The sequence below is a fragment of the Oncorhynchus clarkii genome, chromosome 25 (genome assembly GCF_045791955.1).
Source record: "Oncorhynchus clarkii lewisi isolate Uvic-CL-2024 chromosome 25, UVic_Ocla_1.0, whole genome shotgun sequence".
NCBI classification, from domain to species: Eukaryota; Metazoa; Chordata; class Actinopteri; order Salmoniformes; family Salmonidae; genus Oncorhynchus; species Oncorhynchus clarkii.
In genome coordinates this window covers 43,943,951-44,016,039 of record NC_092171.1, presented here as the reverse complement: position 1 = coordinate 44,016,039, position 72,089 = coordinate 43,943,951, and the positions used below count along the sequence as shown (strand labels likewise).

Here is a 72,089-nt window from a genome sequence, read left to right as displayed (position 1 = left end):
ATTGGCTAATAGCAGTAAGGACTATCTGTTATTCAATGTGTTTCTATTGGCTTATTTTATCCGTTATTTTACCAGGTAAGTTGACTGAGAACACATTCTCATTTGCAGCAACGACCTGGGGAATAGTTACAGAGGAGAGGAGGGGGATGAATGAGCCAATTGTAAACTGGGGATGATTAGGTGACCGTGATGGTTTGAGGGCCAGATTGGGAATTTAGCCAGGACACCGGGGTTAACACCCCTACTCTTACGATAAGTAATGACCTCAGAGAGTCAGGACACCCGTTTAACGTCCCATCCGAAAGACGGCACACCACACAGGGCAATGTCCCCAATCACTGCCCTGGGGTATTGGGATATTCTTTTAGACCAGTGCCTCCTACTGGCCCCCCAACACCACTTCCAGCAGCATCTGGTCTCCCATCCAGGGACTGACCAGGAACAACCCTGCTTAGCTTCAGAAGCAAGCCAGCAGCGCTATCCAGGGTGGTATGCTGCTGACAAATAGCAGTTTATAAAACAATGTGATACTTCAAGGGGTTCTTAAAATTAAACATCAAATAGCTAAATTATCCTTGGTACGACCTTCTTAGTTTGTGTTTAAATCCACCGCGGTCTGTAGTTTCAGTGTTTAAATCCACCGCGGTCTGTAGTTTCAGTGTTTAAATCCACCGCGGTCTGTAGTCTCAGTGTTTAAATCCACCGCGGTCTGTAGTTTCAGTGTTTAAATCCACCGCGGTCTGTAGTTTCAGTGTTTAAATCCACCGCGGTCTGTAGTTTCAGTGTTTAAATCCACCGCGGTCTGTAGTCTCAGTGTTTAAATCCACCGCGGTCTGTAGTTTCAGTGTTTAAATCCACCGCGGTCTGTAGTTTCAGTGTTTAAATCCACCGCGGTCTGTAGTTTCAGTGTTTAAATCCACCGCGGTCTGTAGTTTCAGTGTTTAAATCCACCGCGGTCTGTAGTCTCAGTGTTTAAATCCACCGCGGTCTGTAGTCTCAGTGTTTAAATCCACCGCGGTCTGTAGTCTCAGTGTTTAAATCCACCGCGGTCTGTAGTTTCAGTGTTTAAATCCACCGCGGTCTGTAGTTTCAGTGTTTAAATCCACCGCGGTCTGTAGTCTCAGTGTTTAAATCCACCGCGGTCTGTAGTTTCAGTGTTTAAATCCACCGCGGTCTGTAGTTTCAGTGTTTAAATCCACCGCGGTCTGTAGTCTCAGTGTTTAAATCCACCGCGGTCTGTAGTCTCAGTGTTTAAATCCACCGCGGTCTGTAGTCTCAGTGTTTAAATCCACCGCGGTCTGTAGTTTCAGTGTTTAAATCCACCGCGGTCTGTAGTTTCAGTGTTTAAATCCACCGCGGTCTGTAGTTTCAGTGTTTAAATCCACCGCGGTCTGTAGTCTCAGTGTTTAAATCCACCGCGGTCTGTAGTTTCAGTGTTTAAATCCACCGCGGTCTGTAGTCTCAGTGTTTAAATCCACCGCGGTCTGTAGTCTCAGTGTTTAAATCCACCGCGGTCTGTAGTTTCAGTATTTAAATCCACCGCGGTCTGTAGTCTCAGTGTTTAAATCCACCGCGGTCTGTAGTTTCAGTGTTTAAATCCACCGCGGTCTGTAGTCTCAGTGTTTAAATCCACCGCGGTCTGTAGTTTCAGTGTTTAAATCCACCGCGGTCTGTAGTTTCAGTGTTTAAATCCACCGCGGTCTGTAGTCTCAGTGTTTAAATCCACCGCGGTCTGTAGTTTCAGTGTTTAAATCCACCGCGGTCTGTAGTTTCAGTGTTTAAATCCACCGCGGTCTGTAGTCTCAGTGTTTAAATCCACCGCGGTCTGTAGTCTCAGTGTTTAAATCCACCGCGGTCTGTAGTTTCAGTGTTTAAATCCACCGCGGTCTGTAGTTTCAGTGTTTAAATCCACCGCGGTCTGTAGTCTCAGTGTTTAAATCCACCGCGGTCTGTAGTCTCAGTGTTTAAATCCACCGCGGTCTGTAGTCTCAGTGTTTAAATCCACCGCGGTCTGTAGTTTCAGTGTTTAAATCCACCGCGGTCTGTAGTTTCAGTGTTTAAATCCACCGCGGTCTGTAGTTTCAGTGTTTAAATCCACCGCGGTCTGTAGTCTCAGTGTTTAAATCCACCGCGGTCTGTAGTTTCAGTGTTTAAATCCACCGCGGTCTGTAGTCTCAGTGTTTAAATCCACCGCGGTCTGTAGTCTCAGTGTTTAAATCCACCGCGGTCTGTAGTTTCAGTATTTAAATCCACCGCGGTCTGTAGTCTCAGTGTTTAAATCCACCGCGGTCTGTAGTTTCAGTGTTTAAATCCACCGCGGTCTGTAGTCTCAGTGTTTAAATCCACCGCGGTCTGTAGTCTCAGTGTTTAAATCCACCGCGGTCTGTAGTCTCAGTGTTTAAATCCACCGCGGTCTGTAGTCTCAGTGTTTAAATCCACCGCGGTCTGTAGTTTCAGTGTTTAAATCCACCGCGGTCTGTAGTCTCAGTGTTTAAATCCACCGCGGTCTGTAGTCTCAGTGTTTAAATCCACCGCGGTCTGTAGTCTCAGTGTTTAAATCCACCGCGGTCTGTAGTTTCAGTGTTTAAATCCACCGCGGTCTGTAGTTTCAGTGTTTAAATCCACCGCGGTCTGTGGTTTCAGTGTTTAAATCCACCGCGGTCTGTAGTCTCAGTGTTTAAATCCACCGCGGTCTGTAGTTTCAGTGTTTAAATCCACCGCGGTCTGTAGTCTCAGTGTTTAAATCCACCGCGGTCTGTAGTTTCAGTGTTTAAATCCACCGCGGTCTGTAGTTTCAGTGTTTAAATCCACCGCGGTCTGTAGTTTCAGTGTTTAAATCCACCGCGGTCTGTAGTTTCAGTGTTTAAATCCACCGCGGTCTGTAGTTTCAGTGTTTAAATCCACCGCGGTCTGTAGTTTCAGTGTTTAAATCCACCGCGGTCTGTAGTTTCAGTGTTCAGGGATTAGAGCCTTTCCCCAGGACGTATTACTCTCGCTCTCTCTCTCTCTCTGTCACACACACACACACACACACACACACACACACACACACGAGACAGACCAGCCTGCATGCACACACACACACTGATTCACACACACATATTGAACGGCTCACACTGACACACACACACATACAGACAAGCTCGCACTCGCATATAGACCAACACACACACACACACACACACACAGACCAGCCTGCATGCACACACACACACACACACACACACACACACACACACACACACAAGCTCAGCGTAACCATAGCGAAGACACCGTCAGAGAGAGTGGTAAATAATATAACCTATGTATGAGCTGATGCCTGGATTCCATCATTCATTCTCTCTGTCTGCATCCCACATCACACCCTATTCTCTAAATAGTGCACTACTTTTGACCAGGGCCCACAGGGGGCACTATATAAGGGATAGGCTGCCATTTGGGATACAAGCCTATGTGATTGCATGAGTCATTTCTGTGGTTCATGTTGAAGTCAACTAGGTTCTACTGAAGAGGGTCTAGGCCGAGCAGAAATGCAGTTACAATGAGCTGAGAGGACTGTTGGTCCAAAACTATGAGCTGAGAGGACTGTTGGTCCGAAACTATGAGCTGAGAGGACTGTCGGTCCGAAACTATGAGCTGAGAGGACTGTTGGTCCAAAACTATGAGCTGAGAGGACTGTTGGTCCGAAACTATGAGCTGAGAGGACTGTTGGACCAAAACTATGAGCTGAGAGGACTGTTGGACCAAAACTATGAGCTGAGAGGACTGTTGGACCAAAACTATGAGCTGAGAGGACTGTTGGACCAAAACTATGAGCTGAGAGGACTGTCGGTCCGAAACTATGAGCTGAGAGGACTGTCGGTCCAAAACTATGAGCTGAGAGGACTGTCGGTCCAAAACTATGAGCTGAGAGGACTGTTGGACCAAAAGTATGAGCTGAGAGGACTGTCGGTCCGAAACTATGAGCTGAGAGGACTGTCGGTCTAAGGCGGAGGTGATAAGATCCTTGACTAGTCTCAAAGCACTTCATGATGGCAGAAGTGAGTGCTACGGGCGGTAGTCATTTAGTTAAAACCTCTTACTTTTACCCCCTCCTTTTTCGAACATTCTGTTAAAAATCGCGCAACTTTTCAGCGTCCTGCTACTCATGCCAGGAATATAGTATATGCATATGATTAGTATGTGTGGATAGAAAACACTCTGAAGTTTCTAAAACTGGTTAAATCACGGCTGTGACTATAACAGATCGTGTGTTTCATTGAAAAACGCAAGAAAAACTGCTCTCTGAAAGCTAAAAATAATTTCCATAAGTCACTTTCATGGGTTGTTAAAAGGGCACAAAATTTAATATCGACCTGCATGCAATTCATACAGATTCCACACGATGTCGCCATTGTCGTCATTTTCAATTGAGTTTTTTGTTGGAAAATCCAACTAACTGGATTCCGTTTCTTCCGGTCTCCACCAGGATGTTTTCAATGTGCACATTGGCAGCCATTGATTTGCAGACGAGGAGCTATTGAATATACATCGCCCTGTAATCATTTTGATAGATTATAAACGTTTACTAATACCTAAAGTTGGATTACAAAAGGATTTCGAAGTGTTTTGTGAAAGTTTATCGTCGACTTTTTTAATTTTAAAAAATGACACAGCGTTTAAAAACGATGTTTTTTTCTGAATGACACTGCTTCCATAGAAAGCTATTTTGGGTATATATGGACCGATTTAAACGAAAAAAAGACCCAATAGTGATGTTTATGGGGCATATAGGAGTGCCAAGAAAGAAGCTCGTCAAAGGTAATGAATGTTTTATATTTTATTTCTGCGTTTTGTGTAGCGCCGGCTAAGCTATATCTTTGTTTACATCGCATTCAGGCATTTTGGGGTGTTGCATGCTATCAGATAATAGCTTCTCATGCTTTCGCCGAAAAGCATTTTAAAAATCTGACTTGTTGGCTAGGTTCACAACGAGTGTAGCTTTAATTCAATACTCTGCTTGTGAATTTTGATGCACGTTTGAGTTTTAACGAGTACATTTAGCATTTAGCGTAGCGCATTTGCATTTCCAGGTGTCTACTTGAGACGCAGATGAAAGAAAGAAAGAAAAAGAAAGAAAGAAGTTAAGTTATTTTAGGAACAATGGTGGGCGTCTTGAAGCATGTGGGGACAGCAGACTGTGACAGGGTCCGTAAACACACCAGCCAGCTGGTCTGCGCATGCTCTGAGGACACAGCTAGGGATGCTGTCTGGGTCAGCAACCTTCCGAGGGTTAACACGTTTAAATGTCTTACTTACGTCGGCCACCGAGAAGGAGAGTCCCGCTTGAATTCACGCTCTTGGACACAGCTATTAGCATCCGTAGCATTCTTCAACTTCGTGTTGCGTTTTGGGGTTGCGACGAATCCTCGACCTCGGCTGCAGCACGCGGTCATCTCGTCTGATATGTAAATTCTTAACTCGCATGTTTTATTTATACCCCAGGGTTGGGTGTTTCCGGCAAGTTCTCTGGGCATATGTAGTTACGAGGCAAAGTCTAGATTTGACTCAGATCCAATTTAGACAACCAACTAAACTGAACCGATTCCGACAACATATCCAGAGAGAGCCATGTTTCCGTGAAACAGAGAATGTTACAATCTCTGATGTCTCTCTGGAAGGCAACCCTTGGCTCTAATTTCGTCTACCTTGTTGTCAAGAGACTGGGCGAGTAATATACTCGGAAGGGGTGGGTGGTGTGCACGCCTTCGAAGTCTGACCAAGGAGGCCGCTCCGTCTACTACTTCTGCGGCGACGTTGTTTTGGGCCGGCCTCTGGAATTAGATCCAATGTCCTGGGTTGTGGTGCGAACAAAGAATCTGCTTCAGGAAAGTCATATTCCTGGTCGTAATGTTGGTAAGTTGACGTCATTCTTACATCCAATTGTTATTCCCAGCTGTATGTAATAACACTTAAGATTTACTGGGGTAACAATGTAAGAAATAATACATAAATAATATATTTAAAAAATACCCCATAGTTTCCTAAGGACTCGAAGCGAGGACGCCCATCTCTGTCGGCGTCATCTTGTCACTCTAGAGAAGCTTAATACCAATTACCATCTGGATCTAAATGTTATTAGTTTTAGGGCTGTTTCTCTTCGGGGTCAATGCCTGGTTGCTGTGAAAGGCACTTTATGTGTGTTTAAACGGGAGAGCTATATCAATCTAATTTAAACCAGAATGTAATTTGAGTGACTTGGTTTAAATTGAGTTGTGTGGAACCAGATGTGTGTTTTAAATGCTACGTTACGGTATGACCATACCCTATATGGCACCCTATCCCCTATATAGAACACTACTGTTGACCAGGACCCTATTCCCTATATAGTGCACTACTGTTGACCAGGACCCTATTCCCTATATAGTGCACTACTGTTGACCAGGACCCTATTCCCTATATAGTCCACTACTGTTGACCAGGTGCCATTTGGAACGGGGTTTACAGAGACTAGGTTGTATCCCCGGGCCCCTCGAAAACCTCCAGATTATGTTACTGGATATTTATGTTTCATTTAGGAATCTTGGCATAGTTTGTCCTGGTGTGGTGGTCTATCCCAGTGGAGCAGCTGTGGAGAATTACACACAGACTCTATACTGTCGTTGTTAGGTGGAGTGCAAAATGACATCATCCACTTCTCTCCTTGATATCCCGCGTTCCAAATGGCACACTCTTCTCTTTTTGGTGTACTGCTTTAGACCAGGGGCCCAACAGGGCGTGCACTGCTTTAGACCAGGGCCCCAACAGGGCGTGCACTGCTTTAGACCAGGGGCCCAACAGGGAGTGCACTACTTTAGACCAGGGCCCCAACAGGGCGTGCACTGCTTTAGACCAGGGCCCCAACAGGGAGTGCACTACTTTAGACCAGGGCCCCGACAGGGCGTGCACTACTTTAGACCAGGGCCCCAACAGGGCGTGCACTACTTAGGGTCAGACTGTTATATATGGAGTATTTCTCCTGTCTTATTCGGTGTCCTGTGTGAATTTAAGTGTGCTCTCTCTAAATCTCTCTTTCTCTCTTTCTTTCACTCTCTTGGAGGACCTGAGCCCTAGGACCATGCCTCAGGACTACCTGGCATGATAACTCCTTGCTGTCCCCAGTCCACCTGGCCGTGCTGCTGCTCCAGTTTCAACTGTTCTGCCTGCGGCTATGGAACCCTGACCTGTTCACCGGACGTGCTACCTGTCCCAGACCTGCTGTTTTCAACTCTCTAGAGACAGCAGGAGGGGTAGAGATACTCTTAATGACATTTACTCCTGTGGTGCTGACCTGTTGCACCCTCGACAACCACTGTGATTATTATTATTGGACCATGCTGGTCATTTATGAACATTTGAACATCTTGGCCATGTTCTGTTATAATCTCCACCCGGCACAGCCAGAAGAGGACTGGCCACCCCACATAGCCTGGTTCCTCTCTAGGTTTCGGCCTTTCTAGGGAGTTTTTCCTAGCCACCGTGCTTCTACACCTGTATTGCTTGCTGTTGGGGGCTTTAGGCTGGGTTTCTGTACAGCACTTTGAGATATCAGCTGATGTACGAAGGGCTATATAAATACATTTGATTGATTGATTTAGACCAGGGCCCAACAGAGAGTGCACTACTTTAGACCAGGGCCCAACAGAGAGTGTATTCCTTTAGACCAGGGCCCAACAGAGAGTGTATTCCTTTAGACCAGGGCCCAACAGAGAGTGCATTCCTTTAGACCAGGGCCCAACAGAGAGTGTATTCCTTTAGACCAGGGCCCAACAGAGAGTGCATTCCTTTAGACCAGGGCCCAACAGGGAGTGTATTCCTTTAGACCAGGGCCCAACAGAGAGTGTATTCCTTTAGACCAGGGCCCAACAGAGAGTGTATTCCTTTAGACCAGGGCCCAACAGAGAGTGTATTCCTTTAGACCAGGGCCCAACAGAGAGTGCACTACTTTAGACCAGGGCCCAACAGAGACTGCATTCCTTTAGACCAGGGCCCAACAGAGAGTGTATTCCTTTAGACCAGGGCCCAACAGGGAGTGCATTCCTTTAGACCAGGGCCCAACAGAGAGTGTATTCCTTTAGACCAGGGCCCAACAGAGAGTGCACTACTTTAGACCAGGGCCCAACAGAGAGTGTATTCCTTTAGACCAGGGCCCAACAGGGAGTGTATTCCTTTAGACCAGGGCCCAACAGGGAGTGTATTCCTTTAGACCAGGGCCCAACAGGGAGTGTATTCCTTTAGACCAGGGCCCAACAGGGAGTGTATTCCTTTAGACCAGGGCCCAACAGAGAGTGCACTACTTTAGACCAGGGCCCAACAGAGAGTGCACTACTTTAGACCAGGGCCCAACAGGGAGTGTATTCCTTTAGACCAGGGCCCCAACAGGGAGTGCACTACTTTAGACCAGGGCCCAACAGAGAGTGTATTCCTTTAGACCAGGGCCCAACAGAGTGTGTATTCCTTTAGACCAGGGCCCAACAGAGTGTATTCCTTTAGACCAGGGCCCAACAGAGAGTGCATTCCTTTAGACCAGGGCCCAACAGAGAGTGTATTCCTTTAGACCAGGGCCCAACAGAGAGTGTATTCCTTTAGACCAGGGCCCAACAGGGAGTGCGCTACTTTAGACCAGGGCCCAACAGGGAGTGCACTACTTTAGACCAGGGCCCAACAGAGAGTGTATTCCTTTAGACCAGGGCCCAACAGGGAGTGTATTCCTTTAGACCAGGGCCCAACAGGGAGTATATTCCTTTAGACCAGGGCCCAACAGGGAGTGTATTCCTTTAGACCAGGGCCCAACAGGGAGTGTATTCCTTTAGACCAGGGGCCCAACAGAGAGTGTATTCCTTTAGACCAAGGGCCCAACAGAGAGTGTATTCCTTTAGACCAGGGCCCAACAGAGAGTGTATTCCTTTAGACCAGGGCCCAACAGGGAGTGTATTCCTTTAGACCAGGGCCCAACAGAGAGTGTATTCCTTTAGACCAGGGCCCAACAGAGAGTGTATTCCTTTAGACCAGGGCCCAACAGAGAGTGTATTCCTTTAGACCTGGGCCCAACAGGGAGTGCACTACTTTAGACCAGGGCCCCAAAAAGGAGTGCACTACTTTAGACCAGGGCCCCAAAAGGGAGTGCACTACTTTAGACCAGGGCCCAACAGAGAGTGTATTCCTTTAGACCAGGGCCCAACAGAGAGTGTATTCCTTTAGACCAGGGCCCAACAGAGAGTGTATTCCTTTAGACCTGGGCCCAACAGGGAGTGCACTACTTTAGACCAGGGCCCCAAAAAGGGAGTGCACTACTTTAGACCAGGGCCCCAAAAAGGGAGTGCACTACTTTAGACCAGGGGCCCAACAGAGAGTGTATTACTTTAGACCAGGGCCCAACAGAGAGTGTATTCCTTTAGACCAGGGCCCAACAGAGAGTGTATTCCTTTAGACCTGGGCCCAACAGAGAGTGTATTCCTTTAGACCAGGGCCCAACAGAGAGTGCATTCCTTTAGACCAGGGCCCAACAGAGAGTGTATTCCTTTAGACCAGGGCCCAACAGAGAGTGTATTCCTTTAGACCTGGGCCCAACAGGGAGTGCACTACTTTAGACCAGGGCCCCAAAAAGGGAGTGCACTACTTTAGACCAGGGCCCCAAAAGGGAGTGCACTACTTTAGACCAGGGCCCAACAGGGAGTGCACTACTTTAGACCAGGGCCCAACAGGGAGTGCACTACTTTAGACCAGGGCCCCAACAGGGCGTGCACTGCTTTAGACCAGGGCCCCAACAGGGAGTGCACTACTTTAGACCAGGGCCCAAAAGGGAGTGCACTACTTTAGACCAGGGCCCAACAGGGAGTGCACTACTTTAGACCAGGGCCCAACAGGGAGTGCACTACTTTAGACCAGGGCCCCAACAGGGAGTGCACTGCTTTAGACCAGGGCCCCAACAGGGAGTGCACTGCTTTAGACCAGGGCCCCAACAGGGAGTGCACTGCTTTAGACCAGGGCCCCAACAGGGAGTGCACTGCTTTAGACCAGGGCCCCAACAGGGAGTGCACTACTTTAGACCAGGGCCCCAACAGGGAGTGCACTACTTTAGACCAGGGCCCCAACAGGGAGTGTATTCCTTTAGACCAGGGCCCCAACAGGGAGTGCACTGCTTTAGACCAGGGCCCCAACAGGGAGTGCACTGCTTTAGACCAGGGCCCCACTTTAGACCAGGGCCCCAACAGGGAGTGCACTACTCTAGACCAGGGCCCCAACAGGGAGTGCACTACTCTAGACCAGGGCCCCAACAGGGAGTGCACTACTCTAGACCAGGGCCCCAACAGGAAGTGTATTCCTTTAGACCAGGGCCCCAACAGGAAGTGTATTCCTTTAGACCAGGGCCCAACAGGGAGTGTATTCCTTTAGACCAGGGCCCGACAGGGAGTGTATTCCTTTAGACCAGGGCCCAACAGGGAGTGTATTCCTTTAGACCAGGGCCCAACAGGGAGTGTATTCCTTTAGACCAGGGCCCGACAGGGAGTGTATTCCTTTAGACCAGGGCCCGACAGGGAGTGTATTCCTTTAGACCAGGGCCCAACAGGGAGTGTATTCCTTTAGACCAGGGCCCAACAGGGAGTGTATTCCTTTAGACCAGGGCCCCAACAGGGAGTGCACTACTTTAGACCAGGGCCCCAACAGGGAGTGCACTGCTTTAGACCAGGGCCCCAACAGGGAGTGTATTCCTTTAGACCAGGGCCCAACAGGGAGTGTATTCCTTTAGACCAGGGCCCCAACAGGGAGTGTATTCCTTTAGACCAGGGCCCCAACAGGGAGTGTATTCCTTTAGACCAGGGCCCCAACAGGGAGTGTATTCCTTTAGACCAGGGCCCAACAGGGAGTGTATTCCTTTAGACCAGGGCCCCAACAGGGAGTGTATTCCTTTAGACCAGGGCCCAACAGGGAGTGCACTACTTTAGACCAGGGCCCAACAGGGAGTGCACTACTTTAGACCAGGGCCCAACAGGGAGTGTATTCCTTTAGACCAGGGCCCAACAGGGAGTGCACTGCTTTAGACCAGGGCCCAACAGGGAGTGCACTGCTTTAGACCAGGGCCCAACAGGGAGTGTATTCCTTTAGACCAGGGCCCCAACAGGGCGTGTATTCCTTTAGACCAGGGCCCCAACAGGGAGTGCACTGCTTTAGACCAGGGCCCAACAGGGAGTGTATTCCTTTAGACCAGGGCCCCAACAGGGAGTGTATTCCTTTAGACCAGGGCCCCAACAGGGAGTGCACTGCTTTAGACCAGGGCCCAACAGGGAGTGTATTCCTTTAGACCAGGGCCCCAACAGGGAGTGTATTCCTTTAGACCAGGGCCCCAACAGGGAGTGCACTGCTTTAGACCAGGCCCCAACAGGGAGTGCACTACTTTAGACCAGGGCCCCAACAGGGAGTGCACTGCTTTAGACCAGGGCCCCAACAGGGAGTGCACTGCTTTAGACCAGGGCCCCAACAGGGAGTGCACTACTTTAGACCAGGGCCCAACAGGGAGTGTATTCCTTTAGACCAGGGCCCCAACAGGGAGTGTATTCCTTTAGACCAGGGCCCCAACAGGGAGTGCACTCCTTAAGACCAGGGCCCAACAGGGAGTGTATTCCTTTAGACCAGGGCCCCAACAGGGAGTGTATTCCTTTAGACCAGGGCCCCAACAGGGAGTGCACTGCTTTAGACCAGGGCCCAACAGGGAGTGTATTCCTTTAGACCAGGGCCCCAACAGGGAGTGTATTCCTTTAGACCAGGGCCCCAACAGGGAGTGCACTGCTTTAGACCAGGCCCCAACAGGGAGTGCACTACTTTAGACCAGGGCCCCAACAGGGAGTGCACTGCTTTAGACCAGGGCCCCAACAGGGAGTGCACTGCTTTAGACCAGGGCCCCAACAGGGAGTGCACTACTTTAGACCAGGGCCCCAACAGAGAGTGCACTACTTTAGACCAGGGCCCCAACAGGGAGTGCACTACTTTAGACCAGGGCCCAACAGGGAGTGCACTACTTTAGACCAGGGCCCAACAGGAAGTGCACTCGGCTAACATTTCAGATGCAGGTTTTGTTTTTTCTATGGAGAAATACATTGTAAATTCCCAGAAGTAAGTGGGCTGGGCTGGGCAGGGCTGGGCAGGGCAGGGCAGGGCTGGGCAGGGCAGGGCAGGGCTGGGCAGGGCAGGGCTGGGCAGGGCTGGGCAGGGCAGGGCTGGGCAGGGCAGGGCAGGGCAGGGCTGGGCAGGGCAGGGCTGGGCAGGGCTGGGCAGGGCAGGGCAGGGCTGGGCAGGGCAGGGCTGGGCAGGGCTGGGCAGGGCAGGGCTGGGCAGGGCTGGGCAGGGCAGGGCTGGGCATGGCTGCTCCACAGTGCCTCAGGAATGTCTGTTCCATGAGGCTTGCCCAGTTCAGGGTGGTCAGTGTGACCGTCTCTGTCTGTCTGAATCTGTGGGTGAGTAATTCACTGAAGGACACAGATTACAATAAGATCCGTCTGTAGATAATGCTTTATATCCAACCTTACAAATATATATTTTTTTCCAAAGGAACAGAGAGTATCTTTCTAGAAGGAAGAAGATATCTTTGATAATTCCCAAAGAACATTAATTCAGTTTTGCCTGCCTCCTAATTTTAGTTGGCTTGAGTTGAATGGTGGAGACTCTCAAATAGGCTGTTAAAATATATTAGACAATGAATCTAGTCATTTGTTTTGTTTGTTGTTACTTACAACCTCATGCTAATCACATTAGCCTACGTTAGCTCAACCGTCCCGCGGGGAGGGGAGGGGGGGGGGGACGACACCGATCCCGTAGAGGCTCTAGCTAACGTTGCCCATTAGTGGAAGATAGGCTAGCGAGCAAGCATTTTAGCCAGGTAGCCGAGGACAACGACAACAAAGATACTGTATGACATAGTTTCATCAACATGAAAGACAGGAAGATGGCATTTCTCTACAAGTAGGGTGAGTCAACATGTGTTTTCTACTTTCTCACTCACACACACACACGCACACACACACACACACACACACACACACACACACACACATACACAGAAATGAGTAACATGGACAGCCACATCATATTTAGCTTATGTTGATTGGACTAAATAGTTTTTCTGGTATCTTTTAGTTGTCACTGTATTAGACTAATCAGAGGTGATTAGATTATGTTGAAATGGTGCTGGAATAGCGGAGGCAGCTCCTGTTTTATTTGTGACTTCCTGTAACTCTCCATGGTTCTAAATCAATAGTTGTTTAGTGGTTCATGCTGTAGATCATGTAACGAACTGTCTGTTACTGCACATGCAATATAATATGCTTTGTGGACTTCACTGGACAGAGGATGCTATCTGGTATTGTGATAAAACAAAGGTGTGGATGAATCTATTCTGCCACTGTGTCTCGGGCCTTAGGCCCTATATATCACTGTGTCTTCTTACTGTCTCGGGCCTTAGGCCCTATATACCACTGTGTCTTCTTACTGTCTCGGGCCTTAGGCCCTATATATCACTGTGTCTTCTTACTGTCTCGGGCCTTAGGCCCTATATATCACTGTGTCTTCTTACTGTCTCGGGCCTTAGGCCCTATATACCACTGTGTCTTCTTACTGTCTCGGGCCTTAGGCCCTATATACCACTGTGTCTTCTTACTGTCTCGGGCCTTAGGCCCTATATATCACTGTGTCTTCTTACTGTCTCGGGCCTTAGGCCCTATATATCACTGTGTCTTCTTACTGTCTCGGGCCTTAGGCCCTATATATCACTGTGTCTTCTTACTGTCTCGGGCCTTAGGCCCTATATATCACTGTGTCTTCTTACTGTCTCGGGCCTTAGGCCCTATATATCACTGTGTCTTCTTACTGTCTCGGGCCTTAGGCCCTATATACCACTGTGTCTTCTTACTGTCTCGGGCCTTAGGCCCTATATACCACTGTGTCTTCTTACTGTCTCGGGCCTTAGGCCCTATATATCACTGTGTCTTCTTACTGTCTCGGGCCTTAGGCCCTATATATCACTGTGTCTTCTTACTGTCTCGGGCCTTAGGCCCTATATATCACTGTGTCTTCTTACTGTCTCGGGCCTTAGGCCCTATATATCACTGTGTCTTCTTACTGTCTCGGGCCTTAGGCCCTATATATCACTGTGTCTTCTTACTGTCTCGGGCCTTAGGCCCTATATACCACTGTGTCTTCTTACTGTCTCGGGCCTTAGGCCCTATATATCACTGTGTCTTCTTACTGTCTCGGGCCTTAGGCCCTATATATCACTGTGTCTTCTTACTGTCTCGGGCCTTAGGCCCTATATACCACTGTGTCTTCTTACTGTCTCGGGCCTTAGGCCCTATATATCACTGTGTCTTCTTACTGTCTCGGGCCTTAGGCCCTATATATCACTGTGTCTTCTTACTGTCTCGGGCCTTAGGCCCTATATATCACTGTGTCTTCTTACTGTCTCGGGCCTTAGGCCCTATATAACCACTGTGTCTTCTTACTGTCTCGGGCCTTAGGCCCTATATACCACTGTGTCTTCTTACTGTCTCGGGCCTTAGGCCCTATATATCACTGTGTCTTCTTACTGTCTCGGGCCTTAGGCCCTATATATCACTGTGTCTTCTTACTGTCTCGGGCCTTAGGCCCTATATATCACTGTGTCTTCTTACTGTCTCGGGCCTTAGGCCCTATATATCACTGTGTCTTCTTACTGTCTCGGGCCTTAGGCCCTATATATCACTGTGTCTTCTTACTGTCTCGGGCCTTAGGCCCTATATATCACTGTGTCTTCTTACTGTCTCGGGCCTTAGGCCCTATATATCACTGTGTCTTCTTACTGTCTCGGGCCTTAGGCCCTATATATCACTGTGTCTTCTTACTGTCTCGGGCCTTAGGCCCTATATATCACTGTGTCTTCTTACTGTCTCGGGCCTTAGGCCCTATATACCACTGTGTCTTCTTACTGTCTCGGGCCTTAGGCCCTATATATCACTGTGTCTTCTTACTGTCTCGGGCCTTAGGCCCTATATATCACTGTGTCTTCTTACTGTCTCGGGCCTTAGGCCCTATATATCACTGTGTCTTCTTACTGTCTCGGGCCTTAGGCCCTATATATCACTGTGTCTTCTTACTGTCTCGGGCCTTAGGCCCTATATATCACTGTGTCTTCTTACTGTCTCGGGCCTTAGGCCCTATATATCACTGTGTCTTCTTACTGTCTCGGGCCTTAGGCCCTATATATCACTGTGTCTTCTTACTGTCTCGGGCCTTAGGCCCTATATACCACTGTGTCTTCTTACTGTCTCGGGCCTTAGGCCCTATATATCACTGTGTCTTCTTACTGTCTCGGGCCTTAGGCCCTATATATCACTGTGTCTTCTTACTGTCTCGGGCCTTAGGCCCTATATACCACTGTGTCTTCTTACTGTCTCGGGCCTTAGGCCCTATATACCACTGTGTCTTCTTACTGTCTCGGGCCTTAGGCCCTATATACCACTGTGTCTTCTTACTGTCTCGGGCCTTAGGCCCTATATATCACTGTGTCTTCTTACTGTCTCGGGCCTTAGGCCCTATATATCACTGTGTCTTCTTACTGTCTCGGGCCTTAGGCCCTATATATCACTGTCTTCTTACTGTCTCGGGCCTTAGGCCCTATATATCACTGTGTCTTCTTACTGTCTCGGGCCTTAGGCCCTATATACCACTGTGTCTTCTTACTGTCTCGGGCCTTAGGCCCTATATATCACTGTGTCTTCTTACTGTCTCGGGCCTTAGGCCCTATATATCACTGTGTCTTCTTACTGTCTCGGGCCTTAGGCCCTATATATCACTGTGTCTTCTTACTGTCTCGGGCCTTAGGCCCTATATATCAAGGTATCAAGGCATATGAACTAACAGGTTATAGAGCAAACAAGCAATTATCACAACACAAAGGTTGTAATATGGCTTGTGGGGCCCAGTGATTTTACCCATGCACCGCTATTGGTCTATCCATTATATTTACATAATCAGTAGAGTGTTCTATTCTAACAGAAACTACACTGAGAACGCAATCCAGCCAAAGACAGTGAGAAGATCTGCTGTGTGCATCAGCCAGAAATGATTCCTCGGAAGGAATTTCAGGGCGCTAGGACCGCGCACGGCTCTGTTTGAATGCGCAAATCCCAGTCAAGCAGAGAGACTGTTCGCTCTCTCTATCCGAATAGCTCTTTACCGGTGAGGCTGTTTGCTGCGCACCGCGAGCCATAACCGGAGAAGCACTTTTTGCGCACCTCTCCTCCAGCTCCGTCTCCGGTTCCAAAAGAACCACCAAGCGAACCTGAACCGGAGATTAACCATCTGGGGGTTTCAGGACAGAGTTCTCCTTATGGGCTCACGATGCGCAGGATACGGGCCAACGCCATCGCTATCTTGACCGTAGCGTGGATCCTGGGAACATTTTATTACCTGTGGCAGGACAATAAACCGCACTCATCATCATCCCCAGCCTCGCAGCCCCGCGTCGCGGACATCAGGAGACATGCCGACGGCGGGAGGCTGGAGATCCACCGAGACGACAGGACCATTCCGTTGATTGTGAGTGACAGATTGAGAGGAGAGGAGAGCAGAGCAGCGTGATGGGAGAGACGGAGAACCGAGAGAGCGATAGAAGGGGTAGGGAAGCGGCTAGCTGTGGCTGTGCTGCTGCAGGGGAGTGTGTGTTGCATGTTGATGCACAGTGGGTTATCTCTGTTGCTGCTCACCCACCACCTCACGGAGTTGTTGCATGTTGATGCACAGTGGGTTATCTCTGTTGCTGCTCACCCACCACCTCACGGAGTCTAATATTTGTGTTGAGCGCAGAGAACCTGTGCGTCGACGCTGTGGTCCATTTCCTATAATGAATCTGAACTCCTAAATATGATATTTCTGCTACCGCATTATTTTTGCGTTATTTTCAGTGGTGGAACAAGTGCCCTGTCGTCATACTTGAGTAAAAGTCAAGATACCTTAATAGAAAATGACTCAAGTGAAAGTTGAATGTAAAATACTACTTGAGTTTAAGTCTAAAAGTATTTGATTTTAAATATACTTAAATATCAAATGTAAATGTCATTTAAAAAATATACTTAAGTATAAATAATTAAAAAAAAATCCTCATATTAAGAGAACCAGACAACACCCTTTTATATATATATTTATTTACAGATAGCCAGGGATACACTCCAACACAGACATCATTTACAAATAAAGCATTTGTGTTTAATGAGTCCTTCAGATCAGAGGCAGTAGAGAGGATCAACGATGTTCTCTTGATAAATGTGTGAATTGGACCATTTTCCTGTCCTGCTAAGCATTCCAAATGTAACAAGTACTTTTGGGTGTCAGGGGGAAATGTAAGGAGTAAAAAGTACATTATTTTCTTCAAGAATGTAGTGAAGTAAAAGTTGTCAAAAATATGATTAGTAAAGTACAGATACCCCCCCAAAAGTACTTAAGTAGTACTTTAAAGTATTTTGACTTAAGTACTTTACACCAGTGATTATTTTCATCTGTTACCTTGTGCCGGATGTCATGCATTTCAATGAGGGGACATCCACAATGCAATGCCCCCTTGCAGTTGAAGGCTCGGTTGCGAGACTGCCACCAGATACTAATAAGAACGAATCTAACTCTGCGTCGTCCAGCCAGAGTCCATTGAAGAACAGGAAGTTACCAAACCACAAGAAGATGAAAATATGTGGGGAGTTTTTCAGCTGAGAAAATATATTTATCCTGTCTCGATCTTCCAAAATAAATGTGATTTCTGACGAGAGACACTCTCCTCCATCCTGTGTTACAAACACTACATTTTGTCCTGGCGGGGCAAGACTCTGAAGATGACGTCCTGCGTAATACATCACAATGTAAACGGGGCCTTAGAGCGTATATAACTCATCTGATCTGTGTTAGAGCGTATATAACTGATCTGATCTGTGTTGGAGCGTATATAACTGATCTGATCTGTGTTAGAGCGTATATAACTGATCTGATCTGTGTTAGAGCGTATATAACTGATCTGATCTGTGTTGGAGCGTATATAACTGATCTGATCTGTGTTGGAGCGTATATAACTGATCTGATCTGTGTTGGAGCGTATATAACTGATCTGATCTGTGTTGGAGCGTATATAACTGATCTGTGTTGGAGCGTATATAACTGATATGATCTGTGTTGGAGCGTATATAACTGATCTGATCTGTGTTGGAGCGTATATAACTGATCTGTGTTGGAGCGTATATAACTGATCTGATCTGTGTTGGAGCGTATATAACTGATCTGATCTGTGTTGGAGCGTATATAACTGATCTGATCTGTGTTGGAGCGTATATAACTGATCTGTGTTGGAGCGTATATAACTGATCTGATCTGTGTTGGAGCGTATATAACTGATCTGATCTGTGTTGGAGCGTATATAACTGATCTGATCTGTGTTGGAGCGTATATAACTGATCTGATCTGTGTTGGAGCGTATATACACTACCATTCAAAGTTTGTGGTCACTTAGAAATGTCCTTGTTTTTGAAAGAAAAGCACATTTGTGGTCCATTGAAATAACAGAAATTGATCAGAAACACAAGTGTCGACATTGTTAATGTTGTAAATGACTGTTGTAGCTTGAAACGGATGAGTTTTTATGGAATATCTACATAGGCGCTCGGAGGCCCATTATCAGCAGCCGTCACTCCTGTGTTCCAATGGCACGTTGTGTTAGCTAATCCAAGTTTATCATTTCAAAAGGATAATTGAGCATTAGAAAACCCTTTCGCAATTATGTTAGCACAGCTGAAAACTGTTGTTCTGATTAAAGAAGCAATGAAACTGTCCTTTAGACTAGTTGAGTATCTGGAGCATCAGCATTTGTGGGTTCGATTACAGGCTCAAAATGGCCAAAAACAAAGGACTTTCTTCTGAAACTCGTCAGTCTATTCTTGTTCTGAGAAATGAAGGCTATTCCATGTGAGACATTGCCAAGAATCTGAAGATCTTGAACAACGCTGTGTATTACTCTCTTCACAGAACACTTCAAACTGTCTCTAACCAGAATAGAAAGAGGAGTGGGAGGCCCCGGTGCACAACTGAGCAAGAGGACAAGTACATTAGAGTGTCTAGTTTGAGAAACAGACGCCTCACAAGTCCTTAACTGGCAGCTTCATTAAATAGTACCCGCAAAACACCAGTCTCCATGTCAACAGTGAAGAGACGACTCCGGGATGCTGGCCTTCTAGGCAGAGTTCCTCTGTCCAGTGTCTGTGTTCTTTTGCCAATCTTTATTTATTTTTCCAATTTTTATTGGCCAGTCTGAGAGATGGCCTTTTCTTTGCAACTCTGCCAAGAAGGTCAGCATCCCGGAGTCACCTCTTCACTGTTGACGTTGAGCCTGGTGTTTTGCGGGTACTATTTAATGAAGCTGCCAGTTGAGGACTTGTGAGGCGTCTGTTTCTCAAACTAGACAGTAATGTACTGCGCTCTAATCCCGTAATCCAAACAATACATTTATAAATTTTACATTTGTTCACAAACTGTATTTAACACCAAGGAAACGTTTTACGATGGGATTGGCCCCAACTCCCAACTGGTCAATATGTCCCCGAAATCAGTAGGTACATTACGTCATATTTTTTTATTTCACCTATTTAACCAGGTAGGCCAGATCACCTTTATTTAACCAGGTAGGCCAGATCACCTTTATTTAACCAGGTAGGCCAGAACACCTTTATTTAACCAGGTAGACCAGATCACCTTTATTTAACCAGGTAGACCAGATCACCTTTATTTAACCAGGTAGGCCAGAACACCTTTATTTAACCAGGTAGGCCAGATCACCTTTATTTAACCAGGTAGGCCAGAACACCTTTATTTAACCAGGTAGGCCAGAACACCTTTATTTAACCAGGTAGGCCAGAACACCTTTATTTAACCAGGTAGGCCAGAACACCTTTATTTAACCAGGTAGGCCAGATCACCTTTATTTAACCAGGTAGGCCAGATCACCTTTATTTAACCAGGTAGGCCAGATCACCTTTATTTAACCAGGTAGGCCAGATCACCTTTATTTAACCAGGTAGGCCAGATCACCTTTATTTAACCAGGTAGGCCAGATCACCTTTATTTAACCAGGTAGGCCAGATCACCTTTATTTAACCAGGTAGGCCAGATCACCTTTATTTAACCAGGTAGGCCAGATCACCTTTATTTAACCAGGTAGGCCAGATCACCTTTATTTAACCAGGTAGACCAGATCACCTTTATTTAACCAGGTAGACCAGATCACCTTTATTTAACCAGGTAGACCAGATCACCTTTATTTAACCAGGTAGGCCAGATCACCTTTATTTAACCAGGTAGACCAGATCACCTTTATTTAACCAGGTAGACCAGATCACCTTTATTTAACCAGGTAGACCAGATCACCTTTATTTAACCAGGTAGACCAGATCACCTTTATTTAACCAGGTAGGCCAGATCACCTTTATTTAACCAGGTAGACCAGATCACCTTTATTTAACCAGGTAGGCCAGACCAGATCACCTTTATTTAACCAGGTAGGCCAGATCACCTTTATTTAACCAGGTAGGCCAGATCACCTTTATTTAACCAGGTAGGCCAGATCACCTTTATTTAACCAGGTAGGCCAGATCACCTTTATTTAACCAGGTAGGCCAGATCACCTTTATTTAACCAGGTAGACCAGATCACCTTTATTTAACCAGGTAGGCCAGATCACCTTTATTTAACCAGGTAGACCAGATCACCTTTATTTAACCAGGTAGACCAGATCACCTTTATTTAACCAGGTAGGCCAGATCACCTTTATTTAACCAGGTAGGCCAGATCACCTTTATTTAACCAGGTAGGCCAGTTGAGAACAAATTCTAATTTACAACTGCGACCTGGCCAAGATCAAGCAAAGCAGTGCGACAAAAACAACACAGAGTTACACATGGGAGAAACAAATGTACAGTCAATAACACAATAGAAAAATATATATACAGTGTGTGCAAATGGAGTAAGGAGGTAAGGCAATAAATAGTAGCAAAGTAAATACAATTTGGCAATTTACACTGGAGGGGTATTTGTGCAGATGAGGATGTGCAAGTAGAAATACTGGTGTGTAAAATAGCAGAAAAACAAAAATTATTTTAGCTTTATTTAACCAGGCAAGTCAGTTAAGAACAAATTCTTATTTTCAATGACGGCCTAGGAACAGTGGGTTAACTGCCTGTTCAGGGGCAGAACGACAGATTTGTACCTCGTCAGCTCGGGGGTTTGAACTTGCAACCTTGCGGTTATTAGTACAACGCTCTAACCACTAGGCTACCCTGATGAGGTAGGTAGTTGGTTGAATGGGATATTTCCAGATGGGCTGTATACAGCTGCAGCGATCGGTAAGCTGCTCTGACAGCTTACGCTTAAAGTTAGTGAGGGAGATATGTCTCCAGCTTCAGTGATTTTTGCAGTTCATTCCAGTCATTGGCGGCAGCAGAGAACTGGAAGGAAAGGCAGCCAAAGGAGGTGATGGCTTTGGAGATAACCAGTGAAATATACCTGCTGGAGCACGTGCTACGGGTGGGTGTTGCTATGGTGAACAGTGAGCTGAGATAAGGCGGAGCTTTACCTAGCTAAGACTTATAGATGACCTGGAGCCAGTGGGTTTGGCGAAGAATATGCAGCGAGGACCAGACAACGAGAGCATACTGGTCACAGTGGTGTGTAGTATATGGGGCTTTGGTGACAAAACGGATGGCACTGTGATAGACTGCATCCAATTTGCTGAGTAGAGTGTTGGAGGCTATTTTGTAGATGACGTCGAGGATTGGTAGGATAGTCAGTTTTACTAGGGTAAGTTTGGCAGCATGATAGATTTAACTTTGGATTGGAGATGCTTAATGTGAGTCTGGAAGAAGAGTTTACAGTCTAGCCAGACACCTAGGTATTTATAGTTGTCCACATATTCTAAGAGTAGTGATGATCGTCGGGCGGGCGGGTGCGGGCAGCGATCGGTTGAAGAGCATGCATTTTGTTTTACTTGCATTTAAGAGCAGTTGGAGGCCACAGAAGGAGTGTTGTATGGCATTGTAGCTCGTTTGGAGGTTTGTTAACACAGTGTCCAAAGAGGGGCCAGATGTATACAGAATGGTGTCGTCTGCATAGAGGTGGATCAAGGAATCACTCGCAGCAAGAGCGACATCATTGACATAAGAGAGAAAAGAGTTGGCCTGAGAATTGAACCCCGTGGCACCCCCATAGAGACTGCCAGAGGTCCAGAAAACAGGCCCTCCAATTTGACACAATGAACTCTGTCTGGGAAGTAGTTGGTGAACCAGGCGAGGCAGTCATTAGAGAAACCAAGGCTGTTGAGTCTGCCGATAAGAATGTGGTGATTGACAGAGTCGAAAGCCTTGGCCAGGTCGATGAAGATGGCTGCACAGTACTGTCTTTTATCCATGGCGGTTATGATATCGTTTAGGACTTTGAGTGTGGCTGAGGTGCACCCGTGACCAGCTCGGAAACCAGATTGCATAGCAGAGAAGGTACGGTGGGATTCGAAATGGTCTGTTTGTTCACTTGGCTATCGAAGAATTTAGAAAGGCAGGGCATGATGGATATAGGCTTGTAACAGTTTGGGTCAAGAGTGTCTCCCCCTTTTGAAGAGGGGGATGATGGCGTCCGCTTTCCAATCTTTAGGAATCTCAGACTAAACGTAAGAGAGGTTAGGGGTTGCAACAATGGCGGCGGATAATTTTAAGAAAAGAGGGTCCAGATTGTCTGACCCAGCTGATTTGTAGGGATCCAGATTTTGTAGCTCTTTCAGAACATCAGCTGTCTGGATTTGGGTGAAGGAGAAGTGGGGGGGGGGGGGGGGCTTGGGCCAGTTGCTGTGGGGGGGGGGGGGGTGCAGAGCTGTTGGCCAGGGTTGGGGTAGCCAGGTGGAAGGCATGGCCAGCCATAGAGATTTGCTTATTGAAATTCTCGATAATCATGGATTTATGAGTGGTGACAGTGTTTCCTAGTCTCAGTGCAGTGAGCAGCTGTGATGTGGGAGGGATCTGCAGATAAATGCTTCTGGGGCAAAGTTACAAAGTTAATTTTAAAGTCCATGAGTATAAGCCCCTTGAATCTCTCAATCAATCAGAGAAGATTACTGCTGGCAGGCAGCACTGCCAAGCCGGGGTGGAGACATGTTGGCTGGTTGGGGGAATGGGAGGTTGGGGGTAGAGACATGTTGGCTGGGTGGGGCTGGGAGGTTGGGGGTGGAGACATGTTGGCTGGGTGGGGTTGGGGGAATAGGATGGGAGGTTGGGGTGGAGACATGTTGTCTGGGTGGGGTTGGGGGAATAGGATGGGAGGTTGGGGTGGAGACATGTTGGCTGGGTGGGTTTGGGGGGATAGGATGGGAGGTTGGGGTGGAGACATGTTGACTGGGTGGGGTTGGAGGAATAGGATGGGAGGTTGGGGGAATAGGATGGGAGGTTGGGGTGGGGTGGAGACATGTTGGCTGGTTGGGGGAATAGGATGGGAGGTTGGGGTGGAGACATGTTGGCTGGGTGGGATTGGCGGAATAGAATGGGAGGTTGGGGGAATAGGATGGGAGGTTGGGGGAATAGGATGGGAGATTGGGGGAATAGGATGGGAGGTTGGGGGAATAGGATGGGAGGTTGGGGTGGAGACATGTTGGCTGGGTGGGGTTGGGGGAATAGGATGGGAGGTTGGGGTGGAGACATGTTGGCTGGGTGGGTTTGGGGGAATAGGATGGGAGGTTGGGGTGGAGACATGTTGGCTGGGTGGGGTTGGAGGAATAGGATGGGAGGTTGGGGGAATAGGATGGGAGGTTGGGGTGGAGACATGTTGGCTGGTTGGGGGAATAGGATGGGAGGTTGGGGTGGAGACATGTTGGCTGGGTGGGATTGGCGGAATAGGATGGGAGGTTGGGGGAATAGGATGGGAGGTTGGGGGAATAGGATGGGAGGTTGGGGGAATAGGATGGGAGGTTGGGGTGGAGACATGTTGGGGGAATAGGATGGGAGGTTGGGGTGGAGACATGTTGGGGGAATAGGATGGGAGGTTGGGGGAATAGGATGGGAGGTTGGGGGAATAGGATGGGAGGTTGGGGGTGGAGGCCAACTGATATTTTATTTTCCTGTTTATACTGAATGTTTTATTTATTAAAATCTGTATTTTATTTATTACAATTTCTATGTATTTCTTAGTTTTTTATTTTCTTTTGAGTAGCAGCCTAATTTGAAATGGATAATGTATCTGTTAAAATGTAGAAATAATAAAAGAATACCAACATACATTACATTTTATTTAAAAAAAAAAAACATTATCCAAGGTGCATTCCAGGATATGCTCACATGCAAATAGCCCTCTGGCTATGGATGTCTATGATAAATAAACACCTAACCCAACCCTAACACCTAACCCAACCCTAACACCTAACCCAACCCTAACGCCTAACCCAACCCTAACACCTAACCCAACCCTAACACCTAACCCTAACACCTAACCCAACCCTAACACCTAACCCAACCCTAAACCTAACCCTAACACCTAACCCTAACAACTAATCCTAACCGTAACCCTAACACCTAACCCAACCCTAACACCTAACCCAACCCCAACCCTAACACCTAACCCTAACACCTAACCCAACCCTAACACCTAACCCTAACAACTAATCCTAACCGTAACCCTAACACCTAACCCAACCCTAACGTAACACCTAACCCAACCCTAACGTAACACCTAACCCAACCCCAACCCTAACGTAACCCCTAACCCTAACACCTAACCCAACTCTAACCCTAACACCTAACCCAACCCTAACGTAACACCTAACCCAACCCTAACGTAACACCTAACCCAACCCCAACCCTAACGTAACCCCTAACCCTAACACCTAACCCAACTCTAACCCTAACACCTAACCCAACCCTAACACCTAACCCAACCCCAACCCTAACACCTAACCCTAACACCTAACCCAACCCTAAACCTAACCCTAACACCTAACCCTAACAACTAATCCTAACCGTAACCCTAACACCTAACCCAACCCTAACGTAACACCTAACCCAACCCTAACGTAACACCTAATCCAACCCCAACCCTAACGTAACCCCTAACCCTAACACCTAACCCAACTCTAACCCTAACACCTAACCCAACTCCAACCCTAACGTAACACCTAACCCAACTCCAACCCTAACGTAACACCTAACCCAACCCTAACGTAACACCTAACCCAACCCCAACCCTAACGTAACACCTAACCCAACCCCAACCCTAACGTAACACCTAACCCAACCCTAACACCTAACCCAACCCTAAAGTAACACCTAACCCAACCCTAAACTTTCCATGAGAGCATCTCGGTAAAGCATGGTACAGGAGCCTGGTTTTCCCCATGTCTCGCTCTCTCCCCCTCTTTCTCTGTGTGGTTCCATAACTTCCATAGCAACAGGTGCCCTCCACAACCAGGGTTCATGACATCACTCATGATGAGTAATGTCTTGGCCACATCATGGCTCCTTGCCTGCACTGTTAAAATAGAGAGTCTCAAAACACCATGATTGTGTAATGAAACCAAGTAAAGTATTGAGATCTGAACTGAGATCACAAACTGAGATCTGATTTTTGTGTTTTAAAACAGAAATGTAGTACTCTGAAACACCCACAGTGGTTCTTGGGGACTGCATGTAGCCTAGCGGTTAAGAGCAGGCAGCCGGGCGGTTAAGAGCAGGCAGCCTGGCGGTTAAGAGCAGGCAGCCTGGCGGTTAAGAGCAGGCAGCCGGGCGGTTAAGAGCAGGCAGCCGGGCGGTTAAGAGCAGGCAGCCGGGCGGTTAAGAGCAGGCAGCCGGGCGGTTAAGAGCAGGCAGCCGGGCGGTTAAGAGCAGGCAGCCGAGCGGTTAAGAGCAGGCAGCCGGGCGGTTAAGAGCAGGCAGCCGGGCGGTTAAGAGCAGGCAGCCTGGCGCTTAAGAGCAGGCAGCCTGGCGGTTAAGAGCAGGCAGCCGGGCGGTTAAGAGCAGGCAGACGGGCGGTTAAGAGCAGGCAGACGGGCGGTTAAGAGCAGGCAGCCGGGCGGTTAAGAGCAGGCAGCCGGGCGGTTAAGAGCACATAGCCTAGCGGTTGCTGGTTCAAATCCCTGAGCAGGCAAGATGGAAAAATGTGCCTTTCTACCCTTGAGCACGGCAGTTAGCCCCCAACAACATCTGCTCTCTGAGGGGACACATTTTGGTTGAATGCATTCAGTTGTGCAACTGGCTTGGTATTCTTTTTTTTTTGGGGGGGGGGGGGGGGGTTCAGTGCATGTAAGACACAGCATCAAAACACAACAGTTTCTCATACAATCAATGGTTTGGAAATGCTAATTATTATTAGCCTAAGTATTGATTGATGATAAGGGTAATTTGAGAATCTTTTTGGTGGAATTCCACCTTTGTTTTTAATGCTTTATTTAGACAGATTAGAAACAGGAGGGGCAGTAAGATCGTACATTTCGTTGACATTTTTACCCACACAGCCACACTGTAAAAAAAAACAAAAAAAGATTAAATGGTGAATTGAAATTGTCAAAACAAACAACAGCCTTTATACACTTAATTAAAGTGAATGTAAGTTGTGCAGAGCCCGTGATCAAGCAGTAACCCCCCCCAGCATGGACAGGTCACCCCTCTCCCCACCGAAGACCAGGGTTCAATTCCCCGCACCTCTCGGGGAATTGTGCTAACATAATTTCAAAAGGGTTTTCTAATGATAAACTTGGATTAGCTAACGCAACGTGCCATTGGAACACAGGAGTGATGGTTGCTGATAATGGACCTCTGTACGCCTATGTAGATATTTCATTGAAAAAAAATGTTGTTTCCCAGCTACAGTAGTCATTTACAACGTCTACACTGTATTTCTGATCAATTTTATGTTATTTTAATGGACAAAAAAAACGTGTTTTTCTTAAAAAAACAAAAAACAAGGACATTTCTAAGTGACCCCAAACTTTTGGACGGTAGTGTATAACTTCATCATTTTCATTTTTGAGGATGCCATTTTGTTGTGGCTTCCAAATTGCTGAAAAAAAAGAATGAAGTTTGAGTTGATGAAAGCATTGGCCTGTGGTGTTCTATACAGAGTTAGAGCTCAGAGCAGAAAGGTTCACCCCCCCTGAGTTTCTCAGAGCTGTGGTAGTCACGCTGTGTGTGTTCAGATGGTTTTTCACCCTGGCCCTCTCCCAGGTAATGTGACCCTAATCACAATACCATGGCAACCAGGCTAGACCTTTTAGTCCAATTAGACACAAGAAACAAACAAGGGTTGGACATATAACACTTAACCCACTCTCCTCTCTTACTTTCTCTCTGTCTCTGTCTCTCTCTCTCTGTCTCTGTCTCTCTCTCTCTGTGTCTCTCTGTGTCTCTCTCTCTCTCACTCTCTATGTTCTGTAACCATGGTAATAAATTCGATTCAGTGATGTTATCATAACTCAAAATTACATTACAGCACTGTTTTGTTTGCTCTGCGGAACAATCTCCTTTGCAACGCTACATTCTATGAATTTTTCCATGAGCTCAACCTCCGATATCTGGTCCTGCTCCACGCTGTATGTGACTGAATGTGTAGATGCTTATTGAATCAGAATGGTGTGTGTCTGTCTCTTGTTTGTGACTGAATGGGTCTCTGTATGTCCTCTACCACTGGGAATGACTATTAGTTACAACAGAGACTTGAATCCTGCTAGAGAAACCGTTTATCCTGCTAGAGAAACCGTTTATCCTGCTAGAGAAACCGTTTATCCTCCTAGAGAAACAGTTTATCCTGCTAGAGAAACCTTTTACCCTGCTAGAGAAACCTTTTACCCTGCTAGGGAAACCGTTTACCCTGCCAGAGAAACCGTTTACCCTGCTATAGATACCCATTATCCTGCTAGATTGACTACTAGTTACTGCAGAGACTCGAATCCTGCTAGAGAAACATTTTAAATTAGTCATGTGGGTTTTTGCCACAACTTTGTGCACGTGTGGGCTTGCACGTCCGGTTGCTAAGTGTTGCAGTGTCAGGCTAAATGAAATTAACTGATCAACTGTGGGACCTTACAGGTAATTCTGTAAGAACAGCTGCCTGCGGTAAGATCATGGTGGTGGTGGTGGTGGGTGTCTCTTTGTCAACAATAGCTGGTGCTGTGATCTCTAATATTAACCTTTTGTAACTAGGGGGCAGTATTTTCATTTTTGGATAAAAAAACGTTCCCGTTTTAAACGGGATATTTTGTCACCACAAGATGCTTGACTATGCATATAATTGACAGCTTTTGATAGAAAACACTCTAACGTTTCCAAAACTGCAAAGATATTGTCTGTGAGTGCAACAGAACTGATGTTACAGGCGAAACCCAGATAAAGATCCAATCAGGAAGTGCCCCATATTTTGAAAGCGCTGCATGCCAACGACTCCTTATATGGCTGTGAATGGGCTACGAATGAGCTTACGTTTTCTACGTATTCCCCAAGGTGTCTACAGCATTGTGACGTCTTTTTACGCATTTATGTTGAAGAATAGCCGTAAGGGACCACAGTTAGCAAGTGGTCACATGATGGCTCCCGCAGAAAATCTTGCGTAAAGTACAGAGGTAGCCATTTTTCCAATCGCTTCTAATGAGAAACCAATTGTCCCGACGGATATATTATCGAATAGATATGTGAAAAACACCTCGAGGATTGATTCTAAACAACGTTTGCCATGTTTCTGTCGATATTATGGAGCTAATTTGGAAAAAAGTTCGGTGTTGTAGTGACCGTATTTTCCAGTCGATTTCTCAGCCAAACGTGAAGAACAAACGGGAGCTATTTCGCCTACAAAAATAATATTTTTGGAAAAAAGGAACATTTGCTATCTAACTGGGAGTCTCCTGAGTGAAAACATCCGAAGTTCTTCAAAGGTAAATTATTTAATTTGATTGCTTTTCTTATTTTCGTGAAAATGTTGCCTGCTGCTAGCAGGGCATAATGCTATGCTAGGCTATGATAAACTTACACAAATGCTTGTCTAGCGTTGGCTGTAAAGCATATTTTGAAAATCTGAGATGACAGTGTGATTAACAAAAGGCTAAGCTGTGTCTCAATATATTTCATTTGTGATTTTCATGAATAGGAACATTTTGCAATTTGCATTTTGCACGCCCAATATTTCAGTTTTTGATTTGTTAAAAAAGTTTGAAATATCCAATAAATGTCGTTCCACTTCATGATTGTGTCCCACTTGTTGTTGATTCTTCACAAAAAAAGACAGTTTTATATCTCTATGTTTGAAGCCTGAAATGTGGCAAAAGGTCGCAAAGTTCAAGAGGGCCGAATACTTTCGCAATGCACTGTATGTTCCCGGGATGGCATCTGATCATCCAATGGCATTGAGGAGTTTACCACATCAGTCACTGGCTTCATTAATAAGTGCATTGACGACATCATCCCTACTGTGACCGTACGTACATATCCCAACCAGAAGTCATGGATTACAGACAACATCCGCACTGAGCTAAAGGCTAGAGCTGCTGCTTTCAAGGAGCGGGACACTAATCCGGACACTTAAGAAAATAAATCCTGCTATGTCCTCCAACGAACCATCAAACCATCAAAGCGTCAATACAGGACTAAGATTGAATCCTACTACACCGTCTCTGATGCTCGTCGGATGTGGCAGGGCTTGCAAACTATCACGGATTACACGGAAACCCAATTACGCATTCCTGCGCCTGCCTCCCGAATCATTCATACCAGCGTGACAACTGTTCAGACGTGTGGTCAGGTGCCACAAAAAGGGACGTAGGAAAATTAAAATTGTCTCAGAACAGGGCAGCGTGACTTGCCCTTAAAAGTACACAGTGTTAACATTAATGACATGCATCTCATTCTCTCATGGCTCAAAGTGGAAGAGAGATTAACTTTTTGTAAGAAGTGTTGACATGCTGAATGTACCAAGCTGTCTAAACCACTGGTACACAGCTCAGACCCCAATTCATGCCCCACAAGACATGCCACCAGAGGTCTGTCTAAACTACTGGCACACAGCTCAGACCCCAATTCATACCCCACAAGACATGCCACCAGAGGTCTGTCTAAACTACTGGCACACAGCTCAGACCCCAATTCATACCCCACAAGACATGCCACCAGAGGTCTCTTCACAATCCCCAAGTCCAGAACAGACTATGGTAGGCGCACAGTACTACATAGCCATGACTACATGGAACTCTATTCCACAGTACTACATAGAGCCATGACTATGACTGTGAAGAGAGAGACACACACACAGGTAAATACTCACACATACTCACTTTATATTGTAGATATGTAGTGGTGTAATAATGTTATGAAGTACGGTTTTATCTTTAGTTTTATATGTAAGTGCTTCATTTGTTTGGACCCCGGGAAGAGTAGCTGCTGCCTTGACAGGAACTAATGGGGATCCATAATAAACCCCAGGAAGAGTAGCTGCTGCCTTGGCAGGAACTAATGGGGATCCATAATAAACCCCAGGAAGAGTAGCTGCTGCCTTGACAGGAACTAATGGGGATCCATAATAAACCCCAGGAAGAGTAGCTGCTGCCTTGGCAGGAACTAATGGGGATCCATAATAAACCCCAGGAAGAGTAGCTGCTGCCTTGGCAGGAACTAATGGGGATCCATAATAAACCCCAGGAAGAGTAGCTGCTGCCTTGACAGGAACTAATGGGGATCCATAATAAACCCCAGGAAGAGTAGCTGCTGCCTTGGCAGGAACTAATGGGGATCCATAATAAACCCCAGGAAGAGTAGCTGCTGCCTTGACAGGAACTAATGGGGATCCATAATAAACCCCAGGAAGAGTAGCTGCTGCCTTGGCAGGAACTAATGGGGATCCATAATAAACCCCAGGAAGAGTAGCTGCTGCCTTGGCAGGAACTAATGGGGATCCATAATAAACCCCAGGAAGAGTAGCTGCTGCCTTGGCAGGAACTAATGGGGATCCATAATAAACCCCAGGAAGAGTAGCTGCTGCCTTGACAGGAACTAATGGGGATCCATAATAAACCCCAGGAAGAGTAGCTGCTGCCTTGGCAGGAACTAATGGGGATCCATAATAAACCCCAGGAAGAGTAGCTGCTGCCTTGACAGGAACTAATGGGGATCCATAATAAACCCCAGGAAGAGTAGCTGCTGCCTTGGCAGGAACTAATGGGGATCCATAATAAACCCCAGGAAGAGTAGCTGCTGCCTTGGCAGGAACTAATGGGGATCCATAATAAACCCCAGGAAGAGTAGCTGCTGCCTTGGCAGGAACTAATGGGGATCCATAATAAACCCCAGAAAGAGTAGCTGCTGCCTTGGCAGGAACTAATGGGGATCCATAATAAACCCTAGGAAGAGTAGCTGCTGCCTTGACAGGAACTAATGGGGATCCATAATAAACCCCAGGAAGAGTAGCTGCTGCCTTGGCAGGAACTAATGGGGATCCATAATAAACCCCAGGAAGAGTAGCTGCTGCCTTGACAGGAACTAATGGGGATCCATAATAAACCCCAGGAAGAGTAGCTGCTGCCTTGACAGGAACTAATGGGGATCCATAATAAACCCCAGGAAGAGTAGCTGCTGCCTTGGTAGGAACTAATGGGGATCCATAATAAACCCCAGGAAGAGTAGCTGCTGCCTTGGCAGGAACTAATGGGGATCCATAATAAACCCCAGGAAGAGTAGCTGCTGCCTTGACAGGAACTAATGGGGATCCATAATAAACCCCAGGAAGAGTAGCTGCTGCCTTGGTAGGAACTAATGGGGATCCATAATAAACCCCAGGAAGAGTAGCTGCTGCCTTGACAGGAACTAATGGGGATCCATAATAAACCCCAGGAAGTAGCTGCTGCTACTCTTTGTTTATTATCTGTGCACAGTGACTTCACCCCGTCCCTAGATATTACCTCACTCGACTAACCCGTACCCCCGCACATTGACTTGGTACTCCTTGTAAATAGCCTCGTTATTATTATACATTTTTTACTTTAGTTTAGAAAATTTTTCTTACTTTAAAAAAAATTATAATTCTGCATTGTTGTTTAAGGACTCGTAGTAAGTATGTAATTTCTACACCTGTTGTATTCGGCGCATGTGACAAATAAAATTTCCCCTGATTCATTATGGGGGATTATGGGGGATTTCAATCACCTGCACTCTGAGTGCTTACATTCAGTGTGTGATTTGTCTAACAAGGGAAAATAACATTTAACTAAGACTTGTGTTGCGGCTCAGTCCCTTCCCACTGGGCACACTCTGTCTCCCCTCTCACTCCTACACCTCCTCTGTCTCCCCTCTCGCTCCTACACCTCCTCTGTCTCCCCTCTCACTCCTACACCTCCTCTGTCTCCCCTCTCGCTCCTACACCTCCTCTGTCTCCCCTCTCGCTCCTACACCTCCTCTGTCTCCCCTCTCGCTCCTACACCTCCTCTGTCTCCCCTCTCGCTCCTACACCTCCTCTGTCTCCCCTCTCGCTCCTACACCTCCTCTGTCTCCCCTCTCGCTCTTACACCTCCTCTGTCTCCCCTCTCGCTCCTACACCTCCTCTGTCTCCCCTCTCGCTCCTACACCTCCTCTGTCTCCCCTCTCACTCCTACACCTCCTCTGTCTCCCCTCTCGCTCCTATGGTTAAAAGGTTCCAGATAACATCTCAGTCATTCTAGAGATCACTAACTGGGTGTCTCAGACCAGATAACATCTCAGTCAGTATAGAGATTACTAACTGGGTGTCTCAGACCAGATAACATCTCAGTCATTATAGAGATCAGTAACTGGGTGTCTCAGACCAGATAACACCTCAGTCATTCTAGAGATCACTAACTGGGTGTCTCAGACCAGATAACATCTCAGTCATTGTAGAGATCACTAACTGGGTGTCTCAGACCAGATAACACCTCAGTCATTCTAGAGATCACTAACTGGGTGTCTCAGACCAGATAACATCTCAGTCATTGTAGAGATCACTAACTGGGTGTCTCAGACCAGATAACATCTCAGTCATTGTAGAGATCACTAACTGGGTGTCTTAGATGATGGATCAGGTGATACAGTATCTAAGCTTTTCAAATGAGGTTGGTAAGGTCACCATCAACTGTGTGAGAGACAAAGATGACATCCATCTTCTAACTCGTAACCCATCTTTCTTGTTTACCTCTACTTCCTGAGTTTTGACCTCTGACTCCTGACCTCTGTGTTTTGTTCTGCCCCCCTGCAGATGACCCTGTCTCCGTGGGCGGAGCAGCAGCAGCAGGGTCAGCTCATAGGTAGTTTCGATGAGAAGGCGTACCTGTTGGAGAAACAGCTGAAGGCGGGAGACGACCCCTACAGAGACCACGCCTTCAACCTGGCCGAGAGCGACCGACTCGGCTCCGAGCGGGCTATCAGAGACACACGGCACTACAGGTGACTACACACAGACCGAATGGGCTCAGAGCGGGCCATCAGAGAAACACGGCTCGACTCGACAGGACACTCTCATAAAGAGAGTACATCATGCAATGTCTGCACCTTCAACCATCAACCTTGGGCTGGCATGATATCACATGTCCTTTGCTGTTATGATAGCAAACACTCATTGGGTTTTATAGTGAGTGGGGTGTACAGTACACAATGCACAGGAGGTGTGAATACTTTAAAACAATGTTGCTTATTTTTGTTTGTAGGTGTGCCTCCGTGAATTATGATGCTAACCTTCCTCCTACGAGCATCATCATCACCTTCAACAATGAGGCTCGCTCCACCCTGCTACGCACCATCAAAAGGTAAGGATCCACTTCTACAGAACACTAGAACACTGCTGTAGAACACTAGAACACTGCTGTAAAACACTAGAACACTGTTATAGAACACTGCTATAGAACACTGCTATAGAACACTAGAACACTGCTATAGAACACTAGAACACTGCTATAGAACACTGCTATAGAACACTAGAACACTGCTATAGAACACTAGAACACTGCTGTAAAACACTAGAACACTGCTGTAAAACACTAGAACACTGCTGTAGAACACTGCTGTAAAACACAAAGAACACACTCCAGCCTGCTACGCACCATCAGAAAGTAAAGTACTATTGTATTTCTCACACAATAAACAATTAAGAATTGACCATCTTATATTTAGTGTTTAATGCTGTCTTCTCTCTCTCTCTCTCTCTGTCTCTCTCTCTCTCCCAGTGTCCTGTTGAGGAGCCCTCCCTCTCTGATCCAGGAGATCATCCTGATAGATGACTTCAGTACTGATCGTGAGGCCTCCCTGCTTTTTCTCAGTTCTACTTGTTAAATAGTCTCTGGTCCTTACACGGCTCCCAGCATGAGTCTCTGACAGTAACTCTGCTCTCTGTGAGGTCCCTATCGGTTCCCTTTCAGTCTCTATGAGGTTCTTCTTCTTTATGAGGTTCTTCACATTGACCTAGGAAGTTCTCTCTGTGTCCACCTGCTGTATTTGCTCTGTCAGAACACAGAGAAATGCATGAAGAGAGATTGTGAGATGGGGACAGGCATACAGGGAGACCGTGAGAGGGTAGATCATAAAAACATGTTGAATGATTTAGATAGCAGGAGAGAGAATTTGTCCAGGAATGTACACTACATGACCAAAAGTATGTGGACACCTGCTCGTCGAACATCTCATTCCGAAGTCATGTGCATTAATATGGAGTTGGTCCCCCTTTGCTGCTATAACAGCCTCCACTCTTCATGGATAGGCGTTCCACTAGATGTTGGATCATTGCTGTGGGGACTTGCTTCCATTCAGCCACAAGAGCATTAAGAAGGTTGGGCACTGATTTTGGGCGATTAGGCCTGGTTAGTAGTCGGCTTTCCAATTCATACGAAAGGTGTTTGATGGGGTTGAGGTCAGGGCTCTGTGCAGGCCAGTCAAGTTCTTCCACACGGATCTCGACAAACCATTTCTGTATGGACCTCGCTTAGTGCCAGCCAGTCGGCCAGTCAGTCAGCCAGCCAGCCAGCCAGTCAGTCAGCCAGTCAGTCGGCCGGCCAGTCAGTCGGCCAGTCAGTCGGCCAGTCAGTCGGCCAGTCAGTCGGCCAGTCAGTCGGCCAGCCAGTCGGCCAGCCAGTCAGCCAGCCAGTCGGCCAGTCAGTCAGCCAGCCAGCCAGTCATTCAGCCAGTCAGTCAGCCAGCTGGCCAGTCAGCCAGCCAGTCAGTCAGTCAGCCAGCCAGTCAGTCAGTCGGCCAGTCAGCCAGCCAGTCAGTCGGCCAGCCAGTCAGCCAGCCAGTCGGCCAGTCAGTCGGCCAGTCAGTCGGCCAGTCAGTCGGCCAGCCAGTCGGCCAGTCAGTCGGCCAGTCAGTCGGCCAGTCAGTCAGCCAGCCAGCCAGTCATTCAGCCAGTCAGTCAGCCAGCCGGCCAGTCAGCCAGCCAGTCAGTCAGTCGGCCAGTCAGCCAGCCAGTCAGTCGGCCAGTCAGTCGGCCAGTCAGTCGGCCAGTCAGTCGGCCAGTCAGTCGGCCAGTCAGTCGGCCAGTCAGTCAGCCAGTCAGCCAGCCAGTCAGTCAGCCAGGTGTATGACGTGACAGAGACCATCATCTGGCATTGCATTGTGGATGGAACAAGGACTTGTTCCTAAACCTAAATAATAATAATAATCCCTAGGTTTTGGTCATTTTATCTGTAAACAATAAATGCACAATCACAGATGTCTGTGTGTCTGAGTCTGTGTGTCTGAGTCTGTGTGTCTGAGTCTGTGTGTCTGAGTCTGTGTGTCTGAGTCTGTGTGTCTGAGTCTGTGTGTCTGAGTCTGTGTGTCTGAGTCTGAGTCTGTGTGCGTGTGAGTCTGTGTGCGTGTGAGTCTGTGTGCGTGTGAGTCTGTGTGCGTGTGAGTCTGTGTGCGTGTGTGTGTGTTATTTGTGACATGACATACTTCCTCTTTTCCAGCTGAGGACTGTCAGCAGCTCTCTCAGATCCCTAAAGTACGCTGCCTGAGGAACGGACGTCGAGAGGGTGAGTTGTGTCTGCCTGCTGCACATAGGCTGGGGTGTTATACAGTATCCTGGGGTGGTATACAGTATCCTGGGGTGGTATACAGTATCCTGGGGTGGTATACAGTATCCTGGGGTGGTATACAGTATCCTGGGGTGGTATACAGTATCCTGGGGTGGTATACAGTATCCTGGGGTGGTATACAGTATCCTGGGGTGGTATACAGTATACTGGGGTGGTATACAGGGGTGGTATACAGTATACTGGGGTGGTATACAGTATACTGGGGTGGTATACAGTATACTGGGTTGGTATAATGGGGTGGTATACAGTATACTGGGGTGGTATACAGTATACTGGGGTGGTATACTGGGGTGGTATACAGTATACTGGGGTGGTATACAGTATACTGGGGTGGTATACAGTATACTGGGGTGGTATACTGTATACTGGGGTGGTATACAGTATACTGGGGTGGTATACAGTACACTGGGGTGGTATACAGTATACTGGGGTGGTATACTGGGGTGGTATACTGTATACTGGGGTGGTATACAGTATACTGGGGTGGTATACTGGGGTGGTATACTGGGGTGGTATACGGTATACTGGGGTGGTATACGGTATACTGGGGTGGTATGTCAAAACTAATTCTTTGAAGTTTTTCCAATAAATTGGTATATTTGTAGCTACTTTTTAAGTACCTGCAGTCAACTTGTGCAATACGTTTATCGTAGTTCCCCAGAACTGTTCAGCCAGTCTCATTATTTAACATGAAGATTACTGTAGTTCCCCAGAACTGTTGAGCCAGTCTCATTATTTAACATGAAGTTTACTGTAGTTCCCCAGAACTGTTGAGCCAGTCACATGTTTGTTTGTAAATAGCTCAACGGTAGAAAGCTGAGCTGGTGAGCATAGAGTTGTGTATCTGTTGGAGAGCCCATAGAGTTGTGTATCTATTGGAGAGCCCATAGAGTTATGTATCTATTGGAGAGCCCATAGAGTTATGTATCCGTTGGAGAGCCCATAGAGTTCTGTATCTGTTGGAGAGTTCTGTATCTATTGGAGAGTCCATAGAGTTCTGTATCTATTGGAGAGCCCATAGAGTTGTGTATCTATTGGAGAGCCCATAGAGTTCTGTATCTGTTGGAGAGTTCTGTATCTATTGGAGAGTCCATAGAGTTCTGTATCTATTGGAGAGCCCATAGAGTTCTGTATCTATTGGAGAGTCCATAGAGTTCTGTATCTATTGGAGAGTTCTGTATCTATTGGAGAGTCCAAAGAGTTCTGTATCTATTGGAGAGCCCATAGAGTTCTGTATCTATTGGAGAGACCATAGAGTTCTGTATCTATTGGAGAGTCCATAGAGTTCTGTATCTATTGGAGAGTCCATAGAGTTATGTATCTATTGGAGAGTCCATAGAGTTCTGTATCTATTGGAGAGCCCATAGAGTTCTGTATCTATTGGAGAGTCCATAGAGTTCTGTATCTATTGCGGAGCCCATAGAGTTCTGTATCTATTGCGGAGCCCATAGAGTTCTGTATCTTTTGGAGATCTTTAATAAATTAATAACATAATTTGTGTTTGTGGAATCTGATTATGGAACCCGACTCAAAGGAAGATCGAAGAAGTAAATATGTTTTTGGTGACGAGGGAGACTAAGTGAATTAACAACGTTTTTTTGGTGACATTCAGCTTTGAAATCAGCATATTTAGAGTGCTGGTTTGTATAACAAACAGAGTACGAGGTTAATGAATTCAGGCGTAAACTAGCAAGGAAAGTTAGCCTACAATTAGAGCTGGAAGCTACAGGTTTTGTCTCTATCTGTCTGCTCTGCCATTGTGTAGGTCTGTCTAGTTAGCTACAGAGCCATTCATTTAGCGAGTTCGGACAACTTTTAGAATTTTTTCTGTTGTGCTAAAAATGCAATAACTCAATTAGCCTTTGCACTCCTTCTAAACAACACAATTTTAAAAACATTTAGCAAAGAGTGAAGTCTACAAAACTTTGTCTACTCTGTTCCGGTATAGATTCTAGTTATTTTTATAATGTATATATTTTTTTACCCCTTTTTCTCCCCAATTTTGTGGTATCCAATTAGTAGTTAGTCTTGTCTTTCATCGCTGCAACTCCCGTACGGACTCGGGAGAGGCAAAGGTCGAGAGCCATGCATCCTCCGAAACACAACCAAGCCAAGCCGCACCAACGTGCCAAGCCGTACTTAACCCGGAAGCCTCATGGGTCTCCCGTTCAGGGCCGGCTGCGACACACCCGGATCTAGTTCCCATCCTCAAGCACTGCAGTGCCTTAGACCGCTGCGCCACTCGGGAGGCCACAGATTGTAGTTTTGGGAACAGAAAACTGAATTGAGATCAAATGTTTCATCGATGAGAAAATGTGCAGAATGTCGGCACAAAATCCATCTCCGTCCATCTTCTCCCACTGCCGGCCACTGGGCTTCCTCTCACTACCATATTTGGTAGTGGGTGGAAACACCATGCGGATGCTTCACATTTACACGTCCTGTGAAATATCTGGTTCATTATTCTATCTGTGGTTGTAGTGTCGTGTCAATGTATCATAATGAAGAAACCTCAATGTCCCAACTATCTACATACATGGCTCTAGGTACAGTTATCCCCAAGCTACTGACCCCAAGCTACTGACCTCAAGCTACTGACCCCAACGTCTCGACTCTCTACATACATGGCTCTAGGTACAGTTATCCCCAAGCTACTGTACCTAGAGCTACTGACCCCAAGCTACTGACCTCAACGCCCCGACTCTCTACATACATGGCTCTAGGTACAGTTATCCCCAAGCTACTGTACCTAGAGCTACTGACCCCAAGCTACTGACCTCAACGTCCCGACTCTCTACATACATGGCTCTAGGTACAGTTATCCCCAAGCTACTGTACCTAGAGCTACTGACCCCAAGCTACTGACCTCAACGTCCCGACTCTCTACATACATGGCTCTAGGTACAGTTATCCCCAAGCTACTGTACCTAGAGCTACTGACCCCAAGCTACTGACCTCAACGTCCCGACTCTCTACATACATGGCTCTAGGTACAGTTATCCCCAAGCTACTGTACCTAGAGCTACTGACCCCAAGCTACTGACCTCAACGTCCCGACTCTCTACATACATGGCTCTAGGTACAGTTATCCCCAAGCTACTGTACCTAGAGCTACTGACCCCAAGCTACTGACCTCAACGTCCCGACTCTCTACATACATGGCTCTAGGTACAGTTATCCCCAAGCTACTGTACCTAGAGCTACTGACCCCAAGCTACTGACCCCAACGTCCCGACTATCTACATACATGGCTCTAGGTACAGTTATCCCCAAGCTACTGTACCTAGAGCTACTGACCCCAAGCTACTGACCTCAACGTCCCGACTCTCTACATACATGGCTCTAGGTACAGTTATCCCCAAGCTACTGTACCTAGAGCTACTGACCCCAAGCTACTGACCTCAACGTCCCGACTATCTACATACATGGCTCTAGGTACAGTTATCCCCAAGCTACTGTACCTAGAGCTACTGACCCCAAGCTACTGACCTCAACGTCCCGACTCTCTACATACATGGCTCTAGGTACAGTTATCCCCAAGCTACTGTACCTAGAGCTACTGACCCCAAGCTACTGACCTCAACGTCCCGACTCTCTACATACATGGCTCTAGGTACAGTTATCCCCAAGCTACTGTACCTAGAGCTACTGACCCCAAGCTACTGACCTCAACGTCCCGACTCTCTACATACATGGCTCTAGGTACAGTTATCCCCAAGCTACTGTACCTAGAGCTACTGACCCCAAGCTACTGACCTCAACGTCCCGACTCTCTACATACATGGCTCTAGGTACAGTTATCCCCAAGCTACTGTACCTAGAGCTACTGACCCCAAGCTACTGACCTCAACGTCCCGACTCTCTACATACATGGCTCTAGGTACAGTTATCCCCAAGCTACTGTACCTAGAGCTACTGACCCCAAGCTACTGACCTCAACGTCCCGACTCTCTACATACATGGCTCTAGGTACAGTTATCCCCAAGCTACTGTACCTAGAGCTACTGACCCCAAGCTACTGACCTCAACGTCCCGACTCTCTACATACATGGCTCTAGGTACAGTTATCCCCAAGCTACTGTACCTAGAGCTACTGACCCCAAGCTACTGACCTCAACGTCCCGACTCTCTACATACATGGCTCTAGGTACAGTTATCCCCAAGCTACTGTACCTAGAGCTACTGACCCCAAGCTACTGACCTCAACGTCCCGACTCTCTACATACATGGCTCTAGGTACAGTTATCCCCAAGCTACTGTACCTAGAGCTACTGACCCCAAGCTACTGACCTCAACGTCCCGACTCTCTACATACATGGCTCTAGGTACAGTTATCCCCAAGCTACTGTACCTAGAGCTACTGACCCCAAGCTACTGACCTCAACGTCCCGACTCTCTACATACATGGCTCTAGGTACAGTTATCCCCAAGCTACTGTACCTAGAGCTACTGACCCCAAGCTACTGACCTCAACGTCCCGACTCTCTACATACATGGCTCTAGGTACAGTTATCCCCAAGCTACTGTACCTAGAGCTACTGACCCCAAGCTACTGACCTCAACGTCCCGACTCTCTACATACATGGCTCTAGGTACAGTTATCCCCAAGCTACTGTACCTAGAGCTACTGACCCCAAGCTACTGACCTCAACGTCCCGACTCTCTACATACATGGCTCTAGGTACAGTTATCCCCAAGCTACTGTACCTAGAGCTACTGACCCCAAGCTACTGACCTCAACGTCCCGACTCTCTACATACATGGCTCTAGGTACAGTTATCCCCAAGCTACTGTACCTAGAGCTACTGACCCCAAGCTACTGACCTCAACGTCCCGACTCTCAGGAAGCAGCTTTACAACTAGACACCTTGGTGTTCTCTATCGGCAGCCACTGCAGAGGTCTGGCTAGCTGTTTTCTCAGGCTCATACTGTACTCTTATCTGTGTCCTAGGACTGATCCGGTCCCGGGTACGAGGGGCAGACTCGGCCTCTGCCTCTATCCTGACCTTCCTGGACAGCCACTGTGAGGTCAACACTGACTGGCTACAGCCCATGATACAGAGGGTCAAAGAAGTACGCACTCACTCACTCACTCACTCACTCACTCACTCACATGCATGCACACTCAAACACACACACTCTCTGCCTGGCTCCAGTCCATGATACAGATGTTGCCTGATGACTCACACTCAAGTCTTCCTCTGTCGTTCACTAGAGACTTTAGTCTTGATCTGCTCTGTGGTTTAAGGCAATGCAACTCAGTGCTAGAGGCGTCACTACAGACACCGGCTGTGATTGGGAGTCCCATAGGGCGGAGCGCAATTGGCCCAGCGTCGTCTGGGATTGGCCGGTGTAGGCCGTCATTGTAAATAAGAATTTGTTCTTAACTGACTTGCCTAGTTAAAGGTTTAAAAAAAAGTTGCCACAAAGTTGGAAGCACAGAATCGTCTAGAATGTAATTGTATGCTGTAGCGTTGAGATTTCCCTTCACTGGAACTAAGGGGCCCGAAACCATGAAAAACAGCCCCAGACCCTTATTCCTCGTCCACCAAACTTTACAGTTGGCACTATGCATTGGGACTGGTAGTGTTCTCCTGGCATCCACCAAACCCATATTTGTCCGTCAGACTGCCAGATGGTGAAGCGTGATTCATCACTCCAGAGAACGTGTTTCCACTGCTCCATTATGGATCCAGATTAGTTCCTGCCAAGGCAGCAGCTACTCTTCCTGGGGTTTATTATGGATTCCCATTAGTTCCTGCCATGGCAGCAGCTACTCTTCCTGTGGTTTATTATGGATCCCCATTAGTTCCTGCCAAGACAGCAGCTACTCTTCCTGGGATTTATTATGGATCCCCATTAGTTCCTGCCAAGACAGCAGCTACTCTTGCTGGGGTTTATTATGGATCCCCATTAGTTCCTGCCAAGACAGCAGCTACTCTTGCTGGGGTTTATTATGGATCCCCATTAGTTCCTGCCAAGGCAGCAGCTACTCTTCCTGGGGTTTATTATGGATCCCCATTAGTTCCTGTCAAGGCAGCAGCTACTCTTCCTGGGGTTTATTATGGATCCCCATGAGTTCCTGCCAAGGCAGCAGCTACTCTTCCTGGGGTTTATTATGGATCCCCATTAGTTCCTGTCAAGGCAGCAGCTACTCTTCCTGGGGTTTATTATGGATCCCCATGAGTTCCTGCCAAGGCAGCAGCTACTCTTCCTGGGGTTTATTAGGGATCCCCATTAGTTCCTGCAAAGGCAACAGCTACTCTTCCTGGGGTTCAGCAAAAGTAAGGCAGTTCATACACATTTGAAAATCATTACAATACATTCACAGATTTCACAACACACTGTGTGCCCTCAGGCACCTACTCCACCACTACCACATATCTACACTACATATCCATGTGTATGTGTGTGTATAGTGCGTATGTTATTGTGTGTGTGGGTATGTACAGTATGTGTCTGATCCTATGTTTGTGTCTCTTAAAATCTAATTTTAATGCTTGTATCAGTTACTTGATGTAGAATAGAGTTCCATGTAGTCATGTCTCTATGTTGTACTGTGCGCCTCCCATAGTCTGTTCTGGACTTGGGGACTGTGAAGAGACCTCTGGTGGCATGTCTTGTGGGGTATGAATGGGGGTCTGAGCTGTGTGCCAGTAGTTTAGACAGACCTCTGGTGGCATGTCTTGTGGGGTATGTATGGGGTGTCTGAGCTGTGTGCCAGTAGTTTAGACAGACCTCTGGTGGCATGTCTTGTGGGGTATGTATGGGGGTCTGAGCTGTGTGTTAGTAGTTTAAACATACAGGTCAGTGCATTCAACATCACATAAGTATAAGTAGTGATGAAGTCAATCTCTCCTCCACTTTGAGCCAGGAGAGATTGACATGCATATTATTAATATTAGCTCTCTGTGTACATCCACGTCCAGTCGTGCTGCCCTGTTCTGAGCCAATTGCAATTTTCCTAAGTCCCTTTTTGTGGTACCTGACCACATGACTGAACAGTAGTCCAGGTGTGACAAATCTAGGGCCTGTGGGACCTGCCTTGTTGATAGTGTTGTTAAGAAGGTAGAAACTAGGACCTGCCTTGTTGATAGTGTTGTTAAGAAAGTAGAAACCAGGGCCTGTAGGATCTGCCTTGTTGATAGTGCTGTTAAGAAGGTAGAAACTAGGACCTGCCTTGTTGATAGTGTTGTTAAGAAGGTAGAAACTAGGGCCTGTAGTACCTGCCTTGTTGATAGTGCTGTTAAGAAGGTAGAAACTAGGACCTGCCTTGTTGATAGCTTTGTTAAGAAGGTAGAAACTAGGGCCTGTAGGACCTGCCTTGTTGATAGTGTTGTTAAGAAGGTAGAAACTAGGACCTGTAGGACCTGCCTTGTTGATAGTGCTGTTAAGAAGGTAGAAACTAGGACCTGCCTTGTTGATAGTGCTGTTAAGGCAGAGCAGCTCTTTATTATGGACAGACTTCTCCCCATCTTATCTACTGTTGTATCAATATGTTTTGACAGTTTACAATCCAGGGTTACTCCAAGCAGTTTAGTCACCTCAACTTGCTCAATTTCCACATTATTTATTACAATTATTAGTTTAGTTTTTTCCCCAAATACAATGCTTTTAGTTTTTTAAATATTTAGGACTAAGTTGTTCCTTTCTGAAACTAACTGCAGCTCTTTGTTAAGTGTTGCAGTCATTTCAGTCGCTGTGGTAGCTGACGTGTTTAGTGTTGAGTCATCCATATACACAGACACACTATCTTTACTCAAAGCCAGTGGCATGTCATTAGATTGAAAAAAAGCAAGGAGCCTAAACAGCTGCCTTGAGGAATTCCTGATTCTACCTGGATTACGTTGGAGAGGCTTCCATTAAAGAACACCCTCTGTGTTCTGTTAGACAGGTAACTCTTAATCCACATTATAGCAGGGGGTGTAAAGCCTTAACACATACATTTTTCCCTCTCAACCATACAATTGTTCAATTCCTCATCAATCCGCCACGGAGCCGCGGGATTTAACAGTTTTTACACAGATTTTTTATTAATGGTTGCTTATTAGTAACTGGAATATGAAATTTGATAAATGTGACAGTCCGAGGGGTTTCAAGCTCTGGTTGATTTTGAAATGTTCTGATATTTATTGGTATTGAATTGTGTTTGGTTGTCAACGCAACCAACTATCAACATTTAAAGGAGATGGTCCCGTCGGAGCCGGCTGACTTATGGCCTCACCAAAGGCCAACGTACGAGGCGTGTGAGTTATTTTAGAATTGTAATGTTTTGAATTATAATGACCCTAACCAAGTTGTCTGCTTTGAAGCCTCACTAAGAAGATGTCTCTATTTTTTGCATTTTGTTTGCAGGCGCTGTAGTCACACAAAATAATACAAACGTTATTATTCACTTTTTTCGAGCTCATTTGAATTGGAATAGGTAGCTACGGGTTGAGGCTTTATCTTCCCATGCTAAATCAGACCAATTCATCCACTTTATGGAAACACAACAGCGCTATAAGCGAAGATGATTGGACTATCCTGCTAGCCAGTCACTGCTCTGCCTGTCCCTTCTTGTCCATCCGCTTCGCTCTGCTTTCTTCTCTCGCCCACTTCTGGTGAGTTTTTTTTCACTTTAATCTGGCTTTAATTGTCTACAAATTAATATTTTCTATGTTGGATTCAAGTCTCCATCTCAACCAAAAATGTACGTTTTAAAGAATTGAACTAAATCAAATCAAACATTTATAGTGATTTTAATTCGATTTTTGATATTATAATCTGGGTCATTTGTTTGTGCTATTAGATGAAGCCCAGTGATAACACATGAATCTGTTCTATAAATAAGAAACTATCTGACAGTGGATCCCCATTTGAACTTGAGTCGTGTCATTTTAAGTGGTTGTGTCGTGGGAAATCAAAACAAGGACATTGGAAAGTCAATATGAATCACTCCATATTTTGTCAGCAAGCTGGAGAGGTCAAACTGACATGCAGAAAGTCCTGGGCTGAATTGAGCGCTTAAAAGTTGACATCCATCCATTTGGAAATGTAGCGTCTCCTCCTACTGTGAGAGGTGAGAGTGGATCATGAAATAGCCCTATACAATTATTATTGTTTCAAGCTGTTGAGAGTGGCTCTTCCCAAAGCCCTCTGAGTGCAGTTTCAAGCTCTACTCTCCCCTCCCCCACACTGCCTGACTCCCTGACACAGTGAACACAGAGTACACCCTGGGTTCAATCTGGGTTCAACACAGAGTACACCCTGGGTTCAATCTGGGTTCAACACAGAGTACACCCTGGGTTCAACACAGAGTACACCCTATTTCAGTTGTTGTGTATATTACTTTAGTTTTATTTGATGACTTTATTTAATAATCATCTCTATAGAGCCGCTGTCTGACAAATCACTATTTAGTATTTCTTCAAAGTAAATAAATACTATGACTGCTGAATACCAACTATCAATCACTTATATCAGGTACTATCGGGTAGAGATACTGTACCCAGCGAAACATATGCTCTTCTCTCTTCACTTAGATCAGGTACTATCAGGTAGAGATACTGCCTGAGTATTTGGGGATTTGCAACCTTCCGGTTACTAGTCCAACACTCTAACCACTAGTCTACCTACCTCCTCTACACTCTAACCACTAGGCTACCCTGCCGCCCCTCCACTCTAACCACTAGTCTACCTGCCTCCACGATGATGTCATCAGTGTCACTGAATGTAATTGTAAACATTTATCTTCTTGAACTATAAAACAGAGAGGAGGCTGCTGAGGACGGCTCATAGTAATGTCTGGAACGGAGTCAACGGAATGGCAACACATCTCCAGCACCATGGTGGTTCCCATGTGTGTGATACTGTTCCACCTACTCCGGTCCAGTCATTAACACGAGCCCGTTGCTTGGTGGCACCCTAGGGGAGGACGGTCTCGTGTTAATGACTGGAGCGGAATGGGTGGAACGGTATCAAACACATGGTTTCCATGGTTCCCATGTGTTTGATGTGTTTGGGGAGGACGGGCTCGTGTTAATGACTGGAGCGGAATGGGTGGAACGGTATCAAACACGTGGTTTCCATGGTTCCCATGTGTTTGATGTGTTTGGGGAGGACGGGCTCGTGGTAATGACTGGAGCGGAATGGGTGGAACGGTATCAAACATGTGGTTTCCATGGTTCCCATGTGTTTGATGCCATTCCGTTGACTCCGTTCCAGACATTACTATGAGCATGTTCTTCCCTAATTAAGGTGCCACCCAACCTCGTGTGGTAGAAACACTGTGTTTTCAACGTAATTATTGTTGATGCTGGAGATGGTGTGTGTGTGTGTGACCGTGCCTGTCTCTCCTCTCCCCAGGACCGTACCCGGGTGGTCAGCCCCATCATCGATGTCATCAGCCTGGATAACTTTGCCTACTTAGCAGCTTCAGCTGACTTGAGGGGAGGTCAGTAGGATTACTGTATGAGCACACACACACATACTCGGTAGTTTTACTATCCTTGTGGAGACCAAACAATTGATTCCCATTCAACATCCTATTTTCCTTAACCCCATACCCCTAAACCTAACCCCATACCCCTAAACCTAACCCCATACCCCTAAACCTAACCCCATACCCCTAAACCTAACCCCATACCCCATACCCCTAAACCTAACCCCATACCCCTAAACCTAACCCCATACCCCTAAGCCTAACCCCATACCCCTAAACCTAACCCCATACCCCATACCCCTAAACCTAACCCCATACCCCTAAACCTAACCCCATACCCCTAAACCTAACCCCATACCCCTAAACCTAACCCCATACCCCTAAACCTAACCCCATACCCCTAAACCTAACCCCATACCCTTAAACCCAAACCCTTAACCCAAATTCTAACCTTAATTGTAACCCTAAACTGAAGCCTAAACGGTCAATTTTTCTTGTGGGAATGCTCCCCCCCCCCCCTCCCTCTCTGTCTCTCAGGGTTTGACTGGAGTCTACACTTTAAATGGGAGCAGATTCCCATCGAACAGAAGATGTCCAGGAATGACCCCACACTGCCTATCAGGTAGCTACAGTAGTTGTGTTGATGTGGTCTCCACACTGCCTATCAGGTAGCTACAGTAGTTGTGTTGATGTGGTCTCCACACTGCCTATCAGGTAGCTACAGTAGTTGTGTTGATGTGGTCCAATTTCTTATTCCCCCGTCTCTTCACATTCAGGCAAAAGTTGTGGAATGTTGCTGATAAAAAATATCACGAATAGACAGATGTAAAGATGACGTGATTCCTTCGTCCGCCATGTTTGTTCTACATCTGAGACTACCTCCAGTCTGTCCTCCTGTGTGTATCAGACAGTCTGTCATCTGTGTGTATCAGACAGTCTGTCCTCCTGTGTGTATCACACAGTCTGTCCTCCTGTGTGTATCAGACAGTCTGTCCTCCTGTGTGTATCAGACAGTCTGTCCTCCTGTGTGTATCAGACAGTCTGTCCTCCTGTGTGTATCAGACAGTCTGTCCTCCTGTGTGTATCAGACAGTCTGTCCTCCTGTGTGTATCAGACAGTCTGTCCTCCTGTGTGTATCAGACAGTCTGTCCTCCTGTGTGTATCAGGCAGTCTGTCCTCCTGTGTGTATCAGGCAGTCTGTCCTCCTGTGTGTATCAGGCAGTCTGTCCTCTGTCCTCCTGTGTGTATCAGACAGTCTGTCCTCCTGTGTTCTCTGCTACAGAACTCCAGTGATTGCAGGAGGGATCTTTGTGATGGACAAGAGCTGGTTCAACCACCTGGGGCAGTACGACACTCACATGGACATCTGGGGAGGGGAGAACTTTGGTGAGATCACTGGGGGGGAGGGGGGAGGGGAGGGGGAGGAGAGAACACACACCATCTGGCCCATTAACCTGACTGACATATGGCTTTAGATAGGATCTCAACATTAACATGACTGACATATGGCTTTAGATAGGATCTCAACATTAACATGACTGACATATGGCTTAGATAGGATCTCAACATTAACCTGACTGACATATGGCTTAGATAGGATCTCAACATTAACCTGACTGACATATGGCTTTAGATAGGATCTCAACATTAACATGACTGACATATGGCTTTAGATAGGATCTCAACATTAACATGACTGACATATGGCTTTAGATAGGATCTCAACATTAACCTGACTGACATATGGCTTTAGATAGGATCTCAACATTAACATGACTGACATATGGCTTTAGATAGGATCTCAACATTAACATGACTGACATATGGCTTTAGATAGGATCTCAACATTAACCTGACTGACATATGGCTTTAGATAGGATCTCAACATTAACATGACTGACATATGGCTTGGATAGGATCTCAACATTAACATGACTGACATATGGCTTAGATAGGATCTCAACATTAACCTGACTGACATATGGCTTAGATAGGATCTCAACATTAACATGACTGACATATGGCTTGGATATGATCTCAACATTAACATGACTGACATATGGCTTAGATAGGATCTCAACATTAACCTGACTGACATATGGCTTGGATAGGATCTCAACATTAACCTGACTGACATATGGCTTAGATAGGTTTTGACAGCAGACCATTAAAACACTATCGCCACCTATTGAATATAACTGACTGATGATTGGTGTGACTGGACCAGCTGGTGATTGATGATGTGACTGGAACAGCTGGTGATTGATGATGTGATTGGACCAGCTGGTGATTGATGATGTGATTGGACCAGCTGGTGATTGATGATGTGATTGGACCAGCTGGTGATTGATGATGTGACTGGACCAGCTGGTGACTGATGACGTGATTGGACCAGCTGGTGACTGATGATGTGATTGGACCAGCTGGTTATTGATGATGTGACTGGACCAGCTGGTGATTGATGATGTGACTGGACCAGCTGGTGACTGATGATGTGATTGGACCAGCTGGTGATTGATGATGTGACTGGACCAGCTGGTGATTGATGACATGATTGGACCAGCTGGTGATTGATGATGTGACTGGACCAGCTGGTGACTGATGATGTGACTGGACCAGCTGGTGATTGATGATGTGACTGGACCAGCTAGTGACTGATGATGTGACTGGACCAGCTGGTGACTGATGATGTGATTGGACCAGCTGGTGATTGATGATGTGACTGGACCAGCTGGTGACTGATGACGTGACTGGACCAGCTGGTGATTGATGATGTGACTGGACCAGCTAGTGACTGATGATGTGACTGGACCAGCTGGTGACTGATGATGTGATTGGACCAGCTGGTGACTGATGATGTGATTGGACCAGCTGGTGATTGATGATGTGATTGTACCAGCTGGTGATTGATGATGTGACTGGACCAGCTGGTGACTGATGATGTGATTGGACCAGCTGGTGATTGATGATGTGACTGGACCAGCTGGTGATTGATGATGTGACTGGACCAGCTGGTTATTGATGATGTGACTGGACCAGCTGGTGATTGATGATAAGACTGGACCAGCTGGTGATTGATGTGACTGGACCAGCTGGTTATTGATGATGTGACTGGACCAGCTGGTTATTGATGATGTGATTGGACCAGCTGGTGATTGATGATGTGACTGGACCAGCTGGTGACTGATGATGTGACTGGACCAGCTGGTTATTGATGATGTGACTGGACCAGCTTGTGATTGATGATGTGACTGGACCAGCTGGTGACTGATGATGTGATTGGACCAGCTGGTGATTGATGATGTGATTGGACCAGCTGGTGATTGATGATGTGACTGGACCAGCTGGTGACTGATGATGTGATTGGACCAGCTGGTGACTGATGATGTGATTGGACCAGCTGGTTATTGATGATGTGATTGGACCAGCTGGTGATTGATGATGTGACTGGACCAGCTGGTGACTGATGATGTGATTGGACCAGCTGGTGATTGATGATGTGATTGGACCAGCTGGTTATTGATGATGTGACTGGACCAGCTGGTGACTGATGATGTGATTGGACCAGCTGGTGACTGATGATGTGATTGGACCAGCTGGTGACTGATGATGTGATTGGACCAGCTGGTGATTGATGATGTGACTGGACCAGCTGGTGATTGATGACGTGATTGGACCAGCTGGTGATTGATGATGTGACTGGACCAGCTGGTGACTGATGACGTGACTGGACCAGCTGGTGATTGATGATGTGACTGGACCAGCTGGTGACTGATGATGTGACTGGACCAGCTGGTGACTGATGATGTGATTGGACCAGCTGGTGACTGATGATGTGATTGGACCAGCTGGTGATTGATGATGTGATTGGACCAGCTGGTGATTGATGATGTGACTGGACCAGCTGGTGACTGATGATGTGATTGGACCAGCTGGTGATTGATGATGTGACTGGACCAGCTGGTGATTGATGATGTGACTGGACCAGCTGGTGATTGATTATAAGACTGGACCAGCTGGTGATTGATGTGACTGGACCAGCTGGTTATTGATGATGTGACTGGACCAGCTGGTTATTGATGATGTGATTGGACCAGCTGGTGATTGATTGACCTTATGTGTCTGCTGCAGTGTGCTCTGTAGCAGGTTAACTGGGATAATGAAGACCAGACTGTTTTGTGTGGATGTGTGTAGGTTTTAATCTCCCCTATATAAACATGTCTATATTAACCTATGACCTTAACTCATACATCTCTCTCTCAGAGCTGTCCTTCAGGGTGTGGATGTGTGGTGGGAGCCTGGAGATTCTGTTAGGGTTTCCCTGTACATACTGTGTCCCTCCCTCCTCAGAGCTGTCCTTCAGGGTGTGGATGTGTGGTGGGAGCCTGGAGATTCTGCCCTGCAGCAGGGTGGGACACGTCTTCAGGAAGCGACATCCCTACGACTTCCCAGAAGGCAACGCTCTCACATACATCAAGTAAGTGAGCTTGGCTAGGTCGCTCTGATATCCATTCTACAGATGCACACACACAGACACACAACTATAGACACACACTCTAGTCCTGCCTGTAAAAAAATAAAAATAATATTTTCGGGAATCCTAGCCATTCCGAAAACGTCTTCTCGGGGACTCCATTCCGAAAACGTCTTCTCGGGGACTCCATTCCGAAAACATCTTCTCGGGGACTCCATTCCGAAAACGTCTTCTCGGGGACGCCATTCCAAACATCTTCTCGGGGACTCCATTCCAAACGTCTTCTCGGGGACTCCATTCCAAACGTCTTCTCGGGGACTCCATTCCAAAAGTCTTCTCGGGGACTTCATTTCAAACGTCTTCTCGGGGACTCCATTCCAAACATCTTCTCGGGGACTCCATTCCAACCGTCTTCTCGGGGACTCCATTCCAAACGTCTTCTTGGGGACTCCATTCCAAACGTCTTCTCGCGGACTCCATTCCAAACGTCTTCTCGGGGACTCCATTCCAAACGTCTTCTCGGGGACTCCATTCCAAACGTCTTCTCGGGGACTCCATTCCAAACGTCTTCTCGGGGACTCCATTCCAAACGTCTTCTCGGGGACTCCATTCCAAACGTCTTCTCGGGGACTCCATTCCAAACGTCTTCTCGGGGACTCCATTCCAAAAGTCTTCTCGGGGACTCCATTCCAAACGTCTTCTCGGGGACTCCATTCCAACTGTCTTCTCGGGGACTCCATTCCAAACGTCTTCTCGGGGACTCCATTCCAAACGTCTTCTCGGGGACTCCATTCCAAAAGTCTTCTCGGGGACTCCATTCCAAACGTCTTCTCGGGGACTCCATTCCAACTGTCTTCTCGGGGACTCCATTCCAAACGTCTTCTCGGGGACTCCATTCCAAACGTCTTCTCGGGGACTCCATTCCAAACATCTTCTCGGGGACTCCCAGCCATTCCAAACATCTTCTCGGGGACTCCATTCCAACTGTCTTCTCGGGGAATCCCAGCCGTTTCTAACCTCTTCTCGGGGACCCTCCTCTCGGGGACATGTATTTGAACTATTCCAGAACTAGCATACCTGATTCAACTAGTCAACTAATCCTCAAACCTTTGGGTGGATCAGGTGAGAGAGTTCAGCGCTACGACACAACTGAAATGTCTGGGGTCATGACAGAGAGGAAGGAACAGCGGAGCTGTGTTATTATCCTACCTAACCAGGTGTGTGTGTGTGTGTGTGTGGTCAGGAACACGCGTCGGGCAGCGGAGGTGTGGATGGATGAGTATAAACAGTACTACTACTCAGCAAGGCCCTCAGCGCAGGGCAAGGCTTTCGGCAGGTTAGTAGTCCTCTCTGGTACCTTTTAACCAACACTATTCATATATTTGCTGTTGGATGAATCCACCTCCAAAACAGAATCTTTTCAGGAAATGGAAAAACTGCCATATTTTTCTCTCCCTCTCCCCTTCCCCCTCTCCACTTTCCCTCTCCCCTTTCCCCTTCTCCCTCTCCACTTTCCCCCTTCCCCTCTCCCCTCTTCCCCCTCTCCCCCTTCCCCCTCTCCCCTTTCCCCCTCTCCCCTTTCCCCCTCTCCCCCTTCCCCCTCTCCCCTTCCCCTCTCCCCTCCCCTTCCCCCTCTCCCCTCTCCCCCCTTCCCCCTCTCCCCCCTTCCCTTTCCCTCTCCCCTTCCTCCTCTCCCCCTTCCCTTTCCCTCTCCCCTTCCCCTCTCCCCTTTCCCTTCCCCCTCTCCCCCCTTCCCCTTCCCCCATCCCTTTCCCTTTCCCTCTCTCCCCCTTCCCTTTCCCTTCCCCCTCTCCCCCTTCACCCTCTCCCCTCTCCCCCTTCACTTCCCCCATCTCCCCTCTCCCCCTTCACTTCCCCTTCCCCCTCTCCCCCTTCACTTCCCCTTCCCCCTCTCCCCTTTCCCTTCCCCCTCTCCCCCTTCACTTCCCCTTCCCCCTCTCCCCCTTCACTTCCCCTTCCCCCTCTCCCCCTTCACTTCCCCTTCCCCCTCTCCCCCTTCACTTCCCCTTCCCCCTCTCCCCCTTCACTTCCCCTTCCCCCTCTCCCCTTTCCCTTCCCAATCTCCCCTTCCCCCTTCCCCCTTCCCCCTCTCCCCTTTCCCTTCCCCCTTTCCCCTTCCCCCTCTCCCCTTCCCCTCTACCCTTTCCCTTCCCCCTTTCCCCTTCCTCTTCTCCCCTTTCCCCCCTTCCCCCTCTCCCCTATCCCCTTCCCCCTCTCCCCTTTCCCTTCCTCCCTCTCCCCTCCTCCCTCTCCCCTCCTCCCTCTCCCTTCTCCCTCTCCCTTCTCCCTCTCCCTTCCCCCTCCCCTCCTCCCTCTCTCCTCCCCCCTCCCCTTCCCCCTCTCCCTTCCCCCTCTCCCCTCTCCCCTCTCCCTTTCCCCTCTCCCCCTCCCCTCTCCCCCTCCCCTTCTCCCTCTCCATGCTCATTCCTTCCTATAGCATTGCAGACCGGCTGACTCTACGACACAAGCTGAACTGCAAGTCTTTCCATTGGTATATGGAGAACGTTTACCCTGAGCTAAGGTGAGAGGAGAGAGTCTCTACTGGCTAACCAGACAGGTTAGAGAGAGTCTCTACTGGCTAACCAGACAGGTGAGAGGGGAAAGTCTCTACTGGCTAACCAGACAGGTGAGAGGGGAGAGTCTCTACTGGCTAACCAGACAGGTGAGAGGGGAGAGTCTCTACTGGCTAACCAGACAGGTGAGAGGGGAGAGTCTCTACTGGCTAACCAGACAGGTGAGAGGGGAGAGTCTCTACTGGCTAACCAGACAGGTGAGAGGGGAGAGTCTCTACTGGCTAACCAGACAGGTGAGAGGGGAGGGTCTCTACTGGCTAACCAGACAGGTGAGAGGGGAGGGTCTCTAATGGCTAACCAGACAGGTGAGAGGGGAGGGTCTCTACTGGCTAACCAGACAGGTGAGAGGGGAGAGTCTCTACTGGCTAACCAGACAGGTGAGAGGGGAGAGTCTCTACTGGCTAACCAGACAGGTGAGAGGGGAGGGTCTCTACTGGCTAACCAGACAGGTGAGAGGGGAGAGTCTCTACTGGCTAACCAGACAGGTTAGAGGGGAGGGTCTCTACTGGCTAACCAGACAGGTGAGAGGGGATGGTCTCTACTGGCTAACCAGACAGGTGAGAGGGGAGAGTCTCTACTGGCTAACCAGACAGGTTAGAGGGGAGGGTCTCTACTGGCTAACCAGACAGGTGAGAGAGGAGGGTCTCTACTGGCTAACCAGACAGGTTAGAGAGAGTCTCTACTGGCTAACCAGACAGGTGAGAGGGGAGAGTCTCTACTGGCTAACCAGACAGGTGAGAGGGGAGAGTCTCTACTGGCTAACCAGACAGGTGAGAGGGGAGAGTCTCTACTGGCTAACCAGACAGGTGAGAGGGGAGAGTCTCTACTGGCTAACCAGACAGGTGAGAGGGGAGAGTCTCTACTGGCTAACCAGACAGGTGAGAGGGGAGAGTCTCTACTGGCTAACCAGAGAGGGGAGAGTCTCTACTGGCTAACCAGACAGGTGAGAGGGGAGAGTCTCTACTGGCTAACCAGACAGGTTAGAGGGGAGGGTCTCTACTGGCTAACCAGACAGGTGAGAGGGGAGGGTCTCTACTGGCTAACCAGACAGGTGAGAGGGGAGAGTCTCTACTGGCTAACCAGACAGGTTAGAGGGGAGGGTCTCTACTGGCTAACCAGACAGGTGAGAGGGGAGGGTCTCTACTGGCTAACCAGACAGGTTAGAGAGAGTCTCTACTGGCTAACCAGACAGGTGAGAGGGGAGAGTCTCTACTGGCTAACCAGACAGGTGAGAGGGGAGAGTCTCTACTGGCTAACCAGACAGGTGAGATGGGAGAGTCTCTACTGGCTAACCAGACAGGTGAGAGGGGAGAGTCTCTACTGGCTAACCAGACAGGTGAGAGGGGAGGGTCTCTACTGGCTAACCAGACAGGTGAGAGGGGAGAGTCTCTACTGGCTAACCAGACAGGTGAGAGGGGAGAGTGTCTACTGGCTAACCAGACAGGTGAGAGGGGAGAGTCTCTACTGGCTAACCAGACAGGTGAGAGGGGAGAGTCTCTACTGGCTAACCAGACAGGTGAGAGGGGAGGGTCTCTACTGGCTAACCAGACAGGTGAGAGGGGAGAGTCTCTACTGGCTAACCAGACAGGTGAGAGGGGAGGGTCTCTACTGGCTAACCAGACAGGTGAGAGGGGAGAGTCTCTACTGGCTAACCAGACAGGTGAGAGGGGAGGGTCTCTACTGGCTAACCAGACAGGTGAGAGGGGAGGGTCTCTAATGGCTAACCAGACAGGTGAGAGGGGAGGGTCTCTACTGGCTAACCAGACAGGTGAGAGGGGAGAGTCTCTACTGGCTAACCAGACAGGTTAGAGAGAGTCTCTACTGGCTAACCAGACAGGTTAGAGAGAGTCTCTACTGGCTCTCTCTCCATTACCTCCTGTTCCCCTCTCTCTCCATTACTTCCTGTTCCTCTCTCTCCATTACTTCCTGTTCCTCTCTCTCTCCATTACCTCCTGTTCCCCTCTCTCTCCATGACCTCCTGTTCCCTTCTCTCTCCATTACCTCCTGTTCCCCTCTCTCTCCATTACCTCCTGTTCCCCTCTCTCTCCATTACCTCCTGTTCCCCTCTCTCTCCATTAACTCCTGTTCCCCTCTCTCTCCATTACCTCCTGTTCCCCTCTCTCTCCATTACTTCCTGTTCCTCTCTCTCCATTACTTCCTGTTCCTCTCTCTCTCCATTACCTCCTGTTCCCCTCTCTCTCCATGACCTCCTGTTCCCCTCTCTCTCCATTACCTCCTGTTCCCCTCTCTCTCCATTACCTCATGTTCCCATCTCTCTCCATTACCTCATGTTCATCTCTCTCTCCATTACCTCATGTTCCCATCTCTCTCCATTACCTCATGTTCCCATCTCTCTCCATTACCTCATGTTCATCTCTCTCCATTACCTCCTGTTCCCCTCTCTCTCCATTACCTCCTGTTCCCCTCTCTCTCCATGACCTCCTGTTCCCCTCTCTCTCCATGACCTCCTGTTCCCCTCTCTCTCTCCATGACCTCCTGTTCCCCTCTCTCTCCATGACCTCCTGTTCCCCTCTCTCTCCATTACCTCCTGTTCCCCTCTCTCTCCATGACCTCCTGTTCCTCTTTCTCTCTCCATTACCTCCTGTTCCTCTCTCTCTCTCCATTACCTCCTGTTCCTCTCTCTCTCCATTACCTCCTGTTCCTCTCGCTCTCTCCATTACCTCCTGTTCCTCTCTCTCTCCATTACCTCCTGTTCCCCTCTCTCCATTACCTCATGTTCCCCTCTCTCTCCATTACCTCCTTTTCCCATCTCCTCATTACCTCCTGTCCCCCTCTTTCTTCATTGCTTCCTGTTCCTCTCTATCCATTACCTCCTGTTCCCCTCTCTCTCCATTACCTCATGTTCCTCTCTCTCTCTCTCTCTCTCTCATTACCTCATGTTCCTCCTCTCTCTCTCTCTCCATTACCTCCTGTTCCCCTCTCTCTCCATTACCTCCTGTTCCTCTCTCTCTCCATTACCTCCTGTTCCTCTCTCTCTCCATTACCTCATGTTCCCCTCTCTCTCCATTACCTCCTGTTCCCATCTCTCTCCATTACCTCCTGTTCCCCTCTCTCTCCATTAACTCATGTTCCCCTCTCTCTCCATTACCTCCTGTTCCCCTCTCTCTCCATTACTTCCTGTTCCTCTCTCTCCATTACCTCCTGTTCCCCTCTCTCTCCATGACCTCCTGTTCCCCTCTCTCTCCATTACCTCCTGTTCCCCTCTCTCTCCATTACCTCCTGTTCCCATCTCTCTCCATTACCTCATGTTCATCTCTCTCTCCATTACCTCATGTTCCCCTCTCTCTCCATTACCTCATGTTCCCATCTCTCTCCAGTACCTCATGTTCCCATCTCTCTCCATTACCTCATGTTCATCTCTCTCCATTACCTCCTGTTCCCCTCTCTCCATTACCTCCTGTTCCCCTCTCTCTCCATGACCTCCTGTTCCCCTCTCTCTCCATGACCTCCTGTTCCCCTCTCTCTCCATGACCTCCTGTTCCCCTCTCTCTCCATGACCTCCTGTTCCCCTCTCTCTCCATTACCTCCTGTTCCCCTCTCTCTCCATGACCTCATGTTCCCATCTCTCTCCATTACCTCATGTTCCTCTCTCTCTCCATTACCTCCTGTTCCTCTCTCTCTCCATTACCTCCTGTTCCTCTCTCTCTCCATGACCTCCTGTTCCCCTCTCTCTCCATGACCTCCTGTTCCCCTCTCTCTCCATGACCTCCTGTTCCTCTTTCTCTCTCCATTACCTCCTGTTCCTCTCTCTCTCTCCATTACCTCCTGTTCCTCTCTCTCTCCATTACCTCCTGTTCCTCTCATGCTTCCTTACCCTGTGTCTCTCTTTTTTTAAGCGTTTATTTTACCATGTGTAATGAAAATATTTGCAGTCTTACTCACCCGAGCTCTCACAGTAAAAACAATACAAACAGCAGAAGTTTACAAATATACATATATATATATTCAATAACCAGCCATTCAAAAAAGCTCCGTCTCTCTCTCTCTCCCTTTCCCTTTTCCTCCCTTTTCCTTCTCCCATCTCTCTCTCTCTCTCTCTCTCCCTCTCTCTCTCTCCCTCTCACCTCTCTTACCTCTCCCTCTCACCGCTTGCGTCTCCCAGGATCCCTGAGCGGGATGCAGTGTCCAGTGTGTTGAGACAGGGAGGGATGTGTCTGGAGAGCCTGGGTTCAGACAGCCTGGGCCTAGCAGAGTGTAGTAGAGGCTCTGGAGCGATGAGGCCACAGTCACAGGTCAGTACCATCACCCAGAGAGATATGTATATGTAACCACTAGGGACATATAGTGGTTATGGGAGTGTTGGTGTGTGTAATAACAATAATAATAATTTGTGTGTGTGTCGCTCTGTCTATCTCTCTCTCTCTGTCTCTCTCTCTCTGTCTCTCTCTCTCTCTCTGTCTCTCTCTCTCTCTCTCTCTCTGTCTCTCTGTCTCTGTCTCTCTTGTACAGAGGTGGCAGCTGGTGGAGCCTCTTCTACGCCAGCAGGACATCTGTCTGGCCATCACAGCTTTCACTGCCGGGTCAAAGGTCAAGATGGAACCCTGCAACATGAAAGAGCCCAGACAGGTCAGTCAGTCAGACAGACAGACAGGTGTGTATGGGACGTGGACCAGCCTCTCATCTCCCTACGGTCCCGTCAGCCTTCCCATTATACTGGCTCCCGAGTGGTGCAGCGGTCTAAGGCACTGCATCTCAGTGCTAGAGGCTTCACTACAGACACCCTGGTTGGAATCCAGAATGTATCACAACCGGCCGTGATTGGAAGTCCCATAGGGCAGCGCACAATTGGCCCAGCGTCGTCTGTGGAAGGCCGGGGTAGGACGTCATTGTAAAGAAGAATTTGTTCTTAACCTGTTATGGATGATGCGAATTTTCGCAGCTTTTTGTCTGACTTGCCTAGTTAAATAAAGTTTAAATACTGAACTCTGGTCAACAGTAGTGCACTATATAGGGAATAGGGTTCCATAGGGCTCTGGTCTAAAGTAGTGCACTATATAGGGAATAGGATTCCATAGGGCTCTGGTCTAAAGTAGTGCACTGTATAGGGAATAGGGTGCAATTTGGGATGCTGGTCTGGTCTGAGGTTAGCCTCACAGCTACATAGGATCTCAAAGGGAATCACATTTCTATCTAAAGCCATATGTCAGTCATGTTAATGTTGAGATCCTATCTAAAGCCATATGTCAGTCATGTTAATGATGAGATCCTATCTAAAGCCATATGTCAGTCATGTTAATGTTGAGATCCTATCTAAAGCCATATGTCAGTCATGTTAATGTTGAGATCCTATCTAAAGCCATATGTCAGTCATGTTAATGATGAGATCCTATCTAAGCCATATGTCAGTCATGTTAATGATGAGATCCTATCTAAAGCCATATGTCAGTCATGTTAATGTTGAGATCCTATCTAAAGCCATACGTCAGTCAGGTTAATGTTGAGATCCTATCTAAAGCCATACGTCAGTCAGGTTAATGTTGAGATCCTATCTAAAGCCATATGTCAGTCATGTTAATGATGAGATCCTATCTAAAGCCATATGTCAGTCATGTTAATGTTGAGATCCTATCTAAAGCCATATGTCAGTCATGTTAATGTTGAGATCCTATCTAAAGCCATATGTCAGTCATGTTAATGATGAGATCCTATCTAAAGCCATATGTCAGTCATGTTAATGTTGAGATCCTATCTAAAGCCATACGCCAGTCATGTTAATGATGAGATCCTATCTAAAGCCATATGTCAGTCATGTTAATGATGAGATCCTATCTAAGCCATATGTCAGTCATGTTAATGTTGAGATCCTATCTAAAGCCATATGTTAGTCATGTTAATGTTGAGATCCTATCTAAAGCCATACGTCAGTCATGTTAATGATGAGATCCTATCTAAGCCATATGTCAGTCATGTTAATGATGAGATCCTATCTAAGCCATATGTCAGTCAGGTTAATGATGAGATCCTATCTAAAGCCATATGTCAGTCATGTTAATGTTGAGATCCTATCTAAGCCATATGTTAGTCATGTTAATGTTGAGATCCTATCTAAGCCATATGTTAGTCATGTTAATGTTGAGATCCTATCTAAGCCATATGTTAGTCATGTTAATGTTGAGATCCTATCTAAGCCATATGTCAGTCATGTTAATGTTGAGATCCTATCTAAGCCATATGTCAGTCATGTTAATGTTGAGATCCTATCTAAGCCATACGTCAGTCATGTTAATGTTGAGATCCTATCTAAGCCATATGTTAGTCATGTTAATGTTGAGATCCTATCTAAAGCCATATGTCAGTCATGTTAATGATGAGATCCTATCTAAAGCCATATGTCAGTCATGTTAATGATGAGATCCTATCTAAAGCCATATGTCAGTCATGTTAATGATGAGATCCTATCTAAAGCCATATGTCAGTCATGTTAAGGATGAGATCCTATCTAAGCCATATGTCAGTCATGTTAATGATGAGATCCTATCTAAAGCCATATGTCAGTCATGTTAATGATGAGATCCTATCTAAGCCATATGTCAGTCATGTTAATGATGAGATCCTATCTAAAGCCATATGTCAGTCATGTTAATGTTGAGATCCTATCTAAAGCCATATGTCAGTCATGTTAATGATGAGATCCTATCTAAAGCCATATGTCAGTCATGTTAATGATGAGATCCTATCTAAGCCATATGTCAGTCATGTTAATGATGAGATCCTATCTAAAGCCATATGTCAGTCATGTTAATGATGAGATCCTATCTAAGCCATATGTCAGTCATGTTAATGATGAGATCCTATCTAAGCCATATGTCAGTCATGTTAATGATGAGATCCTATCTAAAGCCATATGTCAGTCATGTTAATGATGAGATCCTATCTAAAGCCATATGTCAGTCATGTTAATGATGAGATCCTATCTAAGCCATATGTCAGTCATGTTAATGATGAGATCCTATCTAAAGCCATATGTCAGTCATGTTAATGATGAGATCCTATCTAAGCCATATGTCAGTCATGTTAATGATGAGATCCTATCTAAAGCCATATGTCAGTCATGTTAATGATGAGATCCTATCTAAAGCCATATGTCAGTCATGTTAATGATGAGATCCTATCTAAGCCATATGTTAGTCATGTTAATGTTGAGATCCTATCTAAGCCATATGTCAGTCAGGTTAATGTTGAGATCCTATCCAAGCCATATGTCAGTCATGTTAATGATGAGATCCTATCTAAGCCATATGTCAGTCATGTTAATGTTGAGATCCTATCTAAGCCATATGTCAGTCATGTTAATGTTGAGATCCTATCCAAGCCATATGTCAGTCATGTTAATGTTGAGATCCTATCTAAGCCATATGTCAGTCAGGTTAATGATGAGATCCTATCTAAGCCATATGTCAGTCATGTTAATGTTGAGATCCTATCCAAGCCATATGTCAGTCATGTTAATGATGAGATCCTATCCAAGCCATACGTCAGTCATGTTAATCATGAGATCCTATCTAAGCCATATGTCAGTCATGTTAATGATGAGATCCTATCTAAAGCCATATGTCAGTCATGTTAATGATGAGATCCTATCTAAGCCATATGTCAGTCAGGTTAATGTTGAGATCCTATCCAAGCCATATGTCAGTCATGTTAATGATGAGATCCTATCTAAGCCATATGTCAGTCATGTTAATGATGAGATCCTATCTAAGCCATATGTCAGTCAGGTTAATGTTGAGATCCTATCCAAGCCATATGTCAGTCATGTTAATGATACGATCCTATCTAAGCCATATGTCAGTCATGTTAATGATGAGATCCTATCTAAGCCATATGTCAGTCATGTTAATGATGAGATCCTATCTAAGCCATATGTCAGTCATGTTAATGATGAGATCCTATCTAAGCCATATGTCAGTCAGGTTAATGTTGAGATCCTATCTAAGCCATATGTCAGCCATGTTAATGATGAGATCCTATCTAAGCCATATGTCAGTAATGTTAATGTTGAGATCCTATCTAAGCCATATGCCAGTCATGTTAATGTTGAGATCCTATCTAAGCCATATGTCAGTCATGTTAATGATGAGATCCTATCTAAGCCATATGTCAGTCAGGTTAATGTTGAGATCCTATCTAAGCCATATGCCTCTCCCTCCTCTCACCCCTCCCTCCCTCCTCTCACCCCTCCCTCCCTCCTCTCACCCCTCCCCCTCTCACCCCTCCCTCCCTCCTCTCACCCCTCCCTTCTCTCACCCCTCCCTCCTCTCACCCCTCCCTCCTCTCACCCCTCCCTCCTCTCACCCCTCTCACCCCTCCCTCCCTCCTCTCACCCCTCCCTCCCTCCTCTCACCCCTCCCCCTCTCACCCCTCCCTGCCCATCTTTCTGCCCCTCCTGTAGAAGTGGAAGCCAAAAGGGCCGACCCTGCAGCACGTGGTTAGTGGTCTGTGTCTTGACAGTCAGCTGTCTGTTGGCCCTCCTGCCATCACTCAGTGTCGGCCCCAGCTGGCCAGTCAGGTCTGGGAGCCACAACTCATCACCTGATTACCTGAAACCTGGTGGCCGGAGAGAAGAGTAGGAGGAACTCTGGTGGCTGGGGAGAGGAGGAGGGAGAGGAGGAACTCTGGTGGCTGGGGAGAAGAGGAGGAGGAGGAGGAACTCTGGTGGCTGGGGAGAGGAGGAGGAGGAACTCTGGTGGCTAGGGGGAAGAGGAAGAGGAGGAGGAACTCTGGCTGGGGAGAGGAGGAGGAAGAGGAGGAACTCTGGTGGCTGGGGAGAAGAGGAGGAGGAGGAACTCTGGTGGCTGGGGAGAAGACGAGGAAGAGGAGGAGGAGGAACTCTGGTGGCTGGGGAGAAGAGGAGGAAGAGGAGGAGGAGGAGGAACTCTGGTGGCTGGGGAGAAGAGGAGGAGGAGGAGGAGGAGGAACTCTGGTGGTTGGGGAGAAGAAGGAATAGAAAGAGTTTGGGGGATGGAGGAAAGGAGAGAAAGAGGCAGAGGAGATACTGGGATACGGCATGCAGAGGGACACAAATAATCACATCTGTCTCCACACTGTCCTCCTTCCCTCTGTGGGAGACCGAGGAGAGAGGGGGGGACAGGAATGTGGTAAACAACTCTACTGTGATGATGTTTACCGGATGTTTCTGTCACGAGTGTCAGACGGACAAGAACCACACCAAAGAGTCTGAGAGGAAAGACCTGGTCACCAACCGACCTGAGACAGCCTGTTAGAGGTCTCAACTGTATCAGAAGTCTGGGCCCATATTTATAAAGACTCTCAGTAGGAGTGGTGATCTAGGATCAGGTCATAGTCTCAGTAGGAGTGGTGATCTAGGATCAGGTCCTAAAGAGTCTCAGTAGGAGTGGTGATCTAGGATCAGGTCCTAAAGAGTCCCAGTAGGAGTGGTGATCTAGGATCAGGTCATGAAGAGTGAGAATAGGAGTGGTGATCCTAGATCATAATGAATAACATTACATGGACCTGGGGGTCCTGATCCTAGATCATAATGACCTGGGGGACCTGATCCTAGATCATAATGACCTGGGGGACCTGATCCTAGATCATAATGACCTGGGAGACCTGATCCTAGATCATAATGACCTGGGAGACCTGATCCTAGATCATAATGACCTGGGAGACCTGATCCTAGATCATAATGACCTGGGAGACCTGATCCTAGATCATAATGACCTGGGGGACCTGATCCTAGATCATAATGACCTGGGAGACCTGATCCTAGATCATAATGACCTGGGGGACCTGATCCTAGATCATAATGACCTGGGGGACCTGATCCTAGATCATAATGACCTGGGAGACCTGATCCTAGATCATAATGACCTGGGAGACCTGATCCTAGATCATAATGACCTGGGAGACCTGATCCTAGATCATAATGACCTGGGGGACCTGATCCTAGATCATAATGACCTGGGGGACCTGATCCTAGATCATAATGACCTGGGGGACCTGATCCTAGATCATAATGACCTGGGGGACCTGATCCTAGATCATAATGACCTGGGGGACCTGATCCTAGATCATAATGACCTGGGGGACCTGATCCTAGATCAAAATGACCTGGGAGACCTAATCCTAGATCATAATGAAATATGGGACCTGATCCTAGATCATAATGAATAACATTACATGGACCTGGGAGACCTGATCCTAGATCATAATGACCTGGGGGACCTGATCCTAGATCATAATGACCTGGGGGACCTGATCCTAGATCATAATGACCTGGGAGACCTGATCCTAGATCATAATGACCTGGGAGACCTGATCCTAGATCATAATGACCTGGGAGACCTGATCCTAGATCATAATGACCTGGGGGGACCTGATCCTAGATCAGCTCTCCTACTGTGAATACCAGAACCAGGTGTTACCTGTCCGAGGTCAGAGGTCAGAGGTCTTCATCCTCTCGGATGTTGTGGTTTCTTCCTACTGTAGCTTTTCCCAACTTCAACTGTTTCTTGCACATTTCACATTTTAGTGTCTGTCAATAAATGCCGGACAACAAATTGCAAAATGTGTATATTTCACTGAATAGCTGTTTTAAAAATAAAGTGTCAAAGCATTTTCAGGAACGGTATTTGTTGTTTTGCCCAAATTATGTTTTGTTTTTGTCTTTGGGATGTCATGTAAATATTACAAAACTAAAATCTGCTTGGATTTTGCGTAAAGTTAAAGTACCCTATATGTTGTTTGATAAATAAATAATGTTGGTATAATGATCTGTTTCCAGTTCTTTAATGCAGAATCATAGCCTGGGTACCAGTCAGCTTGTGCCACTTCTTGTCATAAAAAGGAGTGGCATGATGGCACAAACAGACTGGTACCCAGGCTAGTGTAATCATACTTTTTAATGATTTTACCAGGTAAGTTGACTGAGAACACGTTCTCGTTTGCAGCAACGACCTGGGGAATAGTTACAGGGGAGAGGAATGAGCCAATTGTAAACTGGGGATTATTTGGTGGCCAGATTGGGAATTTAGCCAGGACACCAGGGTTAACACCCCCCCTACTCTTACGATAAGTGCCATGGGATCTTTAATGACCTCAGAGAGTCAGGACACCCGTTTAACGTCCCATCCGAAAGACTGCACCCAACACAAGGCAATGTCCCCAATCACTGCCCTGGGGTATTGGGATATTTTTTAGACCAGAGGAAAGAGTGCTTCCTACTGGCCCTCCAACACCACTTCCAGCAGCATCTGGTCTCCCATCCAGGGGACTGACCAGGACCAACCCTGCTTAGCTTCAGATGCAAGTCAGCAGTGAGATGCAGGGTGATAATGCAGGGTGGTATTCTTCTTGTTGTTCACAGAGATACAGTACATGTCTAACGGGGAGAGAATTCATTCTAATGTCCAGTTTCTCAGAACATGAGAACCTGTAGGCTGCAGTACAACCTAACACCACTAGAGGGCAGGTTAACCTCATAAATAGAGAATGTGCTGTGTTTGTAACCAAGTGGGAATTTATCACATACGACTTGGAAAAATCTACTTGAGGGGGCGGCAGGTATCCTAGTGGTTAGAGTGTAGGGGCGGCAGGTACACTAGTGTTTAGAGTGTAGGGGCGGCAGGTAGCCTAGTGGTTAGAGTGTAGGGGCGGCAGGTAGGCTAGTGGATAGAGTGTAGGGGAGGTAGGTAGACTAGTGGTTAGAGTGTAGGGGCGGCAGGTAGGCTAGTGGATAGAGTGTGGGGGAGGTAGGTAGACTAGTGGTTAGAGTGTAGGGGCGGCAGGTAGGCTAGTGGATAGAGTGTAGGGGAGGTAGGTAGCCAAGTGGTTAGAGTGTAGAGGTGGCAGGTAGACTAGTGGTTAGAGTGTGGGGGCGGCAGGGTAGCCTAGTGGTTAGAGTGTAGGACTATCAACCGAAAGGTTGCTGGATCGAATTCCCGAGCTGACAAGGTAAAAACCTGTCGTTCTGAACAAGGCAGTTAACCCACTGTTCCTAGACCAGTTAACCCACTGTTCCTAGACCAGTTAACCCCACTGTTCCTAGACCAGTTAACCCCACTGTTCCTAGACCAGTTAACCCACTGTTCCTAGACCAGTTAACCCACTGTTCCTAGACCGTCGTTGAAAATAAGAATTTGTTCTGAACTGACTTGTTATATAAAATCATAGTGGGGAAACTCCTCTTTCATCCAAAACTCCTCCCATCTGAAACTCCTCCCATCCGAAGACTCCTCCCATCCGGAGACTCCTCCCACATGCTGACTGACCTCTGTCACCTACTAAGAAAATTACATTGATACATCATTTTTTGGCAGTTAATTGTAACAAAACGATCTTCTTTTTTTTTTTAACACTATAATTTTGTTAAAAGCAGTATAGTATTTTTTGGTTTATGGTTTACGCAGCTCTGTTGGCCAATAGCTAATCAGCGTTTCTCAACGAGTTCAAAGCACTTGAATGCATCTAACTGTTATTTACAAATTCCAAATTTTACAAATGGTTGTCCCTGTCCTCTCGCCTTTCTCCCCTTAAGTGTCGAGTTGTTTCACTTGCCTTCATGGATTTAGAAAAGAAAATGACTGGTACATGGAAACTACCTCTAGTCCATGCCTATACCAATCTAATGCTTTTTTACATTTGTGGGGTGTAGTGAATGAGACAGGAGACTCTGGGTTAGGGAGCATTACACACAGACAGGAGACTCTGGGTTAGGGAGCATCACACACAGACAGGAGACTCTGGGTTAGGGAGCATCACACACAGACAGGAGACTCTGGGTTAGGGAGCATCACACACAGACAGGAGACTCTGGGTTAGGGAGCATCACACACAGACAGGAGACTCTGGGTTAGGGAGCATCACACACAGACAGGAGACTCTGGGTTAGGGAGCATCACACACAGACAGGAGACTCTGGGTTAGGGAGCATCACACACAGACAGGAGACTCTGGGTTAGGGAGCATCACACACAGACAGGAGACTCTGGGTTAGGGAGCATCACACACAGACAGGAGACTCTCTGGGTTAGGGAGCATCACACACAGACAGGAGACTGGGTTAGGGAGCATTACACACAGACAGGAGACTCTGGGTTAGGGAGCATTACACACAGACAGGAGACTCTGGGTTAGGGAGCATCACACACAGACAGGAGACTCTGGGTTAGGGAGCATTACACACAGACAGGAGACTGGGTAGGGAGCATTACACACAGACAGGAGACTCTCTGGGTTAGGGAGCATCACACACAGACAGGAGACTCTCTGGGTTAGGGAGCATCACACACAGACAGGAGACTGGGTTAGGGAGCATTACACACAGACAGGAGACTCTGGGTTAGGGAGCATTACACACAGACAGGAGACTCTGGGTTAGGGAGCATTACACACAGACAGGAGACTCTGGGTTAGGGAGCATTACACACAGACAGGAGACTCTCTGGGTTAGGGAGCATCACACACAGATAGGAGACTCTGGGTTAGGGAGCATTACACACAGACAGGAGACTCTCTGGGTTAGGGAGCATCACACACAGACAGGAGACTCTCTGGGTTAGGGAGCATCACACACAGACAGGAGACTCTCTGGGTTAGGGAGCATCACACACAGACAGGAGACTCTCTGGGTTAGGGAGCATCACACACAGACAGGAGACTGGGTTAGGGAGCATTACACACAGACAGGAGACTCTGGGTTAGGGAGCATTACACACAGACAGGAGACTCTGGGTTAGGGAGCATTACACACAGACAGGAGACTCTGGGTTAGGGAGCATTACACACAGACAGGAGACTCTCTGGGTTAGGGAGCATCACACACAGATAGGAGACTCTGGGTTAGGGAGCATTACACACAGACAGGAGACTCTCTGGGTTAGGGAGCATCACACACAGATAGGAGACTCTCTGGGTTAGGGAGCATCACACACAGACAGGAGACTCTCTGGGTTAGGGAGCATCACACACAGATAGGAGACTCTCTGGGTTAGGGAGCATTACACACAGACAGGAGACTCTCTGGGTTAGGGAGCATCACACACAGACAGGAGACTGGGTTAGGGAGCATTACACACAGACAGGAGACTCTGGGTTAGGGAGCATTACACACAGACAGGAGACTCTGGGTTAGGGAGCATTACACACAGACAGGAGACTCTGGGTTAGGGAGCATTACACACAGACAGGAGACTCTCTGGGTTAGGGAGCATCACACACAGATAGGAGACTCTGGGTTAGGGAGCATCACACACAGACAGGAGACTCTCTGGGTTAGGGAGCATCACACACAGACAGACGACTCTCTCTGGGTTAGAGAGCATCACACACAGACAGGAGACTCTCTGGGTTAGGGAGCATTACACACAGACAGGAGACTCTGGGTTAGGGAGCATTACACACAGACAGGAGACTCTGGGTTAGGGAGCATCACACACAGACAGGAGACTCTCTGGGTTAGGGAGCATCACACACAGACAGGAGACTCTCTGGGTTAGGGAGCATCACACACAGACAGACGACTCTCTCTGGGTTAGAGAGCATCACACACAGACAGGAGACTCTCTGGGTTAGGGAGCATTACACACAGACAGGAGACTCTGGGTTAGGGAGCATTACACACAGACAGGAGACTCTGGGTTAGGGAGCATTACACACAGACAGGAGACTCTGGGTTAGGGAGCATTACACACAGACAGGAGACTCTGGGTTAGGGAGCATCACACACAGACAGGAGACTCTGGGTTAGGGAGCATCACACACAGACAGGAGACTCTGGGTTAGGGAGCATCACACACAGACAGGAGACTCTCTGGGTTTTTTTATTTTTTATTTTTTTATTTTACCTTTATTTAACCAGGTTGGCTAGTTGAGAACACCTTTATTTAACCAGGTAGGCTAGTTGAGAACACCTTTATTTAACCAGGTAGGCTAGTTGAGAACACCTTTATTTAACCAGGTAGGCTAGTTGAGAACACCTTTATTTAACCAGGTAGGCTAGTTGAGAACACCTTTATTTAACCAGGTAGGCTAGTTGAGAACACCTTTATTTAACCAGGTAGGCTAGTTGAGAACACCTTTATTTAACCAGGTAGGCTAGTTGAGAACACCTTTATTTAACCAGGTAGGCCAGTTGAGAACACCTTTATTTAACCAGGTAGGCTAGTTGAGAACACCTTTATTTAACCAGGTAGGCCAGTTGAGAACACCTTTATTTAACCAGGTAGGCTAGTTGAGAACACCTTTATTTAACCAGGTAGGCTAGTTGAGAACACCTTTATTTAACCAGGTAGGCTAGTTGAGAACACCTTTATTTAACCAGGTAGGCTAGTTGAGAACACCTTTATTTAACCAGGTAGGCCAGTTGAGAACACCTTTATTTAACCAGGTAGGCTAGTTGAGAACACCTTTATTTAACCAGGTAGGCTAGTTGAGAACACCTTTATTTAACCAGGTAGGCTAGTTGAGAACACCTTTATTTAACCAGGTAGGCTAGTTGAGAACACCTTTATTTAACCAGGTAGGCCAGTTGAGAACACCTTTATTTAACCAGGTAGGCTAGTTGAGAACACCTTTATTTAACCAGGTAGGCCAGTTGAGAACACCTTTATTTAACCGGGTAGGCTAGTTGAGAACACCTTTATTTAACCAGGTAGGCTAGTTGAGAACACCTTTATTTAACCAGGTAGGCTAGTTGAGAACACCTTTATTTAACCAGGTAGGCAAGTTGAGAACAAATTCTCATTTACAATTGCGACCTGGCCAAGATAAAGCAAAGCAGTTCGACAGATACAACAACACAGAGTTACACATGGAGTAAAACAAACATACAGTCAATAATAAAGTATAAACAAGTCTATATACAATGTGAGCAAATGAGGTGAGAAGGGAGGTAAAGGCAAAAAAAGGCCTTGGTGGCAAGGTAAATACAATATAGCAAGTAAAACACTGGGTTAGGGAGCATTACACAGAGACAGGAGACTCTCTCTGGGTTAGAGAGCATTACATACAGACAGGAGACTCTCTCTGGGTTAGGGAGCATCACACACAGACAGACGACTCTCTCTGGGTTAGAGAGCATCACACACAGACAGGAGACTCTCTGGGTTAGGGAGCATTACACACAGACGGGAGACTCTGGGTTAGGGAGCATTACATACAGACAGGAGACTCTGGGTTAGGGAGCATTACATACAGACAGGAGACTCTCTCTGGGTTAGAGAGCATTACACACAGATAGTAGACTCTCTCTGGGTTAGAGAGTATTACACACAGACAGGAGACTCTCTGGGTTAGAGAGCATTACACATAGACAGGAGACTCTCAGGGTTAGGGGGCATTACACACAGACAGGATACTCTCTGGGTTAAAGAGCATTACACACAGACAGGAGACTCTCTCTGGGTTAGAGAGCATTACACACAGATAGTAGACTCTCTCTGGGTTAGAGAGTATTACACACAGACAGGAGACTCTCTGGGTTAGAGAGCATTACACACAGACAGGAGACTCTCAGGGTTAGGGGGCATTACACACAGACAGGAGACTCTCTGGGTTAGAGAGCATTACACACAGACAGGAGACTCTCAGGGTTAGAGAGCATTACACACAGACAGGAGACTCTGGGTTAGGGAGCATTACATACAGACAGGAGACTCTGGGTTAGGGAGCATTACATACAGACAGGAGACTCTCTCTGGGTTAGGGAGCATTACATACAGACAGGAGACTCTCTCTGGGTTAGAGAGCATTACATACAGACAGGAGACTCTGGGTTAGAGAGCATTACACACAGACAGGAGACTCTCTCTGGGTTAGAGAGCATTACATACAGACAGGAGACTCTCTCTGGGTTAGGGAGCATCACACACAGACAGAAGACTCTGGGTTAGGGAGCATCACACACAGACAGGAGACTCTCAGGGTTAGGGGGCATTACACACAGACAGAAGAATCTCTGGGTTAAAGAGCATTACACACAGACAGGAGACTCTCTCTGGGTTAGAGAGCATTACACACAGATAGTAGACTCTCTCTGGGTTAGAGAGCATTACACACAGACAGGAGACTCCCTGGGTTAGAGAGCATTACACACAGACAGGAGACTCTCAGGGTTAGGGGGCATTACACACAGACAGGAGACTCTCTGGGTTAGAGAGCATTACACACAGACAGGAGACTCTCTGGGTTAGAGAGCATTACACACAGACAGGAGACTCTCTGGGTTAGAGAGTATTACACACAGACAGGAGACTCTCTGGGTTAGGGAGCATTACACACAGACAGGAGACTCTCTCAGGGTTAGGGAGCATTACACACAGACACTTGACAGTTTGCACCATTCACTCTCTGATAACTGTTGGTGAGAATCAGAAGTCTTCCTTCCCAGGCCAGACAGCGTGATATTTCTGGTTTGTGATCAGACGAGTAGGTGTGTTTGTTTCTGTGTGCAAAGACTGAGACAGGTAGGGAGACAGGAAGGGAGACATGTAGGGAGACAGGGAGACAGGTAGGGAGATGGGAAGGGAGACAGGAAGGGAGACGGGAAGGGAGACATGGAGGGAGACAAGGAGGGAGACAGGGAGGGAGACAGGCAGGGAGACAGGCAGGGAGACAGGCAGGGAGACAGGCAGGGAGACAGGCAGGGAGACAGGCAGGGAGACAGGCAGGGAGACAGACAGGGAGGAAGACAGGTAGGGAGACAGGTAGGGAGAGTGTGAAGGAGAAAGCGCCAACAGGCTTGATCACATTGTCAAGAAGTATAGCCTAGTTATTGATATTAGTGTAACTGCTGTGTAGACCAGCATACCTCTGCCTGTCTACAGCCCAAACCTGTTTTAACCTCAGTACTCAGATATATGTGGAATGTAGCTGATAAACCACTGGCCTTAAAAGGGGCAATCTGTTGTTCGAACGATAATAAACACAGAAATGTGACCACTCTCAAATGAATGGGCAGAGCTATGAATACAAGGACTGTCCATATACAAGGACTGTCCATCCACAAGGACTGACCATCCACAAGGACTGTCCATCCACAAGGACTGACCATCCATAAGGACTGTCCATACATGATATCAACATTCTAGTTTTAACTGTGTTTTTGAGAATATACAGTGTTTGTTTACACTTAATTTGTTTACAAACAAAGGACTAAGTGTTTTGACGGGGTGCGGCAGTAGAACTAAGCTCATGAGGTAGTTTATTAGTTTCGATTCTTCAACAATCAATGACTATATACTGCATATCATCCACTTAAATATACCACAAATGGATGTATCAATCCCAGATTGCCCCTTGAAAGGAGTCTCTTCTCATCGGAATGAATAGGGGCCTGGGGGGGGGGGGGGGAAACACAGAACAGAATGGGATACATCAGGGAAGGAACCACAACAAAGGGTCCAGTTGTACTCTCCTTCTTCTTCTGAACTGAGTTTACTCAATTCACTCCACATCGCAGAAGTTCAGCTTTACGGCGGGGATTGAAATGAAAAGGCCATAAAGGAACTGTACTAGAAAGAAATC

The 72,089-nt window shown here is 47.2% G+C and overlaps 1 protein-coding gene across 1 annotated transcript; it reads left to right on the top strand.

Annotated features, from left to right (window-relative positions):
• Nucleotides 1-16,209: 16,209 nt before the first annotated feature.
• Nucleotides 16,210-62,778, top strand: LOC139383418 (polypeptide N-acetylgalactosaminyltransferase 16-like). Its single transcript, XM_071127957.1, has 15 exons — nucleotides 16,210-16,584; nucleotides 33,283-33,470; nucleotides 33,731-33,829; nucleotides 34,247-34,314; nucleotides 35,963-36,028; nucleotides 41,043-41,164; nucleotides 46,439-46,526; nucleotides 47,052-47,136; nucleotides 47,797-47,900; nucleotides 50,865-50,991; nucleotides 52,232-52,324; nucleotides 53,447-53,530; nucleotides 57,706-57,835; nucleotides 58,053-58,169; nucleotides 61,996-62,778. The coding sequence occupies exons 1-15, from the start codon at nucleotides 16,387-16,389 to the stop codon at nucleotides 62,137-62,139; spliced, it is 1,713 nt and encodes a 570-aa protein (XP_070984058.1). The 5' UTR covers nucleotides 16,210-16,386; the 3' UTR covers nucleotides 62,140-62,778.
• The last annotated feature ends 9,311 nt before the right edge of the window (nucleotides 62,779-72,089 follow it).

Excerpts from the sequence above, each read along its gene's own strand:
- LOC139383418 (XM_071127957.1), top strand. The coding sequence starts at position 16,387 with ATGCGCAGGATACGGGCCAACGCCATCGCTATCTTGACCGTAGCGTGG. Across the intron at positions 16,585-33,282 it reads ACAGGACCATTCCGTTGATT|ATGACCCTGTCTCCGTGGGC; the intron begins GTGAGTGACAGA and ends GCCCCCCTGCAG. Across the intron at positions 36,029-41,042 it reads GAGGAACGGACGTCGAGAGG|GACTGATCCGGTCCCGGGTA; the intron begins GTGAGTTGTGTC and ends TCTGTGTCCTAG.